Source organism: Microtus oregoni, unplaced genomic scaffold (assembly GCF_018167655.1).
Source record: "Microtus oregoni isolate MIOR12 unplaced genomic scaffold, Mior012 000017F_ref0000208, whole genome shotgun sequence".
Classification (NCBI taxonomy): Eukaryota; Metazoa; Chordata; class Mammalia; order Rodentia; family Cricetidae; genus Microtus; species Microtus oregoni.
The window spans coordinates 5,843,597-5,915,029 of record NW_024543076.1 but is presented as its reverse complement, the minus strand read 5'-3'; the positions used below and the strand labels follow the sequence as shown (position 1 = coordinate 5,915,029).

General features: G+C 46.0%; 2 protein-coding genes across 2 annotated transcripts; both read right to left on the bottom strand.

The window, feature by feature from the left end:
- Nucleotides 1–40,157: 40,157 nt before the first annotated feature.
- On the bottom strand, nt 40,158–46,124 carry LOC121458198 (protein FAM205A-2-like). The gene is made up of 4 exons (XM_041667305.1): nt 45,981–46,124; nt 45,380–45,425; nt 44,874–44,934; nt 40,158–43,854 (listed from the first exon to the last, which is right to left on the bottom strand). Exons 1-4 carry the CDS (start codon nt 46,122–46,124, stop codon nt 40,158–40,160), a joined length of 3,948 nt encoding a protein of 1,315 aa, XP_041523239.1.
- Nucleotides 46,125–61,374: 15,250 nt separating this feature from the next.
- Nucleotides 61,375–69,116, bottom strand: Fam205c (family with sequence similarity 205 member C). Its single transcript, XM_041667342.1, has 5 exons — nt 68,973–69,116; nt 68,472–68,517; nt 67,722–67,782; nt 66,186–66,640; nt 61,375–61,610 (listed from the first exon to the last, which is right to left on the bottom strand). Exons 1-5 carry the CDS (start codon nt 69,114–69,116, stop codon nt 61,375–61,377), a joined length of 942 nt encoding a protein of 313 aa, XP_041523276.1.
- Nucleotides 69,117–71,433: the final 2,317 nt, after the last annotated feature.

Here is a 71,433-nt window from a genome sequence, read left to right as displayed (position 1 = left end):
TCCACCAAGCTCCACCCCAGGCCACGATGAGGTTTCCAGTGTACAAGAGTGTAATATATAAGACATCAAGATAACAGGGGAGATACCTAACGTAAGACTTCCCATAACATACAATTGTTTTTCCATCAGCTTAGTGGCTGCACCTGAATCTACTGATAAATTTAACTACAGACACTGCCCGGTTGCTTCAGCTCTGCGGCTGCCACCCACTGTAGTTTTTGTTTGTTTGGTTGGGTTTTTTAGATTTATTTATTTATTATGTACACAGTGTTCAGCCTCCATGTATGCCCCCAGGCCAGAAGAGGGCACCAGATCTCATTACAGATGGTTGTGAGCCACCATGTGGTTGTTGGGAATTGAACTCAGGACCTCCAGAAGAGCAGTCAGTGCTCTTAACCTCTGAGCCATCTCTCCAGCCCCCCCCCCCCACTGTAGTTTTTAACTAAGTATCTATTGCTCTATTTACCAATAAAGACTCAGGAGTCAGATGTTGGAGTGAAAACCTGCTAGCTCAGGGAGGCTGAGAAGCAACCAGCTGAACTTCCTTTTTGGCTGGAGACTCAACAAGAGAGATCATCTCTCCAGCCATCCAAAATCAAAAAGATGGGAAACTCCAAGCCCCCTCCACTCCTTCTTGTTCATCTCTCATATGGTTAACTCCTGCCAACTAGTTGATGACTCTGCCCCCAATCCAAGGTTGATTTTATGAACAGTTTTAGGTTTTACAGTGTGACCACATATCCCACAACATACAGTGATCTACATACGCAGAGCTAGAGAAAGACAAAACCATAGAGGAACAGAGGTCTTCACAGTATAGGTGGCCAATGTTTGAATTTATATAGAACACAAATTGGACAATTTTTTTTGTCAAGTAGTTTTCATTGTGACATCCACATGCAATAAAGCCAACCACACCCTAAACCTCACACCTCATATAAAAATTAATTTGCAGCGCATGTGACAGTATCCCAGTGGCACAGTGCTTGTCTGGCATGCTGCAGGCCTTGGTTAGACTCCTAAGGCTGACAGCAAAGCAAAACCAGACTCACCAAAAACTCAAAACAGGTCTTAATTGAAATGTAACATGTAAAATTATGCAGCTTTTGAAAGAAATTTTTGTGGCAGAATTAGGATAGAATTTTTGGATATGATACTGAAAGAATAAATGGTGCATAAAATACTGTATTTCACTTTAAAATTATGCAAAAGACACCATTTTTTAGAGGGGGGGCTAAAGAAAGGGTGCAGCACAAGACAAAATGTCAGCCTACAGAATGGAAAAAGATTTTCACTAACCCCACATCAATCAGACAGAAGTTTGATCTCCAAAATATACAAAGAACTCAAGAAATTGGTCATCAAAAGAACAAATAATCCAATAAAAGTATGGAGTACAGATCCAAACAGAGATCTCTCAACAGAGGAATCTAAAATGGCTGAAAGACACTTAAGGAAATGCTCAACATCCTTAGTGATCAGAGAAATGCAAATCAGAACAACTCTGAGGTTTCCATCTTACACCTGTAAGAATGGCCAAGATCAAAAACACTAATGACTTATGCTGGAGAGGTTGTGGGGAAAGGGAACACTTCTGCATTGCTAGTGGGAATGCAAGCTGGTACAGCCCCTTTGGATGTCAGTGTGGCGATTTCTCAGAAAATTAGGAAACAACCTGGTCCTCAAGACCCAGTAATACCACTTTTGGGCATATATCCAAAGGATGCTCAATCATACCACAAGGACATGTGCTCAACTATGTTCATAGCAGCTTTGTTTATCGTAACCAGAACCAATTGGAAATAAACTAAATGCCCCTTGACCAAAAGATGGATAAGGAAAACGTGGTACATTTACACAACGGAGTACTACACAGCAGAAAAAAATAACAACATCTTGAATTTGCAGGAAAATGGATGAAGCTAGAAAACATAATTTTGAGTGAGGTAACCCAGACCCAGAAAGACAATTATCATATATAGTCACTCATAAGCGGTTTTAAAACATAAAGCAAAGAAAACCAGCCCACAAATTACAATCCCAGAGAATTTAGACAACAATGAGGACACTAAGAGAGACTTACATGGATCTAATTCACATGGGAAGTATAAAAAGACAAGATCTCCTGAGTAAATTGGGAGCATGGGGACCTCCTTGGGGGAGAGTTGAAGGGGAGAGAAGAGGCAAGGAGAGGAGCAGAGAAAAATGTAGAGCTCAATAAAAATCAATAATATATATGTGTATATATATATATTATACACACACCCGGGGGGGGGAGGGTGCAGCAGCTAAGACCACTTGCTGCTATTCCAGAGGACCTAATCCCTAGAACTATGTCAGGTGGCTCACAACTGTCTGCAACCCCCACTTCTGGCTTCCTCTGGGACCTACACTCATGACCACACATCCACTTGTAGACACACATACCTACAGATAATTAAAAACAATAAAAATCCATGAAAATATAAGCTATAGTTCATAGGAAATATTTGTAAATCAAACATTGGACATAGGATTTATATACAGAATATATTTTATTTATTTAACATTTAAAGTCAGTATGCAGAGTATCAGACCCCAAAGTGTGCTGTAGACTCCCCTCCTGGTTTCTCTCTCTCTCTCTCTCTCTCTCTCTCTCTCTCTCTCTCTCTCTCTCTTTATGTCAGGTGTCCTCTGACCCACCCCTCAGCACCTATTTTTCTCTTCCTTGGTCTTGTTCTAGTTTCTCTCAGGTTTGACCCACATTTATACCCTTTATTCAAGCATGTAGATAGGATCCACGTATATGAATGACCACGTGGTCTTTGTCTTTCTTTTTTTTTTTTTTTTTTTTTTTGGTTTTTTTCGAGATAGGGTTTCTCTGTGGCTTTGGAGCCTGTCCTGGAACTAGCTCTGTAGACCAGGCTGGTCTCGAACTCACAGAGATCTGCCTGCCTCTGCCTCCCGAGTGCTGGGATTAAAGGCGTGCGCCACCACCGCCCTGCCTTTCTGAGTTTGAGTCACCTCACTTAGTACTATACTTCACCGGCCCTCCATTCGCCTGCAAATTTTACTTTTCTTTACAGATGAATAAAGCTCCACTGTGTATCTGTACCACAGTTTCCTTATGTGTCTGTCCATCTGTTGATGGACATCTAGGGAGATTTCAGATTCCTTGGTATTATAAACACTATAGCATAGAATTTTTTTAATGGTTAAAATGCAACAGGGAGAAAAATAATTCAATTAAAAACAGCCAGATTTTTAAAATTTTATGTGTATGGGTGCTCTGTCTGCAAAAATAGCCAGATTGAGAAGACGCTTGACTAGAATGTGTACAGACGCCAGTTAAGCACATGAAAAGTTGTAGATTCATTCGGAAAGATCAACTTAGAAAGACTATGTGCTCCAAGTACCAGCCACAAATGCTGCTGATTCTTTTTGTGCCCTCTAACCTGAAGAGCAAAATGATGTTTTCAGATGGGCAAGCCATCTCTCAAGCAAAACAAATTCTGGATTAAACACATCTGACTCGGGACTGGAAAGATGGCTTGGAGGTGAAGAGCATCTTCTGCTCTTGGAGAGGACCCAGTTTCAGTTCCCAGCACCCACATGGCAGCCCACAACCCTTTGTGACTCCAGTTCCAGGGGACCCCAAACCCTCTTCTGTCCTCTGTGGGCACCTGTATGTACATGGTACATATACAGACAAGCAAGCAGACACACATGCACATACATTTTTTTAAAAGTCTGACTTAATTGCAGGTTGCACAATTAGGTAAATCTGATTTAAAATCTATAAAACTGCCCAAGAAGTTAAGACACTCCCACTAATGGACAGGCTACTCTGTCTGTGGCTGACCCTCTGCCTCCCTGCTTGATCTGGCTACCCAATACAAAACCCCAAAGCAGAGTGCCTGGAGGTGGGTGAGTTCTGCTGGCACCTCACTGAGTCAGACTAGAAGCTGCCCAACCACAAGTCTCCTCTGATTTGAACTGTAATAGGCTTTGGTTTAGCAAAGCAAATCCCCGCCCCTTCCTTCTCACACACCAAGTCCCATACTCAGTGTACTCTCTTCATACCACACCTCAGGGGATGTGTGTGGCTCACACTGTAGAAAGGAGACGTCTAAAAACATTGTCTATTTTTGACTATAAATCATGGAAGAAGGCACAGGTAAATTTCCAGGCTACAAAAAGGGCCCCTGGGGAATTTTGGGGCAAGCTCAGCTTGTCAATCAAGAACTATATTCCAGGTGGTGACAAGTATTAGCATCATCCAGGTTGATGCCATTCAAATACTTCCTACCCTGGGGAAACTGGAGTAAAGCGCAACCTTTGAAATAGCCAGAACATTCCAGATGAGTATCTTTTTAGTATATTTGGAAGTCTCTAATCAAACTTCTTTACTGGGAAGTCATTAATTTCTGAATTCTTAAAAAAAATAGCAACCAAAAAAAAAAAGATAGCAGTTCACTGACATTCTGGACTCAGTATGTTCTGATTCAGTTAAAAGGCCAGGAAAGCTGAGGCAGGAGGATGCTTGAGTCTGAGAGCTCAAGGTTAGTCTGAGCAATACAGTAAAATATCTTGGGATTGTTAATCTTTGCTGGTAACTTGATGGGACCTAGAATCCAGAGACTTGCCTTTCCATGTTGGAATTTCCTGTAAAGACCTTTTTATAGAGCGTGCAGAACCTTCCTGCCCTGGTACAAAGGGATCTGATGTAAAAGGAATGGCACTATTAGCCTACCTGCCTTTGTTCCTTGCTGGTGAGCGTTATCTACTCTGATGCTCTGGTCACCATCTTTTGCTGACCTCGAAGCCTGGTCTCTTTAGTTTTCCAATGTAGACTAAACACCAGGAACTTCCCAGGTCTTATTCAGTGCCAGATTGGAACCATGGGTGCCTCCAGCCCCAAGAAGCCTCTGGTTCTCAGCTTTTCCAGTATTCAGACTCCTAGGTGCATGGAAAGAAGCTAATAATATCCTCAAATGACCCAACAATCTAAGAGTCTTCCTTGAAAAAAAAATGCTTTGGGATGGGAGAAAGCCAGAACGCCATTCCCAGATGAAATAGTCATATTCTTGGCTCAGTAAGAGCTAGCTCTCTGTAGGCGACCCTTTAAGTCCTAAAACAAGAGCTGAGGAGAACATCACATAACAGTCTAAAGCAATGATATTCATGTTAGAATGCATTATTGTTATATGATGTCCAGGATGATGTGAACACACATCCATGCACTGCAGACATAGCACGGGGAATAGCCTAGGGAAACAGTGCCACCCAAGCCTAGCTTGCTGAAACAGTCAGTTTAACTGGGGATTATTTATAGGAGTTACATCAAGAAAGAAGAGTCTCCTCCCCCAGAATCTCTCTCTCCCCCGCCCTCTGTGTGTGTGTGTGTGTGTGTGTGTGTGTGTATGTGGTGTGTGTGGTGTGTGTGTGTGTGTGTGTGTGTGGTATGTGTGTGTGTATGTGGTGTGTGTGTTCAGGAGCACACAAACGAGCTATAGCCCTCATGTGGAAGTCAGACGACAACTTGTAGAAGTTGGTGCTCTTTTTCCACCATGTGGTACCTGAGGATAAAACTCAGGCTTGGTAGCAACAACCTTTAAGTTGAGTCATCTCGCCAACACACCCTTGGATTTAGAGACACAGATTCTAAGACAGAGAGAGTGTGAGTGAACCCAAGTCCTCCAAAAGCCTCAGCATTCTGTGTTGAAAACTGGGAGGACTCAATAGGAGTCCGGCATCTTCTACGACCCACACAACTCTCAGCCTGGGGTCAAGGGTCAGCACCGGGGTCATACTGCAAGCAGCAGCAATATCCTCTTTATTAGAAACAAAAAGAACCAGGGTCCAGAACTGAAGGCTTCGAAGGTTAATGAAGCACGATTAATAAAAAACCCAGTGACAGATACTGGAGTTCAACTTGAAGGTCAGAAAATCAAAACAGCCAGGCACTGGCTCTTACCTCTTCCTCAGTCTGAAATGGCCATCCAGCCTCCAGGAATCTCAGAATGAGACTGTGTCTGAGAGCTGTCTCCTCCCGTCTTATATTCCTCTCTAGGGCTGGGATCACAGCAGACTTTACTCTTAGATCGGCAGACCATTTGTAAGGACAAGGTGCTGTGACTTCCTCAATAGACACTGAAAATGCTTCCCACAGAGAGAGGTGGGAGAGAGAGGAAGGGGGAGGGAGATTCACTTTCTCCTAGGGCTTATAAATTGAGATGACGTTCTCTTTTTTTTTATTAATAAAATATATTTATTCTATGTGTTTTTCATATCATGAATCTTGATCCCATGTATTCTCTGTCCCTTCACGCCCACCCTCCATCCTTACACCCCCCAATAAAACAAAATTCAAGAGAAAAAAATGAAGAAAATAATATGAGAAAAAAATTAAAAAAGAAATGAATTAAAAAGTCTCATCATGGAAGCTGCAGTGTGACCCAATAAGTCACGCCATATACCCCTTTGCCCACACTTCTCTACTTGCAAGTGTTCATTGCAGAGAGCCATTGAACTGGCTTGAGGCCCCTGGTCTCCACTACACATTCGATGCTGGGCCTCCACTAGGATTCTTCCTGGACATCCCATGAGCATCCTGGATTGTAGAGATCATGCAGCTTTGGGTTTGCAGGTCAGGCCCCTTCACATGCTCCAGCAGATCACAGATGGGGGACAGGCAAAGTCATAACCCTGGATCTGGGCCTGGGCAGCTGTAGGGTTGGTTGGACAGATGGGAAATGGGGACAGCTGCCCCATGCTCATGATTTCAGGGGTGGCTCACCCACACCTCCACTAACAGGGTGGGCCCTGTTGTGCTGCTCTGGTGGGGTGCAGGGCCTGTTCTCCAGAGTGTGGCAGCCAGTGGGGACCAGGATAGTTCTCTTGATCTTATGACCACAGGGCCAGCTCTCCCACCTGCCCCAGGGATGGATAGACAGGCCGGGGAAGAAGAGGGCATCTCTCCCCAGCCCGTGTCGCTATGTGTCAGATGAAGGGTGTGGCTAGGTCTCCCATGATCCCGTCCTCAGATGGCTCACCTGTGCTCTCATCAACAGGGTCGAGACAATAGAATCTTGAGGTTATCTCCAGTTATATTCTACTCTCTCAGTCTGGCAAAACCCAAGCTCAATAGGAGAGTGAAGGTCACAGAGAGACCCAAGGTTGAAGAGAATTTGTTATGAAGGGGGGACTCTGCCTCTGGATGTCGGCTTCCTGTCATGTAAACCAGTAAATTCTTCTTTATCATTTCAGGTTTGTTTGGATTATATTTCTGCTACTTGTAAATGAAAAAGAACTCAGAAACCTGAATAGAGAATTGACGAGTAAATCTGAGGTGATAGGAATTATAAGAAGAGGGTCAAAGTCAAGGCAAGAAAGTCAGTATCTCTAAGCCAACAAATACAATGCCTAAACTTAAAAAATATTTTATGTATGTATGTGTGTCTGTGTGTGTGCATACATATAGGCGATGTTCCTGTGTGCTCGGAGACCAGAAGAGGGCGCTGGATCCCTTGGAACTGGAGCACTCAGCTTGTTATGTGAGCGCCTGCATCAGCACCCTGAAGTCCTCGTGACTGCACAGTGAGCTCTCAATGCTGAGCTGTACCTCTCATCCTGTCTAAACTCTTATATCCCACTCTCTACTATGCCTTGGGGCCTCTTGTTCTGAGTATAATATAAAGGAATTAATGTTGCTTGTGAGATTAGAATTCAGCTCTAAACATTGTGTTATTTTGGAACCTAGCTGAAATTATGCTTGGAATCAATTTACTTGATTCCACGCATTATATGCTTTAATATGTTTTGCTTTATTAAACCACCAAAGACAAGAAGATTGAGATTGGTTAAACGCATTCTTTAAGTTGCCAAGGAAATCTGGAGAACTGCCATAGTCTGGACACTATGTCCTCCAAAGGTCTGTGTGTGGAGGGTTTGGCCCCCAGGCTGATACCGTTTGAAAGTCCTATGGCCCTTTAAGGGGATGGGGCTTTAGAGAATGCCTTAGATCACTGGGGATGTGCCTGTCTAAGGGCATCCTGAGACCTTGCTGTCCTCTTCTTGCCCTTTGCTCCCTGGCTGATGTGGTAAAAGTGATTGCTCCACCGTGTGTGCTCCCTACCACTGCCAACTGGCAAACCCCGCAGAGAAGTGAAACGCCCATCAGCTTTAAGCTCCACAGCCGTTGAGCTCTGATGAACCTTTTCTCGTGGTGTTTTCTCTGAGGTGTTTTGTTACAGTGATTGACAGCTGACTAACACGGGCTCTGTACATAGTTTTCTCTGATGTTAGAGCCCAGACTTGCTTTTGACTTTAAAAGTGTATTTGCTAAGTTAGGGGTGGTGGCATCTGTGTCATCCCGGCACTTGGGAAGCTGAAGCAGGGGGGTCATGAGGACAAGGCCAGTATGGGCTACATAGTGAAGTTCTATCATAAAAATTATATATAATTTATATACTTTAATATATATCAAATTGATCAATTTATGGCACAGTACTCAATGTTTTTTGACATATTCAGAGGTAACAAACCATCATTACAATTTTAGTGCACACTCATCACCTTAAAGGAGAACCTCTATATTGCTTATCATCTTAGTGTTTCTTTTGAGACCATAAGCAAATAGACTAAGAGAGAGTAATTTATACAGAATAGAAATGTATTTGGTTCACAAGAGATTGGGAAGTCCAAAAGACCAGACTCTGATTGCCTTCTTCTTTTTTTCTTTTTATTTATTCTTCTCTCATACAATACATCCTGACTACAATCTCCTCTCCCTTCACTCCTCCCAGTGCCCCTGCCTTCTCTCTCTTCCATTTCCCCTCAGGAAAGAGGATCGAGTGCAGACCCACACAGGCTCTGGGATTGCTGCAGCAGTCTCTGTAAGCCCCCATGAGCTCTGCTTAGCAGATTCTGTGGGCCGTGTTCTCCTGGTGTCATCAACCCCTCTGGCTCCTACGATCCTTCCTCCTTCCCTTCCTTGGGGTTTCCTGAGTTCCTCCTAACCTCTGGGTGTGGGTCTCTGCATCTGCTCCTATCCACTGCAGGAGAAAGTCTCTCTGATGACGACAGGACAAGGCACCGATCTTTGAGTATAGCAGAATATCATTTGAAATCATTTCATTTATTTTTTAAAGGTTTTTCAGTTGTGTTTGGCTTCTGAGGCATCTAGCTTCCATCCAGGCAGTGTCTGGCATGGGCCTCTGCTGGCCTTCTAGTCTTTATAGCTTTATAGCTACATCGTGACATCATAACATGGCCAAAAAGAACATGCATCCTCATTTGGGTATCTTTTTTTCTCCTCCTCCTTCTCGTCCTCCTCTTTCTCCTTCTTCTGACACACGTGTATCACAATGGGTTTTAACTACATGATATCATCTAATCCCAATTATCTTCTAGAGGTCTTACTTCAAAATACTATTAATATATGGATTTGAAGGATTTTGTTTCCAACATGCAATTTTTGGAGAACACATTAGAATTAATATACCCTTGTCGTCATCTCCTACCCTCACCCTAATCCTTATGCAACCACTAATCTATATTCTGTCTCTGTTGAGCTCATTCTTGTGAGCCAGTTGGCCTACTTGCCTTTCTTCCTTCCTCCCCATCTCCCTCTTTTCCTCTTCCCGTTTCTCCTGCTTTTTTGTTGCTGTTCTTGTGTTTTGAGACAGGATCTTGTTATGTAGTCTAAACTGGCCTTGAATTCACTATGTAGCCTAGGTGGCACTTGACCTCAAAATCCTGCCTCTGCCTCCCAAGTGCTAGGACTACCGGCATGTGCCACTATGCTCAGCTTGGAAGTTTAAGTTAACTCACACAGTAAACGATCTATCATGTTTATTTTCATTTAGCATTATATTTTCAAAAATCATTGTAACGTGTGTCAGTATATGCTTTTAGTGGCTGACTAAAAATATTCTATTGTATTAATAATTAATAATGGAATAATAAATAATAGTCCATTGTGTGGACAAATCCCATTTTGCTTATCCATCAGTCTGTTGGTGGACATTTGGGTTGGTTTTCCCTGTGGTAGCTATGAACAATGCTACTATACACAGTCATGTATCCTAAGATTCTGTGAGGTTGTACATTTTAATCTACCTAAAATAGAGTTGCTGGCCATGTGGCAATTCTATCTTTAACTTTTCGGGAGCTGTCAGGCCTCTTTTTAGAGCAGCTGCATCTTTATCGTCCCCACCAGAGATTTATGGGGCTTCATCTCTTCTGGTCCTTGGAACTCCAGATATCCGACTTTCTGATTTTAGTCCTGTCTCATTGAGGCTTTGATCTGTAGGTTTTTGATGACTAATTATGTTAAGAAGCTTTTTGTGTACAGAGTGGCTATTTATATCTTCTGTGGATGGTGTCTGTTTGCATCCCTTGCCCATCTTAAAATTAATCTTTTAATTTATATATTTTATATATAATATATAAATAAAGATATATTTTCTATATAATATTTATTTCAAATATATATTATAATTTATATATGTTCTAAAATCCTTGTCAAATGCAAGACTGGTAACTATTCCATCGACTTCCTTGTTTGCCTTTTTATGATCTCAGTGGTGTAGTAATATGGGCGGCGGGGCTGCGTCCCCAGCACCCCGGCTGCCTGCCCGGCTAGCTTATGCCCAAAATAACAACACACAAACTGTATTCATTTAATCACTGCTTGGCCCATTTCTATCTAGCCTCTTCTAGGCTAATTCTCACATATTAATTTAGCCCATTTCTAATCATCTGTGTAGCGCCCCTAGGTGCACTTACCGGGAAGATTCTAGCCTCTGTCCATCCTGGGTCGGAGCTTCATCGCGTGCGTCTGCCTGGGAGCTGGGAGCATGGCATCTCTCTGAGGCATCTGCTCCCGAGAGGAGAGCTGTGAAGTCTGAGCTCACTTCCTCTTCCTCCCAGCGTTCTGTTCTGTTTACTCCTCCCACCTATCTTCTAACCAATGAGGGCCAAGCAGTTTCTTTTTATTTAACCAATGACCTTCCTCCATCACAGTGGTGTCCTTGTCTTTCAAAATTATGTTTATAGTTAGTGTACATGTATGTGCGCATGTGTGTGTGTGTGTGTGTGTGTGTACGTGTGTGTGTGTGTGTGTACGTGTGTGTGTGTGTGTGTGTGTGTGTGTGCATGTAAAGGTCTGAAGGCAGTCGATTTTTTCCTTCTACTATGTGGGTCATAACTGCAGGTCACCAGGCTTGGCATCTTTTCCCAAGACACTGTTGTCACATGCAACATTACAAGTTTTCCCTATGTTTTCAGGCAAGAGTTTTTGTAATGTGAGCTCTTTTTAAAAGCCCCTAATCCAATTTAGATGTGATCTAGGGATCCCACAGTACGTTTTGCGTATGAGTAGCAATTAGGTCAGCACGATTTGCTCAGAGATTATTCTTTTTAAATTTCTGAGTATATCATATGATACGATGATATCTATCTCTACTTCCCGCTTCTAATTCCTCCTGGATTCCCCAGCCATGTCCTCTGTTTTAAATTAATTTTTTCTTTTCTTTTTTTCCCCTCTGATCCTTGGGAATTTGTGTGTGTGTGTGTGTGTGTGTGTGTGTGTCCACCCTCATGCCAATACTGAACAGACTTAATTACTATTATTTTGTAATAAGTTTTAAAATTGTGAAGTGAGAATCTTCCTACTTCATTATTTTTAGTGATTGTTCGGCTGTTCAGAGCTGCTTAAAATCCGTTCTGTTAGGGACTACATTGAATATGCAAATGTCTCTTTGAATATGCAAATTTGGGGATATGGCCATCTTAATAATGTTAAGTCTTCTAACTATGAATATAGGCTTTAAAAATATTTACTTGGAAAAATATTTACTTGGATTTAATTTTTCAACAATGCTTTGGTTTTTGGAGTATATTTCTTACACTTTTGCAAAATTTATTTGTAACTATCTTTTTCTTTTTAATTCTATTAAGAATGTGATGGGCCAGGCGATGGTGGCACACGCCTTTAATCCCAGCACTTGGGAGGCAGAAGCAGGCTGATCTCTGTGAGTTCCAAACCAGCCTGGTCTACAGAGCTAGTTCCAGGACAGGCTCCAAAGCCACAGAGAAACCCTGTCTCGAAAAACAAACAAACAAAAAAAACAATAAAACAACAACAACAACAACAAAAAGAATGTGATGGGTGGGGTGGAGCTGCAGAGGTGGCTCAGGTACTTTTTCTTGCAGAGGACCTAGGCTCATTTCCCAGGACTCACATAGTGGCTCAAACTGTCTGTAACTCCATTTCCAAGGCCTCCAACACCTCTTCTGTCTCTCTGTACATCAGGCACACATGTGGTATGCGTAGATATATGCAGGCAAACCCTCAAGGGCATTAAACAAAAAATAATAAATGTAATTTTTGAAAAACTTCATTTTTATGAAGATAAAATACATAGGAATAAAATAGAGTCCTGAATATCGTTCTCCCAACCCACCCACCTCTGCTCCCACCTTGAAGGCAGAGTTTCCTATCCCGACCACTGCTCCCAAATAACCAACACGGAGACTTAAGATTACTTAAAAAATGCTTGGCTCATAGTTCAGGCTTGTTACTATCTAACTCTTATAACGTAACCCATTTCTATTAATGGATGTGGTGTCCCAAAGCTCATGGCTTTGGGTGTACAACTCGTTCTCTGGCTGGCTGGCAACTCCTCTGACTCCACCCTTCCTCATCCCATCATTCTCAGTTTGGCTTTCCCACCTAACAGTATCCTGTTCAGCTATTGGCCAGCTTAATAAGTCAGCTTGCTTAATAAACCAATCATGGTGACATATATTCACAGTGTACAGAAGGATTATTCCACAGCACCCCCTTCCCTATTTCCCTTTTCCACTTCTGTGTGCTACCCCTCCACAGAACATGGCAGCCCTGAGCAGTGTCTGCCTGGATGATGGGACTTCCTGCTTGGAATTCCAGGGCTTAGAGAGGTTCCAGAATCTTGGCCATGGCTCATGCGTTTATAGAGCCAAGCCGAAGGCCTCAGGGTACCTTTCCTGGGACCATGCTGAGGGGAGATTGCAAGGGACCAGAGTTCATGAGTGCTGTCAAGGAAATGTTTAAGGCTACTGTTGTGCAGGTTTAATTCAAAGAGTAACTCTGAGCCAGGTGCAGAATAGATTCTGAGGAGCTGGAGCAGGTACCAGCTTCAGTGAAGAACAAAGTTGCCACTATTGGAAAGATCTACACCCCGGTGGAGTATAAAGAGGAATCAGTCTTGTATGGTATACAGCTGTGGCTTAAGTTGGTCTTGGTTGCCAACGTAATCACTGTGAAGTCACTACCGGGGTACACGATTCAGCCCAGCAAGCTATGCCTAGCAACCATTCTTGGGCAGACAGAAGGACATTATTGCTCTTTGGAGTACCAGAGCTGGAAGGGTGTAGTTGAGTGCTTGAAGATTGTCTCTGCAACTAACAATGCTGCAAGGATTGTCTGCAAAGTTTGTGCTTTACCATATCTTCAAGAAGAGGCAAGGCAAGGCCACAGCTGTCCTTCAGGCCAAATTCGTGAAGCCCGGGTGTGTTTGTTTCTGCGGTGTTGTGAGAGAGTTGCCAGGCTATACACCTCTGATGACTGTTGGGAGCTGTGAACCCCCAGATCCTGAATTTCTTGTAAACAACTTGTTTTCCCCTGATCTGAGTGCCTACAGCTGCTCTGAGCACGAGACCCTCAGGAGTTCCTGACGGCAGGGGAACGGTTTCTGGTGTGTTTGGCTGGGCCATGGCTATCCCTATATAAGCTGCTCCTGGACACAAGAAAGGGGGCATTCTTAGGGCATTCCTGTTTCAAGGATGACCCGTGTCTCTGTCTGTGAGTCTTTAAATCTCCAGGCCCTTGCCTGAGACTTGTGAACTTGTACTGTCCCATGGTAGACAGGCGGGCGGTACAGATGACTGTTCTTGGTTATTGACTACATCTAGAATTAACTAAAACCCAAAGGGATGGGTGTTATGATCTACTGGCCTGGCCTGTCACCTGGGTATCCTGTCCCTTTAGCCCAGGTTTAATGAATACTAGTGCTCCTGAGTGGCCTCCAGGCCCTCAGAGAGGAGGTGGGGGAAGGAAGATCAGGAAAACCATGAAAACCACATGTTTATTCTTTGGTGAGCAGTTTAAATACCCTGTGGGGAGTGGTCTTGAGCATCTCTGGGAAGGGATTGTTTAGCAGACTTTCTCAGAGCTGGAGTTTGGACTGAGGCAACTCCCAGAGGAGGGGCTTGGGATGGAACTTTCCACCCAAACATTGGAGGTGGAGTCTGGACTGAAGCAACTTCCAGAGGAGGGGGCTTGGGATGGAACTTTCTACCCAAATATTGGAGGTGGAGTCTGGACTGTGGCAACTCTCATGGAAGGGGCCTGGGATGAAAGTTTCCACCCAAACATTCCAGACTCTTTGGATATAAGGATATTAGGGGCTGAGGTGCGGCTTTTAACCAAGCATCAGGTACACTTGTGAAGGGCTTTTTCTTAATTAAGTCATTTGAAGTGGGAAGACCCACTTTCAATCAGGGTAGTGTGAGGTCCAAGATCCACTTTTAATCTGGGCCACACCCTCTGCTGGCGTTGTGTGTAAAGGACATGGAGAAAAGGAAGCTTGATCTCTCTGCCTGTTTGCTCTGTCTCTGGCAAGCCCATCCCTTCACTTGTGTTAGAACCTACTTCTTTGGAATTCTGACAGTACTGAAGAAAAGTTGAGACATTCAGTGTGGTAGTTTGAATGTAACTGACCCCCATAATCTCACATGGGATGGCACTATTAGGAGGTGTGGACTTGCTGAAGGAACTGTGCCCCTGTGGAGGTGGATTTTGAGGTCTCTTACATGCTCAAAATACCACCCAGTGTCACAATCCACTTCCTGCTGCCTTCTGATCAAAACATAGGCAGCACCGTGTCTGACTGAAGGTCATCATGCCCCCTACCATGATGATAATGAACTAAACCTCTGAAACTTTAACTCTTTACCCCAATTAATTGTTTTCCGTGTAAGAGTTGCCGTGGTTATGGTGTCATAGCAATAGAAATCCTAACTAAGAAAGAATTAGAACCAGAGACTGGGGTATTGCTGTGATAGACTTGACCATGTTTTTGTTTGGAGGAATGTGGACTTTGGTGCTTTGGGTTAGGAAAGCAGTGGAATACTTTAAGCATTGCTTAACGGGTCAGACTAATAGGAGCATGGGAAACAGTCGTATTGCGCACGGTTTGATGAACTGTAGGGGCTGGTTCAAGAGCTCTCAGAGGAGAAGAATTTTAGTATGCCGCCTAGAGATCATTCTTGTGATATTTTGGTGAAGAGAGTGGCTGCTTTTTGCCCTTGTCTGAAGAGTCTGGATGTGGCTAAAGGGAAGATCTTTGGATTAATTTCATTGACAGAGGAAATCTCAAAACACCTTAGTATAGACTCTGTTGTGTGATTATTAGTGGTAACTCTAATGAAAATTTATAATGAAAAGGAGCACGCTGAACAAGGAAAAATACAAAATGTACAGATTGAGAAAAAGGGACACTAGGAAATGGAATAGAGCCAAACCCTGTGTTTAAGGAGAAAAACAGGTTAAGAAATGGAATACAGGAAGTGGTGACCTCAGGGCAAGATCCCATCCAGCTAAGTTACCAGCTTGTGAAAAGGAATTAAAGAAAAGTTTCGAGCCATGTGTGGTGGTGCACACCTTTAATTACAGCACCGGGAAGGCAGAGGTTGGTGGGTCTCTGAGTTTAAAGCCAGCCTGGTCTACAGAGCGAGTTTCAGGACAGTCAGGCTTAGGCAGTGAAAGACAGAAAGCTAGTGGAAATGCAACTGAAGGTCACGTCCCAGCAACAGCAGAACTTGGCAGCTTCAGCAGTGTGGTTCTGGAGTTAAGGACAGAAGAAAGACGCTATGGAGTTTGCCTCCATGACTAAGGAAAGCTGCTGAGGCCAGGTATATGTCAGGGGTGTCACAGGAGGCCTAGTGAATGGAGGCCTAGTGAGGTGGCCATTGCGTGAAGCTGTGAAGTTGAAGCCTGGGTTGCCTTGGAGAACCCAAGATGATAGAGATGCCCGAGTCGTGGGATACCCGCTGAGGAGAGCTGCTAACAGGGAGGGGAACCAGCCCAAGAGAAAGAAGTGTGCTGCCGTCAACAAAGCTGGAGTTGGAGATCTGAAGAGCTCTTTGACACCAGACATGGAGATGCAGAGTCTGGAGTTTGTCCAGCTGGTTTCTGGTCTTACTTTGGTCCAGTAGCTCCTCGCCATGCTTCCTTCTCTATGTTTGGGGGTGGTAATGTATATCTTGTATCATTATATGTTAGAAGTATGTCATAAGCTTTTTGCTTTTATTTCTGCAGGTGATTGCATTAAGAGATTGCATGGATCTCCAAAAAGACTTTGAACCTTAGGCTTTTAAATAAGTTTGGGACTGTGATAGACTATAGGGACTTTTGAAGTTAGACTAAGTGCATTTGCTTTATGATTCTGTTACAAGATTATGGGGACCAAGGAGTGGAATGTGGTGGTTTGAATGTAATTGGCTCCCATAAGCTCATAGGGAGTGTCATTGTTAGGAGGTGTGGCTTTGTTGAAGTAGGTGCGACTTTATTGGAGGAAGTGTGTCACTGTGGAGGTGGGCTTTGAGGTCTCTTGCTCAAGCTTCGTTCAGTGTGACAGTCCACTTCCTGTTGCCTTCTGATCAAGATGTAACCAGCACCATGTCTACCTGAATGCCACCATATTCCCCACCATGGTGATGATGGGCTGAACTTCTGAACTGTAAGTGAGCCTCCCCAAATAAATGTTTTCCTCTATAAAAGTTGCCATAGTCATGTGTCTCTTCACAGCAATAGAAACCCTAACTAAGACATCCATCCTCATGGACAGAACAACTACTGGATTCTTGGACTGTTTTTTGGTAGACTATCACTGGTGGACTAGCTAGACCACAGCCTGTAAGCCAATCTAATAAATTATATATACATATGTATATGGATTCATTATATAATAAATCATATATATGTTTTATAATAAACTCTATATATTTGCCATATAATAAATTCTATATATTAATCATATAATGAATCATATATTCATTTATGTAATAAATTATATATATATATATATTCATTCTATGAGTTCTGTTCCTCTAGAGAACCCTGACTAATACAACACCCAAATCAAGTTTGAGATGATCATCACAGACAATTGCTACACGCAGCTGGAACTGAATCCTTTCCACCTTGGTATGCTCATGACACCCAATCTTTATGGGAACATTATTGACAGTTTGGCTGCTGGTCTTGTTAGAGGATCTGATGTAGTCCTTAGTGAGCGTACGCAGTCTTTGAGATGGGGGCCTGGCGTCCATTTGCCCAGGTAGTGGCAGGAAAGGAGCCAATGCCATGGTATGCTGGCTGCCATCAGCTTCCAACATGCCGAGAAATGTCAATCTTGAGTATCACTCCAGCATGATTCACTGAAGAAGGAATCAAAGCTAGAAAGGTGTAGACTCACTGCTTGTGAACTTCATCAGGTCTGTCACAGGCCGCCTGCACACCTTGGCTCCAACCAGCTTCAAAGGGTCCACGATACCTATACATCCCCTGGTACAGTGGACTAGGGAAGAGAACTTGGAACCATAATTGCTTTTTTGGCAGAGGCTAGGGTGTCCTGGGGCTGGCTTCCTTAGGGGGTGTGGTTGTTTGAATAAAATGGCTCCCATAGGCTCAGGTATTTGAATGCTTAGTCACAAAGAAGTAGACGTATTTGAAAGGATTAGAAGTTTTAGGAGTTGTGTACTTGTTGGAGGAAGTGTGTCACTGGAGATGGGTTTCGAGGTTTCAGAAGCCCAACCCAGCTCTCTCTCTCTCTCTCTCTCTCTCTCTCTCTCTCTCTCTCTCCCTGTGAATTAGGATGCAAAACTCTTAACTATTGTTCCACAGCCATGCCTGTCTTGGCTGCCAAGACAGTGATGGACTCGCACTCTAAAACTGTAAGCCAGCCTCCAATTAAATGCGTCTTTTACAAGAATTCCTTGATCCTGGTGTCTCTTCACAGCAATAGAACAGAGACTAAGACACCACAGGTGGGGCTGTGGTGGTGTGTGTTTGTGACTAGGCCACCACCTGCCCCTCCTCCCTGAGGTTTTACAAACCAGGAACTCTTCAATGTCCCCTCCTCCCAGGACGGCCTGGACCTTACTATGCACTTCAAACTGGCCTCAAACTTGTGGCGATACTCCTGCCCACCTCCCCAGTGCCAGGATTGCGGGCACGAGCCACCAAGCTTGAGTGTGATGGCGTCTTCCCTAAGTGGCACAGGAAAGTTCCCGTTCTACCTGCCGGCTAAGGAAAGTAGCTGGTAATCAAGACCAGAGTTTTAGTTAATCGATGTTATTTTTAAACCAAATGACTCTTCCAGGAATTCTCCAGTGCAAGGAAATTTGGTTAGCTGTTTCCCTAACCCCATCTCCAGAACAATTTGTTTTTATGCATCAGTGGGATAGGCATCCTGCATGGGGCCCCTAGAACTCCTGGATGTTCCTATTGGGTATGCCAAGGAGGAAACATCAATTTCTCCTACCCTTTCTTTCTTAGTTACTTTCCTATTGCTGTGATAAAATTTTGCTTTCTTATATACCCTAGGAGCACCTTCCATAGATGGCACTGCACCCACTGGGCCAGGTCTTCTTTTACTAATCATCAAATAAGAAAATACACGCAGACTTGTCTGTAAGCCAGCTGTTGGGGAGCAATGCTGCGGAATATGCCTTTACACTATATGAAGATGTGTCACTGTGACTGGTTTAATAAGGAGCTGAATGGTCATAGTTAGGCAGGAAGAGGTTCGGCAGGACTTCTGCGGACAGAGAGGACTCAGAAAGGAAGAAAGCAGAGCCACCAGCCAGACACAGAAGAAGCAGGATGGAGTACAGAGTAAAGGTAACAGAGCTACTAAAAGAACATAGATTTAAAAATGTGGGCTATAAGAACTAGTTAGGAACAAGGCTGAGCTTTATAATTAAGAATACGTCTCCGTGTCATTATTTGTGATCTGGAAGCCCAAAGAAAAAGCATACTACAGAGAAACTTTTTAATTTTATTTTAAAGTGTGTGTGTGTGTGTGTGTGTGTGTGTGTGTGTGTGTGTGTGTGCAGGTACCCATTAAAGCCAGAGGTGTCGGATACTCCTGGAGCTGAAGTTACAGGTGGTTGTAATCCACCTGATGTGGGTGCTGGAAAGTGAACGTGGGTTCTCTGGAAGAGCAGTGTATGCTCTTAACTACTGAGCCGTCTGTCCAGCCAGCTGGGGGGCAACTTCGTAGTGAAGGCCCCCACTTTCCATATGGCTCTAACTTGTGTCGCGTTGCTAGGAAAAAAAAACCTTTCCAGCACACTTCGTTTCTTTCTCTTTAACCTGGGACATTTCGCTATCATTTGCAACAAGCAGGCTTGAGAGTTAAGGTAATGTGATGGAGGAAGGTCATTGGCTAATAAAGGCACTGCCCTGGCCCATTTTATTGGTTAGAGGATAGGTGGGAGGAGTAAACAGAAAAGAACGCTGGGAGGAAGAGGAAGTGAAGTCAGAGACTCCACAGCTCTCTCGGGAGCAGACGCCTCAGAGAGAGACGCCATGCCCCGCTCCCGGGATGAAGCTCCGACCCAGGATGGACATAGGCTAGAATCTTCCTGGTAAGCGCACCTTGGGGTGCTACACACAGATGATTAGAAATGGGCTAAATTAATATGTGATAATTAGCCTAGAAGAGAATGGGCCAAGCAGTGATTAAAAGAATACAGTTTGTGTGTTGTTATTTCGGGCATAAGCTAGCCGAGCAGGCGGCTGGGGTGCCAGGGACACAGCCCCGCCGCCCTTATTACTTCAGTAATGTCTGCTCCTAGTGAGAACAGGCTGGTCTTGTCTTACTGTGGAAGCTACTTAGCGTTAATGCTCTGTGGTCTTCCACTACCCTAGAGCACGCTATGTGGACAGGCGCCTGTCGTAGGCCCTTCCCACACTGTGGAACTTGGGGGAACTGGAACAACAACAAAGCTTAAGCTTTTGCCAGGGCTGGTTCCTTACCTCTGACTTAGGAGGCATCTGCCAGCATCCATGAAACATGAGGCAGACGGCTTGTTAGTTTAGAAATAAAACCTCGGACTCTGAATAGTTAGCTCTTGCCAATCACTGCTGTGTGTTTTTCTAGATGTTAAAACTGATTTTATTCGTTTCTCAAGTACTCCAGGAGCATATCCTGGGCAATTAGACATCTTTAGTAACAACGGGTTTTTTTTTTCCTTTTTTTTTTTTTTTGTGAATAAGATTAATGTGTATCTCGGTAAAGCATCAAAAGCTTTAAATTATGGATCAGGTGTGGCGCACACCTTTAATCCCAGCACTCTAAGAGGCAGAGGCAGGTGGGTCTCTATGAGTTTGAGGCCAGCCTGGTCTACATAATGAACTTCAGCCAGGGCTACACAGGAGGACCCTGTGTCAAAACAAAACAAAACAATTTTTTTTCTCTTAGTTGGTCTTCATCTAAGATGTAGATCCCAGGGCACTGGAAACACGTCACAGTTCACATCTGAAGGCCTCAGAACCAGGGAGGTTTGTGATGCAAATCTCACTCTGAGGTCAAAGGCCAGAGAACCTCAGAGCCAACTGCTGTTCACCACTGGCACTTGAAGTCAGAAGAACCTGGGATTCTGGTGTCCAAGGTGAAGAGCACTGTTCATCGGCTCCCGCTGCTGGGCACACATTTTCACTTTCTTCCTGGGTATTGATGTTGTTTGTTTTAGTTTTTTCTAGTCCTGTGTTGATTGGATAGTGCATACACACCCAGTACTCAGGGTAGATCTTCACTTCTAGAAACACTCATAGACCCTATCCCTATTCCACCATTGCTGTGACCAAATACCCGACAAGCAGCAACTTAAAGGAGGAGGTCTGGCTCACAGTTTAGGGATATGGTCCATTATGGCGGGGAAAGTAAGGCAATGGGAGTGGCTCGTGGCTGCAGGAGCGTGAGGCCGCCTACTCTCGTCTGGGGCAGGAGTGTGAGGCTGTCTGCTCACATCTGGGGCAGGTCACATCTGGGGCAGGAGCGTGAGGCTGTCTGCTCACATCTGGGGCAGGAGCGTGAGGCCGTCTGCTCACATCTGGGGCAGGTCACATCTGGGGCAGGAGCGTGAGGCTGTCTGCTCACATCTGGGGCAGGAGCGTGAGGCTGTCTGCTCACATCTGGGGCAGGTCACATCTGGGGCAGGAGCGTGAGGCCGCCTACTCTCGTCTGGGGCAGGAGCGTGAGGCCGTCTGCTCACATCTGGGGCAGGTCACATCTGGGGCAGGAGCGTGAGGCTGTCTGCTCACATCTGGGGCAGGAGCGTGAGGCCGTCTGCTCACATCTGGGGCAGGTCACATCTGGGGCAGGAGCGTGAGGCTGTCTGCTCACATCTGGGGCAGGAGCGTGAGGCTGTCTGCTCACATCTGGGGCAGGAGCGTGAGGCTGTCTGCTCACATCTGGGGCAGGAGTGTGAGGCCGCCTGCACACATCTGGGGCAGGAGCGTGAGGCCGCCTGCTCATATCTGCCTGTTAATCCATCACATTGAAGATTTCAACATAAATTTTGGGAAGACATGGACATAGAATAATTTCCCCCTCTCCTCCTCTTTATCTTCCTCTTCCTTCTTGAGTGCAGATTGAACTTGGCGCCCGATACAGACAACACCGAACTTTCTTCAGTCAAAGGCACGCTAACAGCTGTCCATCCCCACTTGACCTTCCATCTGCAGAGACTCTTGGAAAACAGCATCAGTTGTAATCTGTTCTTGGACCACTGCGACCAAGGGCATAGTTTATACTCAAACATCACCCTTGTCTCTTAGAGAAGACTACCCATTTTTATTTGTTGTTTGGCTTTGTTTTTGAGACAGGCTCTCCCTATATCATCACGGTTGTCCTGGAGATCACTATGCAGTCTAGACTGACCTCAACTGTTGACCTGGGTCCCAGGGCAGCAAACTGCACACATGTTCTGGGTAACATTCTTGCAGACCAAGTTTGTCTGTCTGTGTTTTTCCCCCTCTCTAAGAACTAGTTCTGGTTATTTTGTTTTAGTTTTTCTGAATTATGCTTGTTTGGGGCTGTGCCATAGACTGTCCTTTACAGGGCATTTAAGCTGTCTCGGGGTCTCAGTTATAATAAATTATGCCTTTTACAGGAACTCACACTCACAAACAGTGCATCCTTTTCTCTTGAGTAAATTGGGATATATTATAAGTGTTTTATTAACTTTGCCATAAAATTCAAGACTGTTTTCCAATGTGACTATGCCCTTTTGCATCCTCAACAGAAATATAAGAATTCCAGCTACTCTGTTTTCCCTGGAAGTTGGCATTGTCCACTTCCTTCCATTGTCCTTTCCTTTCTCCCTCTCTCGCCCTCCAATTCCCTTCCTTCCTTCCTTCCTTCCTTCCTTCCTTCCTTTCTTTCTGTGGTGGTTTGAAAGAAAATGGCCCCCAAAGGGAGTGGCACTGTTAGGAGGTGTGGCCTTGTTAGAGAAAGTGTGTCACCATTTGGGCAAGCTTCAAGGTCTCTTTTACTGAAGCTTTCTTCAGTGTGACAATCAGTTGACTTCCTGTTGTCTGCTCAATGTAGGATTCTCAGCTATCCTCCAGCACCACGTCTGCCTGCACGCAGCCATGCTCCCTGCCATGATGATAATGGACTGAACCTCTAAAACTGTACGTGAGCCTCCCAATTAAATATTTTCCTTATAAGAGTTGCCATGGCCGGGCGGTGGTGGCGCACGCCTTTAATCCCAGCACTCCGGAGGCAGAGGCAGGCGGATCTCTGGGAGTTCGAGGCCAGCCTGGTCTACAAGAGCTAGATCCGGGACAGGCACCAAAGCTACAGAGAAACCCAGTCTCGAAAAAAACCAAAAAAAAAAAAAAAAAAAAAAAAAAGAGTTGCCATGGCCATGGTGTCTCTTCACAGCAGTAAAAACTCTAACTAAGACACTTTTTTCTTCCTTTCTCTTCTTTTTATTATTATTTTATTTTCTGTGTGTGGGTGTTTTGCCTGCATGTATGTCTATGCACCACATGTGTGCCTGGTATCTACAGAGGCTGGAAGGCAGAGGCATTGGATCTCCTGGAACCTGACTTATAGACGGTTGTTAGCTTTCCTGTGGGTTCTGAGAATTGAACCTGGGTCCTCTGGAAGAGCAGCCAGTGCTCTTAACTCCTGAGCCCTCTCTCTAGCCCCATTGTCACTTTTTTCAACTTGAGCCATTTAAATGGGTGTTAAGTAATAACCTTATTATGATTTTAACTGTATTTCCTCAATGACTAGTAATGTTGAAGTCTTTGTTTATTTTACATTTATTCACCCTTCAAAAGTCATTTCTTTTCCTCTACCATTTGGGTTCTGGGGATCAAATCAGGTTGTCGGACTTGGCAGCAAGTGTCTTTACCTGCTGAACCATCTTGCTGGCTCAAAATCTTAATTTTCGGAGACGTGGTATCCCGTTGAGCCTGAAGCTCACTGCTTTGGCTAGCTTGGCTGGCTATTAAGCGCCTGGGATCCACCTGTCTCCGGCCTCCAGTGCTGGGGTTGCAAGCAGTGTGGTCGTGCCTGACTTCTTATGGGCTGAGGACTTGAACTCTTGCACTCAGAGCTAGTACTCTTGCCCCCGGGGCGTTACCCACAGATTTTTATATCTTATGAATTTATCATTTATCTGATACATGGTTTGCAAATATTGCCCCAGTATTTGGTCTTTTTAGTCTTTCAAAACATCTTTTGAAGAGTAGAAACTTACTTTGATGAAGCCAAGCATCGCTGTTTCCTTACAGACTGTACTTTTGGCTTCATAGTTCCCGGGCCGTAGATCTCACATTTAGTTCCTGTGTTTCTGAGGAGCAGCCGGATGTCTCCCTACTTAGCGTTCTGACGGTTCTGCTGTGCTTTGTAAGTGCACTCTCTGCGATTGCTAAGCCCTTCTGAGCTGTTCTGTGGATCAGCCTGTGGTTTAGTGTGCTGATGTTTGGTATGCCTACAGAAACAACCTAGACCTTGCTGTTTTGGAAAAAGCCTTCTATAAACAGCAATTATGTCAATTGCTTGGCACCTGTGTCCAAATCCACAGCCCATTCATCCCCAGAACATTTTCTCTCTTAATCATTGTGAAAGATACTTGAAAAAAAAAACTATTTTCATGATAAATGTATTTATCATACCAGATTCTGTTTTTGTGATTTTGAAGCTATGTTATTAAATGATTAAACGTTTAAGATCCATATGTCCTTTCAATGAACCTGTTGCCTACCATTCTGAAATTACCTTTATCCGACTAGTAAGTTTTGCTCTGTAATACATTTTAGTTAATATTACATGCCCACTGTAGCATTCTCTTGGCTAATATTATCATGTACACATTTCCCTAATCCTTCCATTTTAACCTAATCTACTTACAACTTTACATCCAGATTAGGCTTGTTGAGGCAGGATATCATTGTTCATTACTGTTTTTTTTAAAAGATTTATTTATTATGTATACAGTGTTCTGCCTGCATGTATGTTTGCACACCAGAATAGGGCACCAGATCTCATTATAGATGGTTGTGAGTCACTGTGGTTGCTGGGAATTGAACTCATGATCTCTGAAAGAACTGGCCAGTGCTCTTAATCCCTGACCCATCTCTCCAGCCTGCCTAACTGGTTCTTAAAACCAGTCTCAACAATCTCCATGTGTTATTTGGATGTTTAAGACATTGATACTTAATGCAATTATTATAAATATTTATTTATTTATTATGTATACAATATTCTGTCTGTATGCATGCCTGCAGGCCAGAAGAGGGCACCAGATCTCATTATAGGTGGTTGTGAGCCACCATGTGGCTGCTGGGAATTGAACTCAGGACCCTTGGAAGAGCAGGCAATGCTCTTACCCTCTGAGCCATCTCTCCAGCCCCTGCAATTATTATAAATGAACCATCTTGGTATTTGATTTATCACTGATATATTCAAAAATAAAAAATAGTATGTATAGGGTTTGGTATTATTCATGATTTCAATCATCCACTGGGCATCTTGGAACACATTATCGCTGTATACATGCCTCATATTTTCTGGGTTGGTTTATTGGTAGTAAGGCGTAAGTAGATCTTCAAGAGTCTCACCTTTCCCTGGGTCCCCACCAATCTCTCTGGTTTCTGTACTAAGTGTATGTGTTTAACTCCATAACAAAGAGCTGTGACCTCAATAATACATCACACTCCAAGGTCAGTAGACCAGAACTGACATGGATTTCAGCCGATCCTTGTGACCCAGCTTATGGTTGGGGGTTTCAGTTTAGTCTTACAAGCTCTCATTTCACGCTCATCATTTTCCCCAACTCTCTGTCTCACGGGCTACTGTCTCTGGCACTGGAGACAAAGATCTGTATGTTCTTTCCCAGTAACCACATAGGACTGTTCAACCGGCACTTATTCTTCCCATTAGGTTACAGATCTGTAACAAGTCCATATACACACATACACATAAAGACACACACATACACACATACATACATACACACATAAATAATACATACATACACACATACTCAATACATACATACACACATACATAATATGCTTCAACTCTTATTTACATAAAATATCAGTTATTATTTGAATATTAAATATTCTTCACAGACTCATGCATCAATTGTATTCTCAGCTATTGGCACTATTTCTGGTCACTTTTTCTAGATAGGAACTGGTTGAAGGAAGCAGGTCAGCTGGGCCAAGCCTTTGAAGGCTCTGCCTGGTCTCCACTCCTCCACACCCTGCTCACACCATCATGGTGTTCTGCTTCACCACGGATGGACTGAAGTCGCTGAAACCACAAACCAAAATAAAGATTTCTTCTCTTCGATGGTTTCTGTCAAGCATTTGTAGCAGCAATTAGAAAAGCAACTAACAAAGAGAATGCCAGAGAAGCGGGGTCACTGCCACGGCTGACCCTGCCCATGTGGTTCAGAAGTCTTTGGGAAGGTTATGGGAGGAACTGGAAATGCCGCTAGAGAAGCCCTGAGATGCTATAGGCAAGGCTTGACGGAGGACTGCAGTGAGTTCAGGGAAGGAAGACAGACTGGAAATGCCACTTCCCCAAAGTCTGGCTGTTAGACAAAAGCCAGTACTCCTCTGGAACTTGTGAAGCCAGTTCCCCTCTTCCAAAGGAGCCCTGTTCAATGTCGCTGCAGAAGGGACAAATGGCTACCTGTGGTGCCTATTAGCATATCAAAGTGCCTGCTGGCCCCCAGGCTCCCCGGGGGTCACCAGTACCTGTTACACACTTCAGTGTCCATGCTGGCCTCCAGCCTCCCTGGGTGTCACCAGTACCTGTTACACACTTCAGTGTCCATGCTGGCCTCCAGCCTCCCTGGGTGTCACAAGTACCTGTTACACACTTCAGTGTCCATGCTGGCCTCCAGCCTCCCTGGGTGTCACCAGTACCTGTTACACACTTCAGTGTCCATGCTGGCCTCCAGCCTCCCTGGGTGTCACAAGTACCTGTTACACACTTCAGTGTCCATGCTGGCCTCCAGCCTCCCTGGGTGTCACAAGTACCTGTTGCACACTTCAGTGTCCATGCTGGCCTCCAGCCTCCCTGGGTGTCACAAGTACCTGTTGCACACTGTTAGGAATATTTCTTAAGAGCCTCTCCACCAACACAAATAATTCCAATCCGACCAAATCAGACCGAATAAAAGATGCCCGTGTTTAATGCAGAGCTCCTAGATGGCACCGTGGATGGCACCAGGAAAGCATGGCGCAGGGAAGAGAGAGCAGGGGAGACCACGTGAAACCCGGAGACCACGTGTTCCTTTTCCAGGCGTTAGCCTAAATAGCCTGTGAGAGTGGTCCTGACCCTCCCTAGCGAGAGGTCACAGCTTGGCCGGGCTTTCTTGACCCTTCCTGGGGAGGGGTCACAGCTTGGTGGGCTTTCTCAGAGGTGGAGTCCGGACCAAGGCAACTCCTACAGGAGGGGGCTTGAAATGGATGCCAGGGACTGGGGGTGACACTTCCAACCAAATATCCCAGACTCCTTGGGTATCGGGGTGTCAGGAGGCTGGGGTCTCACTTCCAACCAAACACACACATCAGCATCCATGCTGGCCTCCGGACTCTTCTCAGCTCCCCCCTCCCAAAACTTCTCCAGCTCCTGGGCTTCCCTCCCCACCAGCTACTCATTCTCCTTGTAGGCCAGCTGTGACAGACAGCTCTGTGCTCTCCTGTGCCTCCCTCTCTTTATCCTCTCTTGCTTCTTTCTCTGTTCCTTTCCACCCCATCCCTTCTCTGCTCCGCTCCTGTTCCTCTCATGGCCAGGGCTTGTCTGCTGACTGTGCTCAGTCTACTGCTTTCTCTCTCTGCTCTGGACTCCTCCAGACACCTCTGGCCATTCTCTCCCTCACATTACAATACAAACCTCCCCTTAACAATGGCACGTAGCAGCCATGTCATCATTGGCTTATACAGTGGATGCATAGGAGGCCAGAACGGTAACAAGAACGTGGACCACGAAGGCCACAAGGCTCCCGCGGTTTCAGTCGGGAGGCGATAATCTTAGGAATTAGACTGCGGTTATTTACGTGTCGCCTAGAGAAGAAATCGTTTATGTTTTATTTGTGTCCTGAGACTTTAAGTAAGGCTAAATATAAAAGTAATGGACTAATTAACTTGGCGAAACTTTCAAAACAGCATAGTTGGACTCAGGCTGTTTCTATGGTTAAGGCAGAATGCTTTCAGCCAGGTTTACAGCAAGGATTTGGGACAAGTGGAAAGTTTTGAAAATTATGCAATTTGGCTAGCAATTGGAAGTGTTTTTAAAGTTCTGGACAAGAAGCATCTGGCTATAAAAGATATTAGTGTCATTAAAAAGAAATAAACTACTTTAGTACAATAAGAAAAATGTCTTGAGGGCATCTTAAGAATTGGCCAGACCCCACAGGCTTAGAAGGTATAAAAATAAAATAAAATAAAATCTTTCAAAGGACTCCCTGGAGAAGAGACCCTGTGCCTGACAGCAACTGTATCACTGGATCTCCGTTACTGTAACAGGATACCTGAGACAATTAACTTAAAAAGAGGAAAAGTAGGGCTGGAGAGAGGGCTCAGCAATTAAGAGCACTTACTGCTCTTGCAGAAGAACTGAGTTCGTTTTCAAACACCTGCATGACACCTTACAACTGTCCGGAGCTCCTGTTTCTTCTTCTGGCTTCCTCTGGAGCCAGACACACAAGCATGCATGCAGACAAAACACCCAGATACATAACATAAAAGAAGAGGCAAAAGAGGGAAGGTTTGTGGGGACTTATTGTCGGGGGTGTCAGTCAATGTTTGGCCGGCTTCTTGCTTTGGTTCCTGTGGAAAGGCCTCACAGAATGGCTGGGAGTTTTAGTTAACCAAAGCTCATTAATCATCCACCTCATGATAGCCAAGAAACAAGAGACATGTGGGCAGGGTTCCACTATGTCTTTAAGGACCAGGATGTAATTGAACAAAGTGACCCTTTAGGACTATGTTGTAATTCAATGGTAGACTCTTGTTTGGCAAGCACAAGACCCTAGGTCCAGCCTTACTAGGCTCTGCTTCTTAAAGATTTGCTACCTCTTAACACACACCTTGCTGGGGACCAATCCTTTAACTCACAGGATTGGATGGGTGGGTAGAGGTGGCATTTCAGATCTAAGCTGTAGCAATAGTCAATTATAGCTCCTTGTGTCCAAGAATGGCTTGTTTATACATTCCCTAGGTTCCAGGGCAGTAAATGCTCCCTGTTTGGCAGGAAAGAGAGCTGAAGGTTTATAGCGGGAATATGAGTTCAAGGGCTGGGCTGGTCCCGGAAGAGGCTGTAGGGTGGTCCAGCTGCCCTGGGCCTGTATATCCAACAAGGGTCAGAGGCAGTTTGATTCTTTTAGGTTCTCTGGCAGATTGTTAAGCCCTCCGGTGACACAATGCCCCAGGGATAGTGCAGCTGCTCCTGGAAAAGTCTCTGTTCCCTCGAGGGGGTACATGATACAACCCTTCATGTGCCTGTGACATTCTTGTGCCCATGTAGAGGCATGTGTTATCCAAAGTGTAGCGTCTGTGGGCTCAGCGTCGGACCGTCGCTTAGACCAGCATTGACGTAGTCACAGACCAGGCTTGGGCCGTAAAGGTCAAAGTGGTCCTGTTGATGTTAAGGTGGGGTTTGAAATTGAATTTGTAATCCATATTGAGAAGATCTAGCATATTTCATGCCAGGGAGATGACTTAGCTGGTGACGGCACTTGCCGCTAAGCCTGACAGTTTGATTCCTGCGTCCTACATGGTAAAGAAGAAAACTGACTCCCAAAAGTTGACCCCTAACCTCCACACCCACATTGTGGTGCTTGTATGCATGCTTGTGCGCGCACACACACACACACACACACACACACGCACACACACACACACACACACACACACACATGCATACCTTAAAAGATAATTAAATAAAACTTTTAAAATGTAATATTTTTTTTTTAAAGAACTGGTGTATTTTATATTAAGGTTGAGTTAGGAATGGAGTAGAGGACCACCTGCATTTAGCCTTAGGGCTGAAATGGCCAAGAATATAAACTGTGGGTTAGTTTTTAACTTCTTAAAGATTTGTTTTTGTTTTTTTATTTGTGTATGTATATGTGTGTGCTTGTGTATGCCACACGTGTGGATGTCCTTGGAAGCCAGAAGAGGGCGTTAGACCCCTGGAGGTAGAATTACAGGCATTGTAAGCAGCCTAATATGAGTGCTGGTGCTTGAACTCGGGTCCTCTGGAAGAGCAGCACCTGCTCCTAGTTGCCAACCGTCTCACGAGGCCCCCTTAACGTCAAAGTTAGTCTGGCAGGCAAGAGCCAGGAGGGGTCTGGTGAGAACTTGGGCTGAGACAGACCCAGGCTTGTGTATTCTGTGCAGGTTTTTTTTCTGACTTACATGGGAACTTCTTGGCTGTTTTCTGGGCCCTCTGTGCTTGATGGTTATGAGTGTCTCTATAGTCATCCAAAAAGGATAGATGGCCAATCGCTGCCAAGGAGATGGGGATGATGTCATGGTTGTCCTATGGTCATCTGAAAAGAACAGGTGGCCAATCAGCTGCCAAGGAGATGGGGATGATGTCACAGTTGTCCTACGGTCATCCAAACAGGACAGGCGGCCAGGCAGCTGCTGAGGAGAAGGGGGATGTCACAGTTCTCTGTCAAACTGACGTAACCACACTAACAGACCTTGTTGACACCAGCATACAGTACTGGGGTTTTCCTGGTGAGGGGTTTGTAACTGAAAGATGACGGAGAGGGCACTGGAGTGACTGCCTGGTCAGAGAGTTTATCAGAGTGCACAGCCAAGTCTCTGAGACCAAGCTATGCACGTGAATCCATGACTTTCCTGCGAAAGGACAAGCAATAAGATAAAAATTACAAACTAAGTTTAGCAGAGTGGGGGAGAGGCCAGAAGAGGCCCAGAGGTTTAGGGGAGGAGAGGGGCTGAAGGATGCATTTGGAGTACAACTGTGTCCGTACGTCTTTGCAACAGGCTGTGGCACTGTGTGCACAAAGGGGTGTCTGTGTCAACACTGTGTGTCTAATGTGGGGTGCTCACGGTCTGTGGTGGATGATTCCTTGGTAAGAGTCTGTGTTCCCTGAACTTGTTCCTGACTGACAGGGTTACCTTTGACATACTTGTGTGACTGGGTATCTGTTTCCCTGTGGGTCGGTTTCAGCCCCTCCCTTTACCCCCACTTTCCACCTGACACACCCCAGCTGCCAGCACTATTTACCGAAAATAATGGCTTCCCTTCCCCCTGTCTGGATTCCCATGTGTCAGGCTGCCTGCCCAGGTCCCTGGCCCTGTGGCCTCTGAGGCAGGCCTGACCTTGGGAGTGCAACACTCTGGAAATCCCCAGTGTGTTCCTTCCTATCTGAGGACCGAGAGAAGTTATGTGGAGAGAGGCGAAGTGGGAGAAGCTGCAACAGCAGCACCAAGTCTTGCTTCTGGAAATAAGATCTCTCTTGACTCCTTCCCAGGTCCCCTGCATTGCCACATACTCTCCTCCCAACATGCCGTGAGAGTTCCATTCTTGTCATCTCCAGGCATGGGACCCGGCAGATTTCTGCCATCCAATCAGACCTGCTGGGGGTCTCACGTCCCCAGTGCCTGCACTGTTCAAGTCCTTATGTGCCCGCTCAATTCTCAATTGTCCTCTTTTTCACTTTGTGCTTCCCACAGCCTCAACCCTTTTTTTTTCTTCCATGTATTCTCTCTCCTCCTTCTAGTTTGCTTCTTGTTTGCTGTGAATAAAATCAACAGTCCATGACTAAAAGCAACTTGGGAAGCAAAAGGTTTATTTTAGCTTACAGTTTGTAGGGCATCATTGAGGAAACCAGGGCAGAACTCAAGGCAAGACCTTGAGGCGTAAACCTCTGGGTGAAGAAATGCTAGTGAGCTGTTCTGTTTCTCATACCAGTTTCTCAGGCCCACCTACCTAGGGATGGCATCACCCATTGTGGTCTAGGCCCTCCTGTACCCATTAGCTAATCGATAAAATGCCCAAAGATGTGCCCACAGGCCAGCACGATGGAGGCAGTTCCTCGGTGGAGGGTCCTTCTTCCCAGATGTGTCATTGTCTGAGGCTGGCCTTCTACCCACAGTTCTCCTTCCTCAGTCTCTAGAAGGCTGGGATTACAGACGTATACCACCATGCTCACCATTTACGTCATTCTCTCTTTGCAGTGCACTCAGAAAGCATCCTTGTCTTTCCTTCGTGATCCTCCTGGCCTAGGCCATGGGACGACTATTCCAGTCAGGACGTTAGGCCTTGGTAGGCTGGTGAACACCAGAGACTCAACCACGGCCCATGATACGGTGTGCTCCCATGTGACTTATGCCCGTGTACATCCTGTGGTTTCTGCCCTCCCTCCCTGGCTTGCAGTCAGCAGGCACAGAAGTAAGGCAGTGTAGGCTCAGTCCCCTACAACCCAGCGTTTAACAGGAGTGACGTGGAGAGGTTGTTCTTCTCCTTCTCTGTTCAGTTGCCAGAAATTTGATGTGGGATGTCCTTCTGTACACTGGGAATGTGTTACTTTACTGGTTAACGAATAAAGTTGCTTTGGCCCATGGCAGGGTATAACATAGCTAGGTGGGAAAGCCCAACTGAACACAGGGAGAAAGACAATGGGGTGGAGAGACGCCAGCAGCCGCCAGAGAAGCAAGATGTGAGGTAACAAACCACAAGCTTCATGGTAAAATATAAACTAATAAAAACGGACTGATTTAAATGTAAGAGCTAGCCAGTAATAAGCCTGAGCCATCGGCCAAACAATTATAATTAAGTCTCTAAATGATCATTTTATAAGTGGCTTCAGGAGCCTCTGGGTGGAAGAGAAACCAGTCTAGGCTAGAATGGGTGGGATGCAAAAAAAAAAAAAAATCCAGCTACAGAAATTTCTTCCAAACGATTTGAAGAGCTCTGCTGGGGGTCCCAAAGGAAGAGCTTCTAAATGGTCTGCATTGTTTGCAGTGGCACTCCATGCTAGGGGTGAACTACAATTTCTAACCAAGTGCTGATGAAGAGCAGTGAGTTAGCAAATTAGTATTGAAAACCTCTGTCTCTGTCTGTCTGTCTGTCTCTCACTCGTGTGTGTGTGTGTGTGTGTGTGTGTGTGTGTGTGTGTGTGTGTGTGTGCGTGTGTACCTGTGTAGCTGTGAGGGTCAGAGGACCACCTGAGGCTTCGGGCCTCACCTTCCACCTTGTTCCAGGTATTTCCTTTGCTCTCCATAGCATATCAGAAGCTGCCCGAGGCTTCCAGGAATTCTCCCATCTCCGCTCCCGCCTTGTAGTAGGAGGACTGGGACTACAGATTCACACCTGACTTTATGTGGGTTCTGGGGGCTCAAGCTCAGGACCTCATCCTTGTGCACCAAATCCTTTGGTGACTGAGCCATCTCCCCTGTCTTAGGATAGTAAATTCTTTAATTTATGCCTTCATGAGGCTTCTGCTTCCTCAGATTTTCCTGAAGTCTAAGGGAAGGTGACAGGTGGCTTTGTGCTCAGCTGGTGGGAAGGGACGGGAGGCTTCATCCTCCATCAGCATCCTGCTAGAATCATTGGCTCTGGCTCTGGCTCCCTGTTCTCTACTCTGCTGAGAACTCAGGGTCCTGAAAGTCTCTGTTGCGGTTCATCACTCCACCTCTTGTCACGGGAGGTTGGTCAGCAGCATGGGCTCATCATGGAGTATGACAGACAGGACCTATGGGTGCCTTTGGAAGAACCTCCACCCTAAACCAGGATGTGTGCAGAGTAACCTGCCTTCCTACCTCAGGCCACCATGACCCTTCCAGTCAGCTCCCTTCATCCAAGCTTCTTCTGGTCTTGATGCCCTGTGTCTCTCTGCCCAGCTCCCACCAGGCAGAGGATGTACCTGTCACAAGGCCTCCTTTTCATCTTTAGGATGCTTCAGGAAAATACCTGGAGATTGAGCTGGCTCCGCAGGCCTGGGACTTGTATCTCCAGGACCAACTATGCCCGGGGCTCTACCCTTCAGGTACAGACATACCATTCAGAGAAAAGCAGCACCCACACTTCTGGCCCTCTGGGCTCTCTGCTAGAGGTAGGCCCGTGACGCTGTGCACTCTGGTCCCCTGTCATAGCAGCACGCCCTCTGCTACTACTTCTTGGTTTGGCCAGCTAGGTTAATATTTTCTCAGAGACCCAGAATATTCCTACTTCTCATAGCACACTGTAAAGGAATTCAAGCACTCTTACGTTGGCCCTTGCTGTGCTATGACAGGCTGGAAGGAGGACATAGAAGTGTCACCTATGAGAGCTACACGGTATCCAAGTAAAGGTGGATGGCATCTGCTCAGGAACGCCTTGTCTTGCTGATACCCAGTGGTTAATTCTCATCTGCTCTCTATCTGTTGCGAGAAAGAAGCGGCTCTTTCTTACAAGGAGATTTCCTTTCACATTTTCAGGGAGTTCCAGTGCAGCACAGCATGGAGGACAAGGTGGGAGGAGCTTGTGGGATCAACCCACACTAGGAAGCAAGGAGCTCGGGCCACAAGCAGAAGCGATTGTTACCTTCAAAGTTCTGCTTGTCGTGACCTCCTTCTTTCTAGTCAGCATCAACTCCTAATGGCTCCAGAGTCTTGAAAAAAGTTCCAGAAGTTGAGGGTCGATCCCTGAAACACGAGCCTGTGTGGGACAACCTGCGATCAGGCGCTGAGATGCTTCCAATCCATCGTCACACCTTTCTGAATATTAGGTCGATACCCACACTCTCTCAGGCTCCACACATTCAGAGCTTTTTCTGGGATCTGGCCCTCTGTCCCAAGGACATCTGCTTCTCATCCATAGTCAGTGGCTTCCACCTCATTTTCATGCCCACCTGTGCTAACACGGCTCCCAACTTCTGAAATCCTGTCTGCTGTACCAGGGTTCTCTAGAGGAACAAAACTGATAGAAAGTGTGTGTGTGTGTGTGTGTGTGTGTGTGTGTGTGTGTGTGTGATTTATTAGTGTGGCTTACAGGCTGTGTGTTCTGTCTGGCTCTTTCAATAACAGCTGCCTCCTGACAGAAAGACCAAGAATCCAGTTGTTGTTCAGTCCACGAGGCTGGACGCCTCCGGTGGTCTTCAGTCTGTGTTGGAATCCCAAATAAGTAGCTTCCATTACCAGCGAAGGAACGCCTCAACAGCAGGATACCCAAACCTGTCAGTGAGAAGGAGACCAGCAAGCAAAGAGCCAAAGCTTCCCTCTTCCTTGTCCTTCTACATGGGCTGCCACAGAAGGTGCAGCCCAGGTTTAGGGTGGGCCTTCTGACCTCACATGATCCGGATTTAAGGTGGGTCTTTCCACAGCAAATGATCCAATTAAGAAAAATCCCTCACAAGTGTGCCCGACTGCTTGGGTTTTAGTTGATTCCAGATGTAGTCAATGAAAGACTCTAGCAGGCAGGACCATGGCAAACACAGGCTAGAGCGTGACAAAAACGGCACCAGCCAGTTTTGCCTTTTACCCTTCTCCCCCTTGCTAAACCATAGATTATATTCTTCCTAAAGCTAGCCATCATGGTCTGTTCCCTTATGTGACACTGACTCATTCCTAAGACTGATCACCAATGTCCAAATACCAAAACATCAAGGTCCAGCAATCAACATTCATTATTTTGATTAGCCTAATTAAAATACCCAATTAGAACTTACCGACGTGCCCTCGCTCATTTTAACACAGACTTCCTGTTTTCCCTTCTTAAAACTAACACTTGCAAAGCGATTTGCTGCTATTTCTACCCAATTCGGATCCAGCCACCTTGTCTCTTTGCCTTGCTTAATAAAGGATCTCTTTGTGTTTAGTTTGTGCTTGGAAATTGGTGCTTGAGTGTGGTCTGTGCCTAACCCGGGGTCCAGAGGGGAGGTACCCTGCAGGCCACGGGTTTGCAACCAAGTTGGCAACCAAGATTAGCTTTCACACCTGCTCACTTCCAGGATCTCTATGAACCTCCAGTTCTCCAACTTCTTGTCATCCAGTCTGTGTCTTTGCTGGCAGTCCCCTATTTCTGGGACAAACTCTCTTCTTTTATGCTACCATTCCTTTACCACCACCAAGATATCTGTGCTTTCAGTCAAGACCAATTTCTTGAGTCGAACTCCATCACTGCCAGCTTGTGTTACTATGAGAAAGAAAACACCCGCAGCAGTTAGAAAAGGGGAAGGCTTTCTTCTGACTCAGGGTTTCAGAGGCTTTAGTTCCTGTTCAGTGAGTTTTGCTACTTAGGGTGACGAGGCTGCTTATCATGGTCAGCAGCAAATGGCCAAGAAAAACTGCTCATCTCAAAGTGGCCAGGAAACAATGGAGAGATGAAATAAGAAGCCAGCATCCCATACCCCCTTCTCGTGACTGCACCCATCGACCCGACCTCCTTCACTAAGACCTCCCCGGCCACACCTTCCTGCTGATCGCACTAGGTGCACTAGGTGTCTCTCTGCTGTGGCAAGATGCTTGATGCCGACAACCAAAGGGTGAAGGGTTTATTTTGGCTCCCAGGCCCAAAGAATAATCAATGGAGAGAAATCATGGCAGCCAGAGCTTGAGGCAGCCAGTCACACTGCAACTGCAGTCAGAAAACAGGCAGACACGAATGGACACACTTAGCATGCTTTCTCCAGTGTATTGAGTCTGGGACCCCAGGCCACAAAATGGTACCACCCACATTTAGGGTGGCTCTTCCTACCTCAGTTAACCAAACCTGAATAATCCTTTACAGACAAGCTCAGAGATTTGTTTTCATCACAATTCTAAATGCCACCAAATTGACAGGGTCGCTCACCACAGCACCTCAGCCTGGCAACAATGCTTGCAGCATGTGGTCCTTCTGAGACATTTCAGAGCCACCCTGCAGGAGCACTGGTCTCCCTCCTCCAAAGCAGCACTTGGACCTGATGGTTCTTCCTCCCTTGCTGTCTTACATTGTTAATTTATTGCTCTTGAGCAGAGCTTTCCTGCCTGTATCCAATATGCTGCATCTCTTAAGAAAACCTAGGGGCTGGGGTAGAGTCAACACCATCAGCCCTTGCCCAGCATACTCAAGGCTGTTGTGGGAAGTCTTCAGTCATAGCTTTTGTCTTTAAGCTATTTAGGTATTAATTACAAGTCAATAGTCACCCATGTTTGCTATACTTATAGTTAGGCTAGTCAGGTTCTCTAGATGCACAGAGATGGTACTCTGCATAAATAGGAAATCTTCAAACACTTCAAAGAACATGGCATTAGAATATGGCATTGGAATAACTCAGGATTCTGTTGTGAGACACGATTGCTCCTGGCAGCACTGATCTATTCCTGAGAGAATGAATGTTAGGCACCTAAGACACTCCAGTTGGAACTTGTTTTCTTCTTGGCAAAACTGACCTTTGGGCAAAGAACTACCCCTTGCCTTGACTATTGACAATATTCATGCTGACCAAACTGGACAAGCAGGATACAAGCAAAAATGACTGTCTAACCTTACCAAGACAGGGTAGGACAGTCTTTTGAATTTTCCTGCCTCTGAAAATGGTCTGCAGGATATTCTAGGCTTTAGCCAAACTTGGTTACCCCAACATTGCAAATGAGACTTTGGATGATTGCCCAGGTAGCTGGAAGTCTTTGTCATTTCTTGCACTGATTGGAATTTGTTTGCTTGCACTTCCTGCTTACTCAGGTAATATTATTTTCCTTATCAGGTCTTTGATGGGGTTGAAGACTAGATAGTCATAGCTTTCCTCTCATAACTTAGCTAAGACATATATAATAATATAAGACTTGACTCCTCAGGCTAGGATAAATATTGAAATAATCTCTGATATTTGCTAATTACCTTAGCCTGAACATCTACCATGTGTTTCTTGCTTGAAGATGTTCATGTTGGTTGTGTGTGTGTGTGTGTATGGCTTTGCCTTTTCTTTTTCCTGGACAATGCTTGATATTTGTTTTTAGTGTATATAGTTTTGTATTAGGTTTAGAACACTCTTACTTAGACAAAAGGGGGAAGTGTTGTGAGAATTCATTCAGTCAATAGCTTTTGGGTACCTGCCCATTAGGCATAGTCTGAGGTACTATAAGTGCTGATGAAAAGCATTCTTGCTCTCTCTTGGATTCTGTTCACAGCTCCCAGCACCCACAGAGCAGAGGACAGCAGAGGCTTCCTTATTGTAAGAGTTCCCCAAATAAACATTTGTTAGCTTTTATTCCATGTTATTGTGGACTTCCTTAATTACACCTACGTGAGACCCTGGATCTGATTCCCAGCATCACAAAAAAACAAACAAACCCACCCTCTGTGGAGTCTCCACGTCTTCCTATGACTTTTCTACACTCCTATGGAATAAATTCTTGAAGGACCAGTTGCTTCCCTCTGTTCTCACATCACTTCCATTGATGTAGGAGAAACTTGTAGTAACACTGACGTTATAAAGCATTTACTAATAAACTTACCTAGGAGATATTAAGTTACATAGAATTTAACCAAAGGGGTGTTGCCTCGAACAGGACAGTATCTCGCTGTGCAACTCTCACATCTGCCTAAGTGGCCAGACTTGCAGTCCCCTGTCTCGGTTTAAATTAAACCTGGGGCTGGGACCTGAAAGAGATTTCCTTTGACAGCAGGACAAGGGTTTGAGTCTCAGGACCTACAGTCTCCTTCTAACTTCCTATAATTTCAGCTTCTGAGGATCTGTTAACATAGGCGAAACCATCTTGTGTAACTTGAAAACCAGTTTGTGACTTAAGAATAATGCAAGACAGGAGCCTGCCCCATGGCAGCTCAGGCAGGAGCTAAGCCCAAAGTGGCATTGCTGTGCTGGTGAACCAGACTAACCTGTGAGCCCGGACAGTGCAAAGCTGAGGCCCAAGGAAATGATGCAAAAATGGAACTTTTACAACATCCCCTAGGATTGTATTGCTGTGCCGTGCTCCCAAGTCAGCATCTCAAGTCTTAGCACTGATGCCCACCTGAGAGACAACTTGGAGACTGTCCTGTGTGTGTGGCTCTGGCTTTGGCAACCCATTTCAGTGTGCTGAGCTCACACATGCTGCCGGTGAGCACCAGCAGCTGGCTGAAAGCTCTCAAGGACCTTTCTGGAACCTCCACAAATGCCATCTTCCTGGCCTGGCACAGCTGAGAACTTCATGGTGGACATGGGTTGAGCCACCAAGTTCCTAAAGCAACCTACATGGAAGCCAAATGGCAGTGGCACATGCCTTTAATCCCAGCACTCGGGATTAAACTGTGAGTTTAAGGCTAGCCTGGTCTACAGAGTGAGTTCCAGAACAGCTAGCACTACACAGAGAAAAACAAAAAAACAAAAACAATCCCCCCAAAAAAAGACAAATGAAAAACACAAACAAAATGAAAGCATCCTAACTGGAGAAGACTCCCGGTGGAAGCCTGCAGCAGTGTGATCTGCCCATTTGCTCCTCACCAGGGAAATGTCTGTCTAACATTTATAGTAATACGATATTGTAATTAATAATTGTATGAATAGTCTGAGCACAATTAAAAGGCAAATTTCACGTGGACATCCTACTTCCTGACCACCGCAGAGTCTACTAGCTGTGCTTTCCACAGGATCTGATGCTTTTTTCTTGCCTTTGTGGGCTCATACACATATGTAACACACAATCACATATGCAGGAAAAACGCCCATAGACATGAAATAATAAAACAAAAGTGTGTCGGAAGAGTGAAGGTGGCAGAAGAGAGGGTGGGCTAAAACGACAGAGCTGTGTATGATACAAACAGGACACGGCAGTAGAGCTCAGTACAAGCTGTTGGCCTCAATGGTCACAAATATGTTTACATAATGTCTTAGTGCTTGGATCTTTGCCAAGAAACTCTAAAGCCCCATTCATTCCTTTATCACACAGGCAGCTTACAGTGGCCGCACTCCTGTCCCCAACTCCCGTGCTGGCCTTGGGCTAGCCTCCTGCTTCAGTTTCTTTTGGTGTGAAGAAAACTGACCTTTTGTTCCTTGTGTGCCCATCAGAAACACAGGGGCTTTGTCCCAAGTATAAGAACTCCCTCTGTATGTTTCTGTGCCTTCCCTGGATCCCCCTTCCAGGAGGCACCTAGGCCACACAACTGAGCACACAAACCAGGCGAAGGGGCTGACGCAGGCTTCTGGGTAGGTTCTTAGAGGCATTCCCGACACCAATGGATTGAGCAAGGAGATTCCGAGACCCAGATGTGTTATTTGTCATATATGCTCTGTGTGTCTTCGTTTGAGCTAGCTACTTTTGATCAACTCAGAGGCATCCCTTGAAGAAAGGTGTACTAATGGTACTTCTCTAAACCAAGCATGCGAACTTGGGGCTAAATCTCCGCTCCTGGATGGGGTCGACGTCGTCGCTTCCTTCATACCTCCCCTTAATAATAAACATCAGAGACAAGAAGAAACAGACTGTTTATAGGTACAGAATATATTTTGGGTGGTTCTTTAATCCACCTGTTCATTAAAGGAAATGACAATAATCATGCTCTTTAAAGATAACGAGGAGGGGGAGCTGAGAGGAAGAGCCTGAGTGGTCACCATTAGCAGAACAACACTTCCAAGGTAAACCTTGGGACCTAGGGTGGGTTTCTGTATTGAGTGGTACGAGCCAATCTAGGGCAGTGCCGAGGACAGTGTTGGGGCTGGCCTGGTCCTGAGACAGAGCCGTGCTGTCGAGAGCGTGGCCCAAGTTTACTGTCTAGAATGTGGGGAGCAGTTAAAAACGATGTGACCACTGGCCTCTCAGAGGATGCAGGTTGGGCCTTGGGCCCTCTGCAGTTCTCTGTCTTAGTTTTCTTGGTGGGGTTTTTGGCTTGAGGCAGACCCTTGTCAGCATTTTCTTGACTGAGTTTGGACACTTTCCCGGGTGTAGAGACCGGGGGTTCCATGTGGGTTTTGTCTTTTATCTTGGGGCTCATAGAGTGAAGGAAGGATTTCATCTTATTTTTCAAGCCAGCCCTTGGAAGGCTGGGGCTAGCGTGAGAAGAGGCTGGCGTCACCCGCCTCTGTGAAATGTGGTCTTGCCAAGCTTGGCCCCTAAAAAGTTTTCCCTGAGTTGATGGGCGTGGGAAATGCAAGCCCTGGGAAGTCTTGGAGGCCACAGGCTGAGGGACCTTGGCACTCCTTGCAGGTTCCAGGATGGCATCTACCTTGGTCAGACTGTCTTGCATGTTCTGTGCAGCGTCTATCACCATAAGGACTTCTGGAGGTGGATCTGGGAACTCAAACTCAGAGAGATCCTGGGGGCTGGGCGGATAAGATCTAGGCCTCTGCTCTGAGGAGCCTTGGGGTGTCTCAGGGGGAGGCCTCTTTTCTGGCTCCTTGTCTCCATCATGGTGTGTCTTCCCACTGGTCAGGGGAAGCCCAAGACCTGCATCCCCTTCTTCAAGGTCCCACACTGCCTTGGGTTTCCCTGACTCGTGTCTCTTTTCTGTCAGTGTGGGGACATGGGCTGAGTACTTGCTCTTGCCTGGGCTTTGAGGCTCAGTGCTAAAGGTTTTCTCTAGGTTGGGTTTTTCCCCACTGGTCTCCAGCTGAACACAGTGCACTTGGGCCTCAGTCATATTCCTGAGTTGTGAGGCCTTGGAGCCCCACTGGGCAGAACCATGGGGCGCTGCCTTGGAACTAGGTTGCTTTTGCTTGTGGCACACGGCCTGCCCTGCAGTGGCTGGCTGTTTACCAAGGTGGACCCTGTTTGCATCTGGGGCCGGAGGAGAGTCCCCTGAGTTGGGCAGTTGTGGTAGCGCTATGCTTCCTGGGATCCTTAGAAACCCAAGAGGCTCTGGGTCCACTGCATTTGACTCTTTGAGCTCCTTTGCTATTACAGGAAATCCCAGCTTTATCTCCAGGACCTTTTTCTTCAGGTGGAAACTCAGTTTCGCCAAGATCTCTGTCTGCATCTCTAGAGGCACCTTCTCGGTCCCTCCTGCCGCCTGCACTTTAGGCTGGACCTCTCCTGCAATGTCCTCAAAAGTCTCATTGTCATCCCATACAATGTCTGCAGAAGCCTTGTTCTCATCCTGAGTACAAGGTTCAAGCCTACTCCGATATGGGTCTTCAAGTAAGGTCACCTGAGTTAGGGGTTCCTGTGGGATTTTGACAGGTCCAGGAATAATCTCTGTGACTGTAGAATGGCTAACAGCTGCTGGGGATGTTGATCTAGAGGGGGTCACACAGTAATGGACAGGCAGACCTGACAGGAAGGCCAGATACTTATGTCGTAACGTTGTCTCCAGTTTCTTAACAGTTTCCTCAGGTAGGGCTTGGGGCCGCTTACAGTGCTCAATGAGAGCACCTGATGAGGCCTGTTTCTCCTGGTCGAGGGCTGCTGGTTGTGGTTCCTGAGAAACAGCTGTGTGCTGTAGGTCAGGGTTACTTTTTGCCTGTAGCTCCAGGTGCCGGCTTGCTGGAATGTTTGAGAAAGAAGCCCCTACTGACAAGCTCCTGGGAATTCTGCATTCCCGGGAACTTTGGACACAGGCAGGGACCTTGCCCTGATGGATCTGTCCACATTTGGAATCAACGTGGGTCTTCAACATTGCCTTTGCCTGGCTGAACAAGTGAGGTGTGGGAACTGACCCTCTGTCCACGGCGACTGCAAACGTGTCACCGGACCCATCAGCCTCTGGGTCGCCTGGCTGCAGGATGCTCACATTGGGTAGTGCCCAGTTGCTGCAGGACCAGAGCTGCTGACCAGGAGAGGGGAGGACCAAGTGAATGGAGCGTTGGATCCTCTGGGGCAGGCCCCAGCGCAGGTGAATCAGCTGCTTCTGGAGGTGGAATTCCAACAGCCTGCGTACAGGCTCTGGGATAAAGACGAGGTCTCTGGTGAGAACTGAGAAGGACTTTCTTGCCCAGGAGGCTTTTAAAGTCTCATGGGCCTTTGCTTTATTACATGGCTTATACTGTATGTGGCTCTGCTCATAGGGAGATCCAGGGATGACAGCTGGCAGGCCCCACTGTAGCTGAAGCTGTCTTTGTAGAAGGTGCCATTCCAAGGTTTTACACTCAGCCAGAGTCAGACACGGCACATTGATCTGAGTTTCGCACTCATACAAAGACTCTTTTGGAGAAGCTAAAGAGGGAGGGGCTGCTGTCGGTGGCGAGTGGGGCGGCAGGAGGAAGGGCGAGGCCTCTTTCAAGAGGTGAGGGTCTTTGCAGGAGGGCTTGGGTGTGTCCTTGGAGAGACATTGAGTGCCTAAGAAGGTAGCCACCAAGGACTCACTGTGTATAGAGGGGAGGCCACAGAATAACTGGGTTAATGTCTTCGAGAGGTTGTTCTTGGAGTCGTTCACCTGTCCCTTGGGCAGTAGCCAGATGCCACGGAGAATGTCATGGTCAGGAGAGAATAAGGACTTCTCCACAGGGCTTGTGATTTGTCCGTGGTGTGCTTTTTGTTCCAGCTCCACATTAGACCACTGAGACACCCAAAAGATCTGAGTAGGTTGGTTGTCTGGATATGAGCACCAGGTGTTGGGAGAAAGACTCCCAAACCTGTGAACATAGTCTTGAGGAATATTGTTCAGGATCAAAGAAACTGGTTGGTTATTTTCTGGCTGGAAATACATTGGGGGGTGTGGCATAAGTTGCCTTAGTGATTCCTCTACACGTCTGGGAAGCCCCCACCTTTGGAAATGCATCAATTTTTTCACATGTAGCTCAAGAAGCCTTACCACTTCAGGATTGAGGAATGGTGGGGGGACAGTGGTGACAAGAGACAGGGTCATCGGATGTGTGACATGAATACCATCTGGGCTCAGGGTTTGAAAAGGGGTCTGTGAGTTGAAAGACGGCTGGTCTTGGATCTCCTGGACGTAGTTATAGCTTAGATCACTGTGCATCATCTCTTCTGCATTCACTAAAACCACAGGCTCCCTAAGCCTTGAAGAAGCTGCAGCCTCAGAGACCATGGACATGTCTGCCAGATGAAATCCTTGTCCTGCCAGGAGGTGATCTGCACAGAGCTGTTGTACACCAACTGTGCTGGTCGACTGTGTTAAGTGTTCCGTTAGTCTTTGGGTCTCAGGTGCCGGTGGAAAGTCTGTGGAGGGTCTGGGATGAAGCTCCACGTTCTGCTCACAAGTCTCACTGGATACGGGCAACATCTCCAGGCAAGAAGAGTCCTGTGGCAGTCCCAACAAAGCAGGGGAGATCTGACTTTGCTCGCTCTCCAGCAACTGTTGGATCTCTAGAGTTGCAGCATCACAGATTTGGCAGCAGGGATCTATACACAGGAGCTGCCGCACACGCTCCTCCTTGGGGAGCCAGCTTTGGCTAGGAAGAGAAAAACAGCCACTGTTAATGATGGAAGGACGTGTCTGGGACTTGCTGTACCCTTTCCTCCAGGCCCACAGTTCTGAGCCTACACTGTGGCAAACGAGGTCCTCGTGGGAACCCTTCAAAGTATGGGATGTCCCTGCTGCTGTGCCCAGAGAACCACTGGGATCATTCACAGCCTCTGGAAATTAAGTCGAGGCAAAGATGATGGACTGAAGGGGTCCCAGCAACTGCTCCCTCGCCCCAGACAGACAGGAGGTCAGACCCGGGGCTTTGTCCTTGAAAGGGAGTAGCTGGAAGCAGGTGACAGGGGGACCTCTTTATCCTAAATCTACTTGGTGTCTCAGCGCAACTCCAGCGATGCCCTTCGCAAAGTGTGCAAAGGCGGCTCTGAAATGCGGAACCGCTGAGACCCTAACAGAGGGAGCTGGGTATCAGTGGGTCTTCCCTCCCGAGGTGTGAACCATCTCTGCCCTGACAACCTCTCAGCTGGTGACCTCGCCTCCTCAGTGTGTTTCCCCTTCCATCAGCTATCACCACTCCCTTTTTTCCTTCTCTGATAGATGACATCCCAACGGAAGTTCCCCTCCCTCTGCTCCTTCCAGACCCCCTCTCACCTCCCTTCTCCCCCAATTCCTTTCCTCCTCTGTTTCCCTTTTCCAGAAAAGAGCATGAAATTTGCAGGCTAATGGATGGAAATAGAAAAAAAATCATCCTGAGTGAGGTAACCCAGACCCAGAAAGACACACAATGGTGTGTACTCACGTAAAAGCAGATGTTGGCTGTTAGCTAAAGGATATTTGTGCTACAACCTACAAACCCAGAGAGGCTAAGTAACAAAGAGGGCTCAGGGTGGGGTGCATGAATCTCCTTGGGAAGGAGAAATTGGATAGATTTCGTGAGCAGACTGGGGGTAGGTGGGAATGGAAATGGTTACCCCCTTTTTCACCCCAGCCCAGAGCAGGCAAAAAAAAAAAATCATTACAGCTCAGAGACCACAAAGGTCAAGAGGTCACCTTTTCATGATAGTCAGCAGCTCCCACGGCTTCTCAGCTTCTTCTCGGCAAAGTCTCCTGGCTGAGGGATCAGGACACAGTGTTAGGTGGTGAGTGAGCATTTTAGGGCATTTTACAAGAATCTGAATAGTCAGCCTTTAGCTCAGCAAGAAGAATCTGAGCACCTAGACTCAATGTTCTATGGGGTATTTAGCTATAGCATCGCCGTTTACAGCATATGTTCCCCCAGAGGGATAATTAATATTATGCTTATTGTATTGCTAGCCCTGCAGGTGAAACGAATTCTCACTCAGTAACTGCTAAGGACTTCTTAATTCTTCAGTTCTTGTTGTCAGGGGAATAAGGCAGAGAAGTTTCAACATTCTTACTTTCTGGCTCCCCATCTAGGGCAGTTAGTGGCTCTGGAGGCTCAGTAGGGAGAGCGTGTGGCCCTGGGCAGCATCATAGGGAAGAGGAATGTGGGGAGCTCTCCTAGGGGCAGGGAGTAGGGGACGCTGGGACTTTACCTCTTGATGCCGCATCTCTAGCTCTCTGCCTGACTTTTCGGTGACGCTTAAAGAGAAAAATATTACAGTGTGAAGCTGGAACTATTTCCTTTTTCATGTCTGTAATGTGACAAAGATCATATATACATTTGCTTTTTCCTTTCAATTATCTATGTGCAATTTTGGAACTCTTGGCAATGCTCCACCCCCTTCCCCCACCCCTCTTCTCGGCATCCTTCTGGTTCTCATGGAAATTGATCTGAACTCCATTTCCAACCCAACTACTGAGTGACATTCTACTGTAAACTGCGGTAAAATAGACACATTATAGGATGCGTTCTTATATAAAAGACGTAACAGATTTAACTGGGAAACTCTGTACTGGGAGATCTGGAATAATGTTAGTCTCTATTCAAACCAATAGCAAGGTTTTTGGTTTATGCCTCGTGAAAGTCCTAGTAAGGAAAGGCTTCCACCCTCACAGAGGAAATCTATTACACACTTGAAAGTATCCTATCCAAATTGTCAGACAGAGGTTGTGAGGGCCTATGTAGAGGGTGAGCAGACACGGAAACTTAAAAGCTCCCCTGCTAGCTCAGTAGTGGTCACAGGGTTTCCCTACCCGGCAGCAGCTCCTCTTTTGTTCCCACTTCAATCTGCGGTAATTCTGTCGCACTTGCCAGATAATCAGGATAACAACGAAGATGTAGATATAGACATATAAGGGATAGTCACTATCCCACAGAAAGTAGGTAGACCTCAACATGGTCCAAACCTCATCCGTGTGAGGAGACCAGCCATCCCTGTCCTAGGACATTCAGAGTGCCTGTCATCTCCCAGGAGTGAACCTTGTCAGGTCCGCCTCACAGAGGACAGAACCGCGCCACCAGACGGCGTCACAAAGCCCTCCATTCCACAAGCCAAGGTGGTAATCTGGTCTGTAGAAGGCGGCCTGTAGCCATCTTTGAAGGCTATGGACCCTGGATCTGAATAGGCCACACTCACAAGCTGTGCCTGTTCCTCAGGTCACTTCATATTCATTCCCGCCATCCCAGCTTGGCTCTCGTCTTCACGGCTGTGTTGTTGTTCCTGGTGGCCAGAGTCTGGGCTTGAGTCTCCCGCTTTCTGACATCAGTAGGAAATTTCATTCAAAGCAAAGTGACAGCATAGATCAGAAAGAAAGAAAGCTGTTAGACCAGGGACAGTGGGCCACACGAGTAAAGGAACACAAGGTCCCCAACTACTGTTTGGCACTTCCTTTCATGGAATTTAAGAGAAGGAAGATTTTGATTACATAGGTGACCCTTATCTTGACGGACAGATTGCTACTGGGCATGCTTCTTCCCATACCGCATCTGATCTTGACCATAGCAGACTCAATCACTACGCCCAGGTACAAGGTGGATAAGTAGGGGTTTCTCCCTAAAAGCTCCCTCGGTGTACATATTACATTATTACACATGCATCCCAAGTTACTTCAGGCCACACCAGCTCCTCTACCCTCTTACGGGATGTATTGGAAACACCTGTGAACAGTAACTGTCCATGTTGGATGGTTAAGAGTTTGTGGACAACCTATAGTCTTGGCAACATCCTAGTTGTTTGGGGATTTCCATGGGGGGGGGCTTTTTTGGGCCATCAACTCAATTAGATGTAACCCAATCCTGGTACTGGAAGCTTTGTTTGGATGTAACAAGAATTGGCCAGTTGGGGTTCTGTCCTCTGTCCCTCTGCCCCCAGTATTTGGCAATTTTACTTATATCACCCTTGTTTATGGATAAATCTTAGGAAGTTTCTACTGTATTATGTTCCCTATCTATCTATCTATCTATCATCTATCTATCTATCTATCTCTAGTTCCTAATGAGTTCTATCTGTCCCCTCTAGTCTCGTATTCTACACCTACCGTCTGTTGTCCTATGGATTGTAGCTTGGTGATCATTGACTTAACAACTAATATCTACATATAAGTGAGTACACACTGCATTTGTCTTTGGGGTCTAGGTCATCTCACTCAGGATAATTTTTTCTAGTTCCATCTATTTGCTTGCAATTTTCAGGGTGTCATTTCTTAAAAACGCCTTTTAACTTTTATTGATTCTCTGTGGATTTAACATCATGCATCCCTAACCCACTTATCTCCCTGTCCTCTTGTTTCTGCCCTCTGCCCTTGCAACTCTCCAACCCCAAAACAAAAAAAAAAAAAAATCTAAAAGAAAAAAAACAAAATCAAACCAAACAAGCAAAAAAATAAATAAATAAAAAAACCAAAAAACCCAAAAAAGCAAAAAGAGAAGAATCTCATCATAGAAGCTGTAGTACTGCCAATGAGTCACACAGTTCACCCGTTAGTCCATTCATCTTTATTCATTGCCATGAGTCTGGTTTGAAACCTCTGGCTTCTGCTTCACCACCAATAACGGGCTTGCACTGGGCTCCCCTTGGAGCCCCTTCACACGCCCCAACAGTTCATAAATGAGGTGAATGTTGGGGTGGCCCAATGATAGCCCTGGTTCTTGGCCTGTGTGATACATAGCTGACTTGGGTGTGTGCAAATACCTGTGGAGGCCGGAGATCAGCCTCAGATGTCATTTTTTCTTGAGCCAGCACCTTGAGTCAGCTTGGAGTCTGCCAATTGAGGCAGGCTGATGATGGACCACTGAGTCCCAGGCCTCTACTGCCTCTGCCTCTCCAGTGTTGGTAATCATAAGTGTGTGCCACCATGCCTAGCTTGAAAACTATTTTTATTTTTGAGAATTTTATATATACACTCAAATATGATCATATCTATCTTTTTTTACCTCCTTCAACAAGCTCCCCTCCTAATTTCGTATTTGTTTGTTTGTTTTAAATAACCCACTACATCCAGCTAGTATAGAGGGGGTCATCCAGTGGAGCATGGGAATCCAACCGGCAACCACATCCTCAGAATGATTCTCTCTCCCCAGCAGCTGTCAATGCTAACAGCTCAGCAAAAGGAGGGGCCTTGAGACCCCTACCCCCATCTATGCCAGGGTTTTGGCTGGCATGATCTTGCACAGGTCTTGTGCAGCAGCCACGGCTGCTGTGAGTTCAGGAGCGTGATAGGCATGCCATGCTCAGAAGATGCCATTCCACAGCTCTCCTCCCCATTATACTCTTTCCCTCTCTTGAACCTTGATGGTGGTGGCCATGGGGATTCAAACAGACACTCCATTTATGTCGGAGGGCTCGGGCTCAGTCTCATTCCTAACACTTGCACCAGTTAAACATCTTACTTAGCTTTGACTTATTTCCACTGCAAAAATGAAGCGTCTCTGGCCTAGGTTAAGAACAGCCCACATCTACGGGCATGAGCATAAATGTTTAGAAGACAATTTGACAGCATGAGCATTTACAAAGCAGCAATAGCTGGTTCTACCCTAGGGCCTATGACCTCCCTAGAGATGGGCTTTTGACTAGGGTGACAGTATCAGGCATAAAATTTTCTCCTGTGGCTTATTAATATGATCAAAATATATTGTATAAATATATAAACTTTTCAAAGTAGTAATTTAAAATATTATAACCTTAAAAAAATCTTTTTTTTTTCCTAAGGATACCGTTAAGCTGGGCAAAGTGGTACAGGCTTGTAATCCCAGTACTTGAAAGTGTGAGGCAGAAGGATAATGAATTCAATGCCAGCCTGAGCTACATGGTGAGACACTGTGTCAAGAAACAAAGAAGGAGAAAAGTAAAAGAAGGGGTAAAAAGAAACGAGGGCTGGGTGGTAGTTCAGCAGTGCTGTATTTATTTGCATGTCTGACACCCAGTGTGGATGGATAGCAAGCTTCAAAGAGACATGGAGGAATCTTAAACACATATTACTAAGTGAAGGGCCATTCTACAAAGGGAACATACTATATGACTTCAACACACAGCACCCTGGAAAAGGCAGAACTATGGAGATAGCTACTCCAAAGTTCTCAGCAACGCTCAGCAGTCAAATGTTCAGTAACGAAAACAGCAGCACAAAAGCCCAGTTCAAATATAGGCAACGGTATTGCATAAATATCTCTTAGAAGATACACTTGTGTACACGAAAAGATGTGCAATATTATCAGCTGGCAGAGAAATGCAAATCTAAACCATGGTGAGATGCTACTTCACACTGCAGAACGACCGTTATAGAACAAGTATTAGCAGAGATAAGGATGAAACACAACTCTGGGGCATTGCTGATGTGACTACAAAACGGTACAGCTGCTGTGGAAAACAGCTTAGCAACTCTTTAAAACGTAAAGCTAGTCACTCAAGAGATGGCCCAGCAGTGAAGAGCACGGGCTGCTCTTCCAGAGGACCCAGTTCCAGTTCACGGCACTCTCAAAGCAGATCTGTAACTCTAGTTCCAAAGGATCTGACGCCCCCTTCTGGCCTCTGAGGGCATCCGTCATGCACAAGCACACATACATATTCACATACACGCACATATACATACACACACATGCAGGCAAAACACCCAGACCCACAAAATAAAAATAAATCTTAAGAAAGAGATTCTCTTTGCAAAAAAAAAAATCTTTTTAAGAAAAGAGAATTATCACAATGGCTCAGCAGTTTTGCTCCAAGGTACATGTCCAAAGGAAACATAAGGATTTGAAGAGATACTGGCATACCAGTGTTAACGTGACAATATTCACAGTAGTCAAAAAGTGGAAACAACCCAATGGTTCAAATAAATGTAATGCATACATATAATGGAATATTATTTAATCTATAATAGGAATAAAATGCTGACACACATTAAGCAAAATCAGCTAGAAGCAGTAGGACAAACACTGTCTACCTCCACTCAGAGTGAGATCTCTCCAACAAATCTGTAGAAACAGACAGCAACAGGAGGTTACCAGAGCCTGGGTCGATGAGGAAGAACAGGGAATCATTGTTTAGCAGCTAAAAGAGTGTCTCTTTGGGAGAGTGAAAAAGTTCAGATAAAAGTAATCCTTATACAGAATGATAAATGTTCTTAATGTCACTGAATTCCACACTTAAAGATTACTAAAATAAGCTGGGTGTGGTGGCTCCTGAAATAGGAGCCGGGGAGATGGTGTTAAGGGCTCTTGCTGCTCTTGAAAAGGACCAGAGATCTGTTCCCGGCACCCACATGGGGTGGCTCAGAACCACCTGTGTCTCTAGCTCCCATGGCTCTGATGTCCTCTTCTAGCCATCACGGCACTCACACTCATGTCCACATGCACGCATAGACACACACTCAGACACTAATTAAAATAAATCGTTTTTTAAATGACTGAAATGGATAACCAGTTAGAGAAAATGGAAGGGATTAGAAGGAAGGGACATGGGAGGGGACAGAGGTACGAAAATGACAGGGAGAAGTGATGGGATTATATTTTAATTTTAATTTTAAAAATGACAAAATGGTTAGATCTGGCAGGCTCTGGAGGATCAACACAGTTCCACCCCAGGGTCCCTAGACTCGGGGTGGGAAGAATTCACCCATGAGCCTGCCTGGCACCTCTGGTGCTGGTCTGCGGGGTACCATTATGCTCTCTCAGCAGAATTACCTCACCAGTTCAGATATCTGGATATCTGACTTTTGTTTGAAGCTTCACACTGTGACCTATAAGAGAAGACTGGAACCTTCACAGCACCAATAAGATCCACATGCTGGTCCCCTTCCCACCCCTCACCACCTGTGGCAGAGAGCTGGCCCTGAGGTCAGGAGGACTGGAGAGCTGGCCCTGAGGTCAGGAGGACTGGAGAGCTGGCACTGAGGTCAGGAGGACTGGAGAGCTGGCCCTGAGGTCAGGAGGACTGGAGAGCTGGCCCGGCATCTCACTGGCTGCAGCACTCAGGAAATCTACTCACCTGGGCAGCTCAGTAGAGCTGACCCTGCTAGTGATGGTGCAGGTGAGCCAACCTGGAGGGCGTAAGTGTGGACAATTAACCGCACTTCCTGTCTGCCATGCAGCGTGGGTGGGGGAAAGATGCCTGCTTGCCCCTCAACCCTTGCTGCCTCCACTCTCAGAAGAGCAGGCCTTGCTCCTAACGTGGGCACCATAGTTGTGTTGACCCTACTGGTAAGAGCACAGGTGAGCCTGCCCCGAAATTTTAAGAGTGGGGGAGCTCACCGTGCACCCCTTGTCTGCCACATGGTGGTGAGGGAGAGGGAAAGAAGCCCTCCCCACCTCACCCCTTGCCACTTGTAGCAGACAAGAGAGAACTGACCATGCCCCTCATCAGATGCAGAACTAGGGAGTGTGGGCCCTGCACCTTGCCTGGGCAATACAGTAGAGCTGAATCCATTGATGCAGGCATGAGTGAGCTGGCCTGAAAAATGTGAGTCTCAGAGACAGAGCCCCACCCCTCATCTACCATATGTGTTGTGGGCAAGGGAGAGAAGCCCCCCGTGCCCCCACAAGGCCTGTGGTAGGTGGGATTGCTGTCCCTGAGATCACCAGAATGAGAGAACTGGCCCTGCCTCTCACCAGCTGCGGCACTCGGCAGATGGCCCCTACACCTTGATTAGGCAACACAATAGAACTGGCCTTGGTGGTGTAGGTGTGGGCAAGTCAACCCAACGACGTAAAAGCAAGAGAATTGGCCCTGTGCCTTGCTGCTTACTACAGAGGATGAACTAGCCGGGGCCATACTGGAGAGCTCACCCTAGTGTTGAAGATGAAGGAGAATTGGCAGGTTGACCAACCCAGCAACACTGGTCCAGCAGACCCAAAGTTACAGGACCTCCATGACACAGGGTAGCAACAGGGTATCCAAGAGAAGCCCTAGTGAGGGCTCAGTATTTGATGATTTAGCAAAAGCCAGAGACCTCAAACCAGGCCAATGACTCAATGCAATGAACACTTCCAAGTAGCAACATATGGACTAAAGGGCTGTGGACCCACTGTGCGACCCACTGTGTGACCCACTGTGTCCCACTCGGCGTCCACAGAGACTTTTTTCTCTGTTCTTTAAAATCTTACTTTGTTTTACCCTGTGGGGAGTTGCAAAGGTAGAGGGTGGATAGGAAGGGATAGGGAGATGAGTGGGATCGAGGTGCATGATGTGAAATCCTCAAAGAATTAATAAAAGGTTAAATTTGAAAAAAATGACAAGCCGGGCGGTAGTGGCACATGCCTTTAATCCCAGCACTCGGGAGGCAGAGGCAGGCAGATCTCTGTGAGTTTGAGGCCAGCCTGGTCTACAAGAGCCAGTGATAGGCTCCAAAGCTACAGAGAAACCCTGTCTCAACCCCCCCCCCAAAAAATACAAAATAGTATGATTTATATTTTATATGGCTTTTTTATGTGTGGAGGTATTTTGCTTCCATGTATGTCTGTATACTGTGTATTTGCAGTGCCTGAGAAAGCCAGAAGAGTAGTGGAGTCAGATCCCCTGGGACTGGAGTTACAGATAGTTGTCAGCTGCCAGGCAAGTGCTGGGAATTGAACCTGAGTCCTCTGGAAGCCATGCCAGTTCCGGGAATAGAAGCTGGGTCCTTTAAAAGTAATGCGGTCTTTTGGGCACCATCCCCTCAGATCTCTCAGGGCTCAGAGAGAAGCCTTACAACAAGCATGGGACTTAGAAAAATCTGAGGGTGAAATAAATTCCACATCAGTTTCTTTATTGTTCTAACTTCTATCCTAATTTTCCTGCACTACTTCTAATGTCTCCTAGCTTCTTCTTCTTCTTCTATTCTAAAAACTCTTCTCCTTCAGGAGCCTTGAAGCGATAAAGAAATTTCTCTCATTGATCAAAAGCACATTCCTAGGCCGGGCGGTGGTGGCGCACGCCTTTAATCCCAGCACTTGGGAGGCAGAGGCAGGCGGATCTCTGTGAGTTCGAGACCAGCCTGGTCTACAAGAGCTAGTTCCAGGACAGGCTTCAAAACCACAGAGAAACCCTGTCTCAAAAAAACCAAAAAAAAAAAAAAAAAAAAAAAAAAGCACATTCCTAGAACAAGCCTTAAGAAACTAAGCCTTTGCCAAGGCAACACAAGGTCCCAAGGCCATAAGAGCATGACCACGGTCGAGGGGGCAGGGCCATGGTGCCCAATGGCAACTTTGAGACACAGAGCCATTGCTAGAAGACCGGCAAGTGAAGAGTGGACTTGCCTTTGTTAGTAACCTTCATTGGACATCTGCGACTCTGACCCTGTGCATAGCTGTAAGGTTTTAAACTTACGATCTAGTTACACAAAGCCTTTAGTCTAGTTTGAACTTGCTCTGAGGTAAAAGTGAGCTAACCGTGTGCAGTTTGTGTTAGACTGAGAAGTTATTTTTTTTTTTTTAAATAATTTTTTTTATTAAGAAAAGAAGAAAAAAAAACATAAACAAAAAACAAGTTTCCACCTCCTCCCAGCCTCCCATTTCCCTCCCCCTCCTCCCACCCTTCTCCCCCTCCTCCCACCCTTCTACCCCTCCCCCCACTCCTCTCCCCCTCCCTCTCCAGTCCACAGAGCAGTCCAGGTTCCCTGCCCTGTGGTAAGTCCTAGGTCCTCCCCCCTCCGTCCATATCTAGGAAGGTGAACATCCAAACTGGCTAGGCTGATCTACTGGGAGCTCACCAAGGCCAGCTGGACTGTGACCGAAAAAGCATGGGATAAAACCGGACTCTCTGAACATGGCGAACAATGAGGGCTGATGAGACGCCAAGGACAATGGCACGGGGTTTTGATCCTACTTAATGTGCTGGCTTAGTTATTATTTTTTTATATTAGTCTGAGTAAAAAGAAGCAAAGAGGCTTCTAAGCAACCACGGTCTCCAGGGGGCAAATCGATCCAGGTATGAAGCATGTCCCAGTATATGTTCTACATATCAAAACTATACAGACAAATGAAAAGTCCTATCCCTGACCACCCACAGATATATGTGCCCAGCAATGGAATATTTTCGTGAGATAAACACACAGCAGTGAGGAAACACCCAGAGCTATTCTTAGGGAAGAAATGAAGTTCTTAGGGAAGATATGAAGTGACTCATGAGAGAAATGACAGACAGGAGCAACTGGTCTCCACAGCCAGTATAGCCTTTCCAGGCGGGGCTCCCTATCAGGGACTCACTTATCTGGTAGGTCGGACTGTTAAATACTAGTTATCACCTGATGTATCCTCATGGTCCCTAATATAAAAGAGCAACTAGTACCCTTAAACTTTGAGCATCTCTCTAGCCCTAGTTTATATGTCTGACCTCAATTTAATATCAGTGATTGCCAGAGGTTTGTGGGAAAGGATAGAGGGATGCATAAAAGGAACATACAAGCAATGAAATTATTCTGCATGACACTGACATTATAGGTACGTTATTATGCGTTAGTCAAAATCCATGACATGATTGACAGTTTGAGAGTCAAGGTGTGCCCACTGGTCCAATCGTGACATGACTATTGCAGGTTGACCACGGTCAGATTGGATTTGAAGTCTGCTTTTCCACAGAGGAAACTTCATTCCTAGAACTATAACCCTGGTTGAAAGTCCATGGCTAGGGCCGGGAGTGGAGCAATGGTTCAGCAATAAAGAGCATTGGCTGCTCTTCCAAAGGAGCTAGGTTCAATTCCCAGAGCCCATGTGGTGGCTCACATCCATCTGTAACTTCAGGATCAGGGGATCCAACACCCTCTTCTGGCCTCTGCGTACCAGACACATACATGGTACACAGCACACATGCAGCCAAATATGTATACACATTAAAAATAAGTGAAGTTTTTTTAAAGGCCTACAGCTAGGGAGGCCATAGGCACCAGGGTAGAGCCTGCTATCATTTTGCACAGTGGTCGGTGTTGTGACTTCAAATGCCTTCACAGGTTTGTGTGTTTAAATGCTTGGTCTCCAGCTGGTGGACTGTTCGAGAACACTGTGGGACATTTAGGGGTTAGAGCCTTGCTGGAGGTTGTGGGTCACTGGGGTGGTCTTTGCTGTTTTATAACCTGGCCCTACTTCCTGTTGTCTCTCCAAGTTTCACATGTGTGGATGAACTGTGACCAGCCAGACTCCCGACTACCAGGCCAGCCTTAGGCGCCTGCTGCCACGCCTTTCCTGTTGTGTTGGACCGTATCCCCTCTGGGAATAGAAACCAGAATAAACCATTTCTTCCCTACGCTGCTGTTTGTTGGGGTATTCTACCGCAGCAACATGAGAGAAACTGATATCATGTCAAATATAATAAAAACCAATAATATAACTAATACAGTCATGTTGTCAAATGGCATTCTGCATACTGAGGTTTGTATCCACAGACCCTGGCTGCTCTCGACTTTGGTTGAAGAAGCTGCTTTTTTGCAGTGATTAGCCAAAGCAGAGATGGTCAAAGGGCTGAGGACCAGAGTGCTCATCCCTAAACGGGATACCTGTATTCGCTCCCCTAACACCAAGGCTCATAAACACTGTGGAAGAAGAGACAATGAATGTAAGCCAGAGGAGGGATGTGTGAAATGCTGTCTTCCAGACAAGCCATGGCTCACAACCATGAATTCACTGCAGCTGTGACACCCACTCAAGATCAAGCCAGCCAAAATCCTGGCGGAGATGGGGTGATGACCTCCAGGCCCCACCCCTTACTCTGAGGAGCTTTTGGTGGTTACTAGCTGCTGGGGAAGAGAGGATCATTATTTTTTGAAGCTGTGGCCATTGTTAGGTTCCCATGCTCTACTGGGTGTCCCCACACCCATGCACATATAGTCAGCACTAACTGGACTTAGTGGGCTACCCAAAAAAATATGAAGTTGAGAGAGGGCATATTAGGGGGATAAGGGAGAGTTGGAGAGGTAAACTGAAGTTTGTGGTAGTTTCACTGCAATTGACCCCCATAAGCTCATAGGGAGTGGCACTATCAGGAGGTGCGGCTTATTGGAGGAAATGTGACACTGTGGGGGTGGGGTTTGAGATCTCCTATGCTCAAGCTACACCCAGTGTGGACACAGTCTACTTCTGCTGCTGGTGGATCAAGATGTAGAACTCTCAGCTCCTTCTCCAGCACCATGTCTGCCTGCACACCACCATGTCCCACCACGATGGTAATGGACTCAACCTCTGAAACTGTAAGTCATCCAGTTAGTTAAATGTTTTCCTTTATAAGATTTGCTGTGGTCATGGTGTCTCTGCACAGCAATAGAAACTCTAATACAAGGGTAAATATGATAGTTCATATTTCATTGTGTGACATTCTCAAGAATGAAGAAAAATTATAATTAAAAACTTAGAGATTAAAAAGAGAAAGAAAAAAGGAAAGAGAGAGAGAGAGAGAGAGAGAGAGAAAGAGAAAACTGAAAGAGGGAAGGAAACCATAGCATGTATAACACAAATCAAAACCTCTGTTCAGTGGGAGTGACCCAAGGTAGGCAATATTAATACAAAAGCCACAGCTGCCACTCAGCCTGATCAGGATGACAGCATCAAAGTCAGGCACAGTGGGGTACACTTGTGGCCCCAGCAGGGAGAGGATTAGCAGGGCCACCATGAGTTAGAGACCAGCCTATGTACCAAGATTTTTTTTTTTTTTTGGGTTTTTCAAGACAGGGTTTCTCTGTAGCTTTGGAGTCTGTCCTAGAACTCACTCTGTAGACCAGGTTGGCCTTGAACTCACAGAGATCTTCCTGTCTCTGTCTCCCAAGTGCTGGGATTAAAGGCCTGCACCACCACCGTCCAGCCCAAGTCTTTTTCTTAAAACAAGTCAAGAATGAAAAACGTCAAAGTGACACCAAGACTTCTTCATAGCCAAGCCTGCAGCAGAAAAGTCACGAAGGAGCCTTGCCAACATGATGAAGTCCTGGGCAAAAGTTAGATAAAAGGGGCTTCAACAAGGCCTGTGTGGTCCTTAGTCTGATGTTAAAAACACGTGACGACTTCTCCAGAGAACGTATGAAGACATTGCTGTGTGTGTCTTCAGCGGTGACTATTGTTTGATAGTGGGGATCCCTCCCCGGCTCACATGTGGCCCTGAGTCTCCAGAGCCAACCAGGGCTCCTCCCAGTCCTCTGCAAAGGAAAGCTTGCTGGCGTCCCCCTCGCCAACCATTCCGAGATCTCTGGAGTTCTCCCTTCGCCATTTTAACTGCTTAAATCTTCACGCAGGCAAGCAGCTCCCTTCTCCTCTGCCAGTTCCAAGGTAACTGTCTCCAGATTTCCCAAGTGGATCCCTGCTCTCTTCTCCCTTCACCTTTGGTCTATTTGGTGCCATTCGCTCTCTAGTTTGCTGAAACAATCACTGTCTTTGTAAAGGTGTTTAAACCAATAGTCAGTGAGCTTAAAAAAAAAATGCATTGTAGTGTACAAGATGAACATTAGTAATTCATCAATATTGACTCCTCAACTGTAAGAAAGAAAGATACCACACTAACACAAGATGTAATAATAAAGGAAATTTCCAGGGGCAGGAAAGGGTTCATGGGAACTTCCTATTTTCCCATCAGTTTGCCTAAAAATCTTAAACTGCTTTAAAAAAAAAAAGGTTACAGCATCATAATATGAATATTTTTGTGAACTATCATCGTCCATGAACACCTTTCCTGGGACTCAACTTGAACAGGCAAGCTAAGATGACAACGAAGAGGTACGTTAAAGGGTGAGGCCATAGAAAGGTAAATTCAGAGGCTGGGAGACCGTGGGAGCCAGCTGTTCTACACAAAGCATATGGAGATTTTAAGGGCATACGTGAACTAGTGCCCTAGAGTCAGAGATGTCCCACAAGCTGAGATGCTGACTAGGGCAGGGCACTTCTGTCCCTGCTCAGGATGTCCCAGCGGCTTACTGACAAGAGACTGTCATGATAAGACTAAGCAAAGTCAGGAAATGAAACATCACGCATTCTGCCCTGTGCTCTGCGTGTCTTATGACCTCCTCTTTCCAGGATGGAGTGGTGGGGGGTGGCAGTGAAAAGGTTAAGTATTTCTGGGGAAGACACTGTTTCCTCAAAGCCATCCACAACTCCTGCCTCTTACAATCTTTCTACTTCCTCTCCCACATAGATGCCTGAGTCTTGAGTGAAGGGTTTTTAATAAAAACATCCCACTGAAGGATGAGCGCTCCAGAGTCTCTTACTCTCTCCACAGCAAGCAGTTGGGGATCTCTTTGTTAAGTACCATCTACTGCAGGGGCTTGAGCGGTGGGTGCCCTGATTTATGAGTATCATAATTTATGGGTAGCAATATGTGGGTGGAAGGATCTGGAAGAAGTTGGAGGAGGGGAAAGAGTATGATCAAAATATATTCTATAAAAAATAAAAGAAAATAAAAGCACTGTAGGGGATCAATTGCCTGATTTTGTCATGAATCAGGAGCCAGTTAACAACATGGAAGAGGGCATGGGAAGAACCCACTCCATCGTAACCTAGGAAATACACATTTTAACTCAGGTGCCTACCTGAGCCAGTCAGCTCCCTTCAGACAGGCTCCCTCTAGAACCCCCACCCCCTTCTCCCATCCTTACTCTGTGAATTTCTGCCTAGCTCCCAGCAGGCAGAGAGGATGCCTGTTGGAAGGCCCCTTGATCTTTGTGGATGCCTCAGGAAAACACCTGTAGAGTGTTGGCTCAGCAAGCCTGAGCTTTGTGTTTCTCCGCTTAGAGGATCAGCTAAGGGCTGATCTTCCTTCCTTTAGGCACAGAATCACCACTGAGAGGAGGAATGAATGACACACACACCCATACTTTTTCCCATCCGGCTTTTCCGCATTCTGCTAGCAGTGAACACATCGTACTAAACACCGCGGTCCTGTGAGAGGAAGAAGCTCCATTACCGCTTCCTCTTGACTTGATGGGATGGTGACAGATCCTGAATGTCCTTATGAACCAAAGGTATCCCACCCCTGCCTCACACCCCATCACAAGGAAGCCCAGGGCTTCCTGTGCTTGCTTCAGCTCTCCTCTGAGATAGGCTAGCAGGATGCAGCAACATGCTGCCTCTTTTCCTTTCTGCTTCCCAGTTTTCATTTCCTGGTCCACTTCCAAATCCTTGCTCATCCATGCTGAGTGTAGGATCCCCACCCCCACCCACCTTGTTTCTGTCTCCAGTCCCTGCTCTTTCTGGATTCAGCTCCGAGGATTCAGAGCTTTCTCGGAGACCTTTCTCGCTGCTCCCAGTTTCAAGAGCTCCTGCTTCACACCTGTGAGCAGCAACTCCACGCATCTTTCCTCCCCATTCCTCCCCAGCTGGAGTCTCACTGCCTGACAGACAGACACTTCCATGGTAACCTCCACAAACCAACTCCTTGCGGGGCGGGGGGGGGGGGGGGGGGGGGGGGGGGGCTCTCCAACCCTGATCCCCAGCTTGCTCCTCCCCTTGAAAGCCCAGGCTCAACAAACAGTTCACTGGCAGATGATGACAATGACAGTCAAGAGAGACAAACTGAGGATTTGAGAAGCAAGTGAAGAACTTCTAGAAGGAGCGAGAATAAGCACCCACAATGAAAAGTAGCTAAAACCGCATTTTGCTGGTGGTGTTAGGGATGAAGTTTAGCAAAAGAAAGTTTCTCCATATTCAAGTGAGCATACATCTCAAATCATCAGTTCGTCTCTCTGGACTATCATTGCCATCGCCTGCCAATGAACTGTTTGGTCTTGTTTGGTTTTGTTTTCTGGCTTTTTTTTTTTTTTTTTTTTTTGGTTTTTCGAGACAGGGTTTCTCTGTAGCTTTGGTGCCTGTCCTGGAACTAGCTCTTGTAGACCAGGCTGGCCTCGAATTCCCAGAGATCTGCCTGCCTCTGCCTCCGAGTGCTGGGATTAAAGGCGTGCGCCACCACCGCCCGGCTGTTTTCTGGCTTTTTAGGACAGGGTTTCTCTGTATCACCTCAGTTGTCCTGGAGCTCGCTCTGTAGGCCAGATTGACCTCACACTCAAAGATTTGCCTACCTCTGCCTCCCAAGTGCCAGGAATAAAGGGGTGCACCACTGCCCGGCAGAACTATTTTCTGTCTTCAAAGACACACAAAGACCAACCTTGTAGGGCAGTCGGCCCCTCCCTCACTGCCCCTTGCTCTGCGCTCAGTAACCCTACAAGACAAAATAAAGCAGGCTTTGTGGGCCCCACACCCCTTCCATTGTACTTTGATGAAACAAAAGCCCTCAAAAGAGTTAATTCTATATGTTGTCGCCAATTGCTTTCCTGTCAGTCCGCGGCCACGTCTTACCTGTTCCTTGAGACTCAAGGTCTCGAAACCATGAAGGATCTCTATATTTCTCAAGGTGACAGGCAGCGCCAAGTCCTCATGTCACCCGCTAGATTGGCTGTTCTCCAGTGCCCCCCCCCCCCCCAGCTTCCAGGTCTCTTCTCTCCTGGTTTCCCTCCTGCCTCAATGGCTGCTGCTTCCTAAAGCCTTGGACTCACTCACCGTTATCGTCAGGATTTTTCTTTTCTCTTCTTTCCTCCCAATATACTTCTTTTCTTTCCTTCTAACTTCCAAATGACTTTATTGAGTTTTTAAATTACATGAAGTGTTCATTTGGGTGGAGCCGACAGAACAAGTAAATTGTAAAAGGCAGCCATCAACACAGAGACAGACCGAACACTTTTTCAGGGAAAGGCAGGTTGCACGTTTCTTATGGGAATTCAAGCCTGGCTATACTTTTAGTGTATCTTATACAAGGGCCCCTCCCTTCTCAACACAAGTCCCTCTACCCCTAGGAGTCAACACAAAAGGCAGACTTAAGCACCTATACCACAGGGAGAATGTTATCTGCTTTATCACACACACAGCAATGAAAACAAAGAAAAATTCCAGGTTTTTTTTTTTTATAGGCAGAGTATATTTGGAGAATACCATGCCTCACTTAGATGGCAGTGGACAGTTGACAGCCTTTGTTAAGGAAGGTGCAGAGCTTTGGGAACCTACAAACTCTTTCGGCTTGAAATGGTTGGTCCTCTCTGTGCTAACCAGTGCCTTCTGCTGAGGTGAGTAGCTGCTACTGATTTCCTAGCTAGGTGATACAAATCAGCTGTGGACAATTTTCGAGGCAGTCGTGGGAGTAGCCATGAGGCCCAGGGTTGGTTGGGCCAAAGTGGGTGTTGCTGGGACTGGGTAGGCACTGTAGGAATCAACACAAGTCAAATGCTAATTCTTGGCACAGAGAGGCTTGGCCTTCCGGTCTTCTGTAGTTGACTTCATGCTGGCTCCCGTGTGGTCTCTGACAGGAGTCGGGTTCTTTTGGGGCTCTGCAGTCTTGGGTTTGGCCTCTGTTTCAGACTTACACAGGACAATGGGTTCCTCCAGCTGTTCACAGTTAACTTCAGGGTTAACCCAGTGGGAAAAGAACGTCATCTTATTTTCCCCTTCAGCTTCTGGGGGCTCTGGAAAGGTGGAACTCCAGTGAGTATAGTCTTCCCCATCAGACCCCCCCAACTCTCATCCCTACCAAGTTTCACCCCTACAACATGGCCTGGAAGAATTCCACCTTGAAATTTTTCTATTTAAAAAATGAAGTCCCACAAATACCGGGTCAGTGGATGATGGCCCAATAAGTTCTCATTGTAAGGTCTGGCCGTGTAAGAACTGGGCACCCCAGGCTGGGCATCCCCAGGAACCACTGGGTGAAATAAACGTTGGTTTAGCCTAACAGATGTGCAGAACGTTTTTATATGTCCCAAGGAATCCTGAAGGATGCTCTGGGTACCAGCAAAGAAACGGACAAAAGCCGAGAGGCTAGAGATGGTGGCTCTACTGACGGAGGTCCCACCAGTCCCTCTCTTCACTGAAAGCAATTTGCTTAAACTAAAATTCTACCTGAAAAAGATCCTAAAGAGCCAGTGGGAAGGTAAGCATCCCTGGGGTTCTGCTTAGAAATCTTTTGTTGGCCCATGAACCTCAGCAAAGTGTCTACTTGGATTCCACTAGGTCCGCTGTTTTCCATGCTTAGGTAAGAACTAGGCTTCACTCTGGTCTAAGGGGTTCAGGGAATCTTCTGGTTGGACTATTGATATTGGTCCCCAGCTACACACAAAGAACCTGAGTGTCTATGGTATCCCACATGACTGTGAGATGTCAGAGGCACAATGGGCAGAACCTTAGGACTCTCTGCTCAGAGTTCAGCTGGAAATTCTTTCAAGCAGACCCGCTCTAGATCTAAGGGATGTGGGGATCCTGGGAGATAGGACTCTTGGAGTCGTGCTTTTGTTTACTTACTGGCTGAGATCCCCAAAGGTCTCCAGTGTGGAGATATTCTTTGGCCAAAAAGTGTCCCCTGTCCTCCTATCTGAATGGGACTTTTCCAAACATATCGCTAGGAATTTTTGAGGTAGAAATTAAGTTTAAGAATGATAAGTACTTTGAGTGATTAAGGAACGGCAGGAACACGGCCTCAGTTGTACTTCAGCCTGGAATACATCTCTGCATATGGCATACTGGTGCTTTGAACATGTGGCCAGGATTTAGTATGCCACTATTAAGGTTAAGACTGAATCAGAGATTCTAATGGGCTCAGGACTCATCTCTGTGATTGTGTATTAGCTAAAACTGCCAGGATAATAATAGCTCAGAGAGAACCAAAAAATAGCAGGCAGCCCTGGCAGGAAAGCAAATTTGTTTCCAGTTCCTAAATGGCTGTGTGAGACAAGGCTTGGGCAGCTTAGGGGCAGCAGTAACGACATCTGGAGAGACTGTCGCTGCTGGTCAAGGCCTGTCGGTGCTAAACAGTCTGATCTGATTACTATCAATGTGGCTCAGACTTGTTTTCCAGGGAAGAACAGAACCAAGTTGCTGTCAGAGCTCCTGAGGGTACTGTATTTATTTATTTATTTATTTATTTATTTATTTTGTATACAATATTGTTTTGCGTGTATGTCTGCAGGCCAGAAGAGGGCACCAGACCTCATTACAGATGGTTGTGAGCCACCATGTGGTTGCTGGGAATTGAACTCAGGACCTTTGGAAGAGCAGGCAATGGTCTTAACCATTGAGCCATTTCTCCAGCCCCCTGAGGCTACTGTAGACAGTGACTTTCAGTCTCCGAAGTTAGGCACGCGGGGATGGTGCTCTTTTGTGCCCTCTGTGGGGTCTGCCACATGTTTTGGTCTAACCAATCAACTGTGGACTGGCCCTGTTGCTGCAGTAGATCAGTACACGCCATCATTCTCAAGGGTTCTGGCAGAGGAAAACATACCAAAAATTGGGGCTGTGCTGCTTAGGGCAGGAGCTGCCGCTCCTCAGGGGCTAGAAGCAGCTGGATAGACTGCTGAATCTTTAGGGACCGGTTCCAGCGATAATAAAATCAACCCGCTGTTTCAACCGCTGCTGGAAGTAGAACTCCAGCAGGCACACTCCAGGACAAGGCTGCTCCCTACCCTCTTGAAGTCGGAAATGGCCTTTTATCAGGCAGATGCCTGGATCTGATGAGACAGGCTCTAACACATCTCAGGGTTTATACGTTACATGGTCCTCTGTATCTACAGAGCTCTCTGGATGAGAGGCAAGTCCCACTGGGGCTACCGCTGCCAAGTTCACAGGTGCCACATCAAGACATCACCCTTGGCCCAGAATTGGGACATTAATCTGGGTTTGTCAGTGGAAATGCCCAAGTTTGGAAAAGTGGGGAAGAAGCTGGTAATATCTGAAGTGTAGGAAATCTTAGGCAATACAGACATAAAGGAGTAATTGAATAAGAATGGCCCTAACTCTCCTGTTGTGGAAAGATCCCTAAATGCAAACTCAAAATCCACTGTGCAGAAGATGAACTGCAGAAAGAGACCTAGTGATGGCACAGTGAGTTTCAATGTGACCGCACCACCCCAAATACACACTCCTTCAAGGCCACTTAAATATGACAAGAACTTTAGATCTTTGAAGGAAGAAATTGAAGAAGACACCAGAAAGTGGAAAGATATCCCATGCTCTCGGGTAGGTAGAATTAACATAGTGAAAATGGCAATTTTACCAAAAGCAATCTACAGATTCAATGCAATGCCTATCAAAATCCCAGTAAAATTCTTCATAGACCTCAAAAGAATGGTACTCAACTTCATATGGAAAAGCAAAAAACCTAGGATAGCCAAAACAATCCTGTACAATAAAAGGACTTCTGGAGGCATCACAATCCCTGACTTTCAATTCTACTACAGAGCTACAGTATTGAAAACAGCCTGGTAATGGCATTAAACACAGACAGGAGGACCAATGGAACCTAATCCAAGACCCAGATATCAGTCCACACACCTACGGATACCTAATTTTTGACAAAGAAGCAAAAAATATAAATTTCAAAAAAGAAAGCATATTCGACAAATGATGTTGGCATAACTGGATATCAACATGTAGAAGAATAAAAATAGACCCATATCTATCACCATGCACAAAACTCAAGTCCAGATGAATCAAAGACCTCAACATAAAGCCAGCCACACTGAACCTTATAGAAGAGAAAGTGGGAAGTACACTTGAACACATTGGCACAGGAGGCCATTTCCTAAATAGAACCCCAGCAGCACAGACACTGAAAGAAATAATTAATAAACAGGACCTCCTGATACTGAAAAGCTTCTGTAAAGCAAAGGACATGGTCAACAAGACAAAACGGCAGCCTACAGAATGGTAAAAGATCTTCACCAACCCCACATCGGACAGAGGGTTGATCTCCAAAATATACAAAGAATTCAAGAAATATGTCATCAAAAGAACAAATAATCCAATAAAAAAAATGGGGTACAGACCTAAACAGAGAACTCTTAATAAAGGAATCTAAAATGGCTGAAAGACACTTAAGGAACTGTTCAACATCCTTAAACATCAGAAAAATTCAAATCAAAACAACTCTGAGATTCTATCTTACACCTGTAAGAATAGCCAAGATCAAAAACACTGATGACAACTTGTGCTGGAAAGGATGTTGGGTAAAGGGAACATTCCTGCATTGCTGGTGGGAGTACAAGCTGGTACATCCGCTTTTGATGTCAGTATGGCAATTTCTCAGAAAATTAGGAAACAACCTCCTCAAGACCCAGCAATACCACTTTTGGGTATATATCCAAAGGATGTTCAATCGTACCACAAGGACATGTGCTCAACTATGTTCAAAGCAACATTGATTGTCATATCCAGAACCTGGAAACAACTTAGATGCCTCTCCACCTAATAATAGATAACGAAAATGTGGTACATTTACACAATGGAGTACTACACAGCAGAAAAAAAATGACATTTTGAAATTTGCAGGTAAATGGATAGATCTAGAAAACATTATATTGAGTGAGGTAACCCAGACCCAGAAAGACAAATATCACATTTACTCACCCATAAGTGGCTTTTAGACATAAAGCAAAGAAAAATCAGCCTACAATTCACAATCCCAGAGAACCTAGATAACAAAGAGGACCGCAAGAGAGACATACGTGGATCTAATCTACATGGGAAGTAGAAAAAGACAAGATCTTCTGAGTAAATGGGGAGCATGGGGATCATGGGAGAGGGTAGAAGGGGAGGGGGAGGAAGGGAGGGGAGCAGAGAAAAATATATAGCTCAATAAAAACAATAAAAAATGTTTTTAAAAGACCACTTAAACACAGCTAAAAGAAGGAGAGAGTAGAGCCGAGGCAATGGGAGAGAGGTGAAAACTACTCTGTAGTGGCCTTCTGAGGCCGCTAGAGTGGAGGGATGGTAACCCATCCCCCAATGGTTGTCCATTGTCGGGTTTCTGGGCTTTGATAATATGGGAAGTAGTGAAGCGCTGTGTCCCCAGGAACTCCTCCACAGAAGGAGGGAAAGCTCAATGTGAGAATGTATGCATTTTTGTCTTCCTATTCTCACAGGCACCTTGGGGCCTTTGGGACATAGGAACAGCAGGTGACATGAATATGGGGTCATAGGGTATTGTTTCAGGTTCAGGAAGCAATGGGTACCCGGAAAAAGAAGGAATCTAATACTCAAGGGCTGCTGACCTTCATTCTTCAAGACAAGCTTAGTGATTTTCTTCTTCTGCTGGTTTGCGGGAGCCCCGGGTTCTTCCACACTTGAGGAAGACAGAGAGCCTGCACCCTGGGCTTCCTGCTTTTGCCCATGATCACCGCGGTAATATCGGAAGCTGGCATCACCGGTTGATGGGGCAGCTGACTGAGTTGAAGATTTTTGATCTGTTACCGGTGATGGTGTGAGGCTGGAAGCCAGTGAAATGTCTCTGGAGTCTTGGGAACTCTTGTCAAACAACACTTTCGATGAAGCCAATGCCTCCAGGCTAGAAAAGGTCTGTGATTGTCTCAGCGTAGTCAGACAGGTCTCTTTGTTCTCATACCCCAGCAACTGCTGAATTTCCAGAGCCATCGCATTGCAGATGGCGCAGGAAGGGTCTGAGCACAGGAGCCGCCGGACACTTCCTTCCTGAGGAAGCCAGCCCTGGCTAGGAAGGAAAATGGCAACTATTAAAGACAGCATGGCGCCTGCCTCCTCAGGAGTGGGGAAAGACGCTTTCCCCCCTGCACCCTGTAAGTCCTGGGCCTATACCTCCAGGAGTCTACCTCTCTGCTCCTCTTCCTAGGAATACTGCAGGTGGTGAGGTCTGTGGCTGAGCTGAGAGTCTGGGGAAAGCTCTCAGACAACCTGTCTCAGAGAGGACTGGAAACCTGGGTCAGGTTTCTGCCAACCTTACCGAGAAGCTGAACTAACTAGATGAAAAGAACCAGGTAGATAAGAGGGATTAGCTGATGGGCGGCACCAAGGACACCACCATGTGAGGGCCAAATCAGTTTTTTTGGGGGGGGGCGGAATCTGAGAAACTTGGTGCCTGGTAAAGAGTATATTCAACCGAGAAACAAGGCCCTCACTCTAAGAACTGTGGGTGTCCCTATCCCCAGCGTCTCTTAGGAATCAATCCCATTCTATAGAAGTCCAAGGGGGAGTGTAAGATGGCTGACTGAGGGTATCCAGATACCGGCCTTATGAGGAGACGCATGTGTATGTCAGCAGAATTCAGCCAGAGATGGGACAGTAATGGCTTCTTTATGCCAAACCTATTCTCTTGACAAAACTATTCTCACGAGCCGGGCGGTGGTGGCGCACGCCTTTAATCCCAGCACTCGGGAGGCAGAGGCAGGCGGATCTCTGGGAGTTCGAGGCCAGCCTGGTCTACAAGAGCTAGATCTGGGACAGGCACCAAAGCTACAGAGAAACCCTGTCTCGAAAAACAAAAACAAAAACAAACAACAACAACAAAAAAAGTATTCTCACGACAGGAGCAACACCAGCACTAGTCAACCCTGAAATGCAGAACTACTCAGAACCTAGAGTAAAATAGGTGACTTCTCCTTCTTGAGAGACATACAAACCCTCTCGGCCCTGGCAAGCTTCTCAGCTTGGACTGAGACACTCCATTGTGTATCTCTCTAGGCAACAGCCCCCCATTCCCATCTTTTGCCCAGGCCAGCCTAAGCAACCATCAGAGCCAGGCTGGGACTTGGAAGACCACAGAAAGAAGAGTTCACCTTTTCATGATAGTGAGCAGCTTCTGCAGTTTCTCCGTTTCTTCCTTGGACGTTCTCTTAGCTGAAGGAGGAGGACAGAGAGGGTTAGGCAGATTGGAAGGTTGAGGGGGCAATGTATAGGCTGAAGGCCACTGGGTGGTGGCGCACGCCTTTAACCCCAGCACTCGGGAGGCAGAGGCAGGCAGATCTGTGAGTTCCAAGTCAGCCTGATCTACAGAGTGAGTTCCAGGACAGCCAGGGCTACACCAAGTCTTGAGAAACAACAACAACAAAAAGAAGCTGAAGGCTTTTGAAGGGCAGGTGACCCACAACCCAAAGAGTAAATGCTCTGTGTACCGCTAATTGTGGTACTGTCCTATACCCAGTTTCATTTGATCTCTGTGTACCGCTGACTGTGGTACTGTCCTATACCCAATTCCATTTCATCTTCACAACCACGCAGTTAGTGCCCATTTTGTGGAGGACAAAGATGGAAGTAACGTGGCTTCCACGGGGCTTTAAAAACTTGCAAATGACAGAATTAAGGATATTGGCTTCCCATCCTTGTACATTATCTCAGGAAGGTCAGACAGAAGATGGAGCATGTCTGGTCTCTTTCCCACCACAGACGTCTTTTTTGGTTGTCACTGGCTTATAGCACAGTCTCCGAGGGTTGGAAACACCTGACTTCTGGTGTCAGTCAGCGCAGGGGGCCAGAATCTGTGCCAACCTCACCCACAGAGGTAGGGAGTCAATGAAACTGGGGTTTACCTTTTGGTGTTCTATCTCTAGTCCCGTGCTTGATTCTTCGATAACACTTGAAAGACAAAAATATTAGAATATGAAGTAGAAACACCAACTTTTTTTCATGTCTAAAGTGAAACAAAATCCAGGAATAATCCCTAATCTTTTTCTGTCTTCCAGCCTTGTGCTCCCCCACTTCCATCTCATCACCCCTGTTTCTCCCATTTCTGCCCCAATTCGAGACTCTTCCATACTCTACATCTTCCATCCCATTTCATAGACAAGCTCTGTGGAGGATTCAAGGGTCAAGCAGAAAGACGGGACAAGCTAAATGACAGGCAACGCTAGTACCCAAAGGGCTTCCGTTATCCAAGATCCTAAATGTCCACCAACCAGAGCTGATCTGGGCTCCAGTGAAGAAATCCTCATTAAAAAATAAAGATCAAGGGGTAAGATAACCAACAGACGGTGAGGGGGTAAACTTCTCCTTATAAACAACATATTCAGGCCTGGTTAGTATTTCCCTACCTTGTAACAGCTCTTGGCAGGTCCCAACCTTAATCCCTGGTAGCTCCTTTTCACATGCCAAATAATTAATGCAATAATGAAGATAGATCCATACTTATATAGCGGGTATCCCACATCCCACAGAAAAAAATTAGGGTCCAACATCACTCGACTTCCCTAATCATCCCCTCCCCCAGAATTCCATGGTGTTAGAATGCAAAGCCTCCGAATTCTAGAGTTTGGCTCTCTGCCTCACAGAAGACATACCCAGGCCATCAAACTACCTCACAAAGCCCTCCTGCTCCACCAAGCAAGCAGAGAATTAAAACATTTGTCTATCTTGGATAAAATTTTGGAGTAGGTGGGCCATCTGTCTATGTGTTACTTTCATTGGTTAATAAATAAACTCTCTTGGCTTTTGATAGGATAGCAGCTTAGATAGGTGGAGTAGACAGAAGAGGATGCTGGGAGAAAGAAGTAGAGTCAGGCAGATGCCATGGAGCCTGCTGCCAGGTCAGACATGCTGAATCTTTCCCGGTAAGCCACCACAAATTATTAGAAATGGGTTAATCAAGATGTGAGAGTTAGCCAGTAAGAGGCTAGAACTAACGGGCCAGGCAGTGTTTAAATGAATACAATTTGTGTGTTGTTATTTCGGGTGTAAAACTAGCCATGCAGGAGCCGAGCGGGATGAAAAGCAGGCCCGCTCGCCTCATCACTGCAAAATTATGAGGTGGTTCAACATTCAGATGAGGGTGTCGGTTGTCTGTATAGGCCACAGAGCCTGTGACAAAAGATGTCGCAGTCGCTGGGTGGTGGTGGCGCATGCCTTTAATCCCAGCACTCGGGAGGCAGAGGCAGGCCGATCTCTGTGAGTTTGAGACCAGCCTAATTTAAAGAGCTAGTTCCAGGACAGGCTTCAAAGCTACACAGAGAAACAATGATGTGGGGGGGGGGGTAGTTTGGGAGGAAGATGTCACATTCGCAGGTGGCATATACCCCTTCCTGCTTCCCTCCCTACTCTATGCTATGACAGCTCCATTCTGTGTTAATTCCGTGGTCTGGCAATTGTCTCCAGATAACTGAGTCTTTACGCACAATGCGTCCACTAAGCAAGACAGAGGCTAAGTCAGAGCAATACCAGGAATTCCATGTACTGGGGAGACAACTAAAACTCACACAACAGGCTTGGGCAGGAATTATAGTGCTAAATTTTAAAAGCATAATTTAATGTCACAGGTAATGACTGATAGCCAGTATTGAAAGGTTTAGGAAGAGGATCATGTAAAACAGGTCAAGGGGGGAAACCAAAAAACCAAACCTATCTGGCTGCTGCACTTCTGAATATTTCTGAGAAAGGCTAGGCTAGGCTGTGCAACCTACCTGGAAAAGGGTAGGATGCTGGTGGGAACAGCCCCTTCCACGGGAGCGTATGACAAGACTCGCTTTGAAGGCTCCAGTCCAGGCTCATTCTTAACAATTGTCTCCACAGATCTTGTGGCACCTAGACTATTCCTTTAGATAGGTTAGTGGCATGACTTTTGTCAAGGGCTACCAACTAGTAAATCTTTGTTTGAAACCATCGTAGTTACGCTATTTGACTGAAATGGTGTTGATGAACATGTGAATAGCCTCAGGCATAGCAAGATTTACCCCATTTGACCCCAACCCCTACCCTTCCTGTGTTCACGGACTCACACGTTAATGTCAGCTTCATGGCCCCTAGGGACAGGACAGTATGTCTCCAACAATCTCCTTGAGAAATTCTTGTTCTGATCAAGAGCGATCTTGCCAGGTGGTGATGGCGCACGCCTTTAACCCCAGCTTTTGAACTATCCACCTAGAAATGATTAAGGGATGGACACAGAGCTCAGGGAGAAACCCTTTGCCCAGCAGGTAATAAGCTTTGGCTTGAGCCCCAGCACCAAAAGAATATAATAAATAAATGCCAAGAAAAGTTACTAAAATGATGAGTTTGTTTTATGCTAAATATATCATAGCATAATTTTTAGAATTGTGGTTATAGGACTTTTTAAACTAGTTGTAAGGAAGAATATTCTGGAAATTATTGGATAAATGGATCAGTGAGTGTTTTCCTTATGTGTCTCTTATCTACAACACAAAATCAATTTTTAGATTAAAGATGATTTAGGGAAGGTTTCCACGTGAATATGAGATGAATTTGAGCAATTTTAACATCTTTTATGAATTTGCAAGTGCCAAGATGAGATAGGAATGAGAAGTTTCTGCAAGCAAAGAGTACAAAACGGCAGATTAGCAAAAGCCAAGTGAAAAGCAGCGTGAAGGTTTGAATCTGGAATAACCCCACAGGCTCCTATTTTGACTCTGGGAGGCTCTGGAAACCTCAAGAGGGGTCTAGCTGGCAGAGGCAGCTCACCAGGGCAGGCCTTTCCAGGTTAGAGATCTTGGTCTGTTCCCCTTTCTCTACTTCCTGGCCCACCACCATGGGAACAACCACCGC

Bases quoted from the DNA above. Each gene is read 5' to 3' on its own strand.
- LOC121458198 (XM_041667305.1), bottom strand. From the start codon at position 46,124: ATGTTGAGGTCTACCTACTTTCTGTGGGATAGTGACTATCCCTTATAT. The intron at 45,426-45,980 runs GTAGGGAAACCC...TTTCTCTTTAAG, and splicing joins AAAAGAGGAGCTGCTGCCGG to CGTCACCGAAAAGTCAGGCA. The intron at 44,935-45,379 runs GTAAAGTCCCAG...CTGATCCCTCAG, and splicing joins TAGAGATGCGGCATCAAGAG to CCAGGAGACTTTGCCGAGAA.
- Fam205c (XM_041667342.1), bottom strand. From the start codon at position 69,116: ATGTTGGACCCTAATTTTTTTCTGTGGGATGTGGGATACCCGCTATAT. The intron at 68,518-68,972 runs GTAGGGAAATAC...TTGTCTTTCAAG, and splicing joins CTGCCAAGAGCTGTTACAAG to TGTTATCGAAGAATCAAGCA. The intron at 66,641-67,721 runs GTGAACTCTTCT...TTTCCTTCCTAG, and splicing joins CTGCTCACTATCATGAAAAG to CCAGGGCTGGCTTCCTCAGG.